This window comes from Neofelis nebulosa, chromosome 1 (genome assembly GCF_028018385.1).
Source record: "Neofelis nebulosa isolate mNeoNeb1 chromosome 1, mNeoNeb1.pri, whole genome shotgun sequence".
NCBI lineage: Eukaryota > Metazoa > Chordata > Mammalia > Carnivora > Felidae > Neofelis > Neofelis nebulosa.
In genome coordinates this window covers 91997671-92069759 of record NC_080782.1, presented here as the reverse complement: position 1 = coordinate 92069759, position 72089 = coordinate 91997671, and the positions used below count along the sequence as shown (strand labels likewise).

At 33.8% G+C, this 72089-nt stretch overlaps 1 pseudogene; it reads left to right on the top strand.

The window, feature by feature from the left end:
- The first annotated feature begins 36578 nt into the window (after positions 1 to 36578).
- On the top strand, positions 36579 to 47438 carry LOC131517317 (small ribosomal subunit protein uS10-like; annotated as a pseudogene).
- Positions 47439 to 72089: the final 24651 nt, after the last annotated feature.

The following is a 72089-nucleotide window of genomic DNA, read 5'->3' as shown; positions in this document are numbered from 1 at the left end:
TAATACAGCTGGTTTAAATTTTTTTTAAACGTTCATATATTTTTGAGAGAGAGACAAAGTGCGAATGGGGGAGGGGCAGAGAGAGAGAGGGAGACAGAGAATCTGAAGCAGGCTCCAGGCTCTGAGCTGTCAGCACAGAGCCCAATGCAGGGCTTGGGGCTTGAACTCAGAGCCGTGAGATCATGACCTGAGCTGAACCCACTGAGCCACCCAGGGCCCCTACTGCAGCTAGTTTAAATACAAATCAAATGGAGAGAAGTAGCAGGCTATAGTGGCTATAGGAGTTGCTGGAAAAAGAAAGAACATGAATCACCAGATTGGTGATCACCAGAGCCAGATCTTTGTTTTTTTATTGTGTCCTAAATTAAAATCCAATCCTGCTTGAAGCTTGGCTTTGGGATTGCTGAGACACTGTGCTCTCTACTGACTGATTTCCCCCAGAAATTGATATCATATGCCTTCAGCGCTTCATGTATTCTGAATCTGCCTCTATTTACAACACGAAGAAGCTAAAGGCAGGAAAAGTAAGAGGTGAGAGGTTAAAACGGAAGAAGGAAAAACAAAAAGAGGGCAAAGAATGGAGGGAGGGAGGGAGGGAATGAGTTCGAAGGCTGAGGTATTGGGGGTTTGGGAGGAAATATCAAAGGAATTGAAGACGTAAAGTTATAACTTTGGGGGTACTGATTTATTTTTATTACACAGGTAACTTTCAATATATTTTTAATAAAGTTTTGAAATAACAAAAAATTACCTACATGGTATGTTTTTTAGGAGTCTATTTTTGGGATAAATTTTAGGTTGCCAAGCAAACTTGTTCAGAAAGCAAAGACTTTCCATATATCTCCTCCCCACACATGCACAACCTCCTCTGCGGTGGACATCCACACCACAGTAGAACATGGGTTACAATCAATAAGCCTACATAGGCACATTGTTATCTAAATCTTTATACTATTTCCATAGTCTTGCCTTCTCCAGAATGTCATACAGTGAGAATCATACAATACATAGTCTCTTCAAATATGTATTACTGCTTTATGTGAGGAAAATGTATAGAAATTATATGTATCCTTATGAAATATTATTTCATCTCAGCATAATACTCATAAAATTGTATCCATCTTATCCAACCAGTATGTATACCTGCTTCATACATTTTAACTCCTGAGGGAATTGTAAGTATTAACCATAGGTTGATCCATTCACTTCAAGGGATGGTTCACAACTGTCATTATCTATAATTTTTTTTTCTCTTGAATGCTTAATCTACTCATAAAAAAGTTTTCCAATTTCTTTCTGACGGGTGTCAGACTGCTGTCATCCTTATAGGAACCAAGCGTTAAGAGGTAAGTACTAGAGTCTCCCCAGTTAGTACAGAGAATTTCTCCTCTTGATTTCTCTGTATTCAGCTTTGCCTAGTGTCTTGGAGTGTCTTATCTATAAAGCCACTTATCTTATTTCATTCAAGTATTCATTTAACCAATATTTATTGTGTATCTATTAATTCTATGTTCTGCTTTAGATGCTTAGGATATGGCAGTGAACAATGCACACAAAAATCTCTGCCTTTATGAAATTTCCTTCTAGTGGAGAAGGGATGGATAATAAGCAATAAAAATAATGACTAAGTAAATTATATAGTACCTCATAATGTAATAAATATTATGGCAAAAAACTAGAGTAGTTTATATAAGAAGTTGCATTAATAATTTTATAAAGAAATATAAAGAAATTACAACAAAACATATATGCTAACCATTTATGTTTATGATGATTTTTTAGTGAGTATCCATTACATGATATGTGATACATGTAATGAATCTATGACCAACATTGATTAGAACAAATTTAATTAAATCTCAATTTTATAAGTACACATTTCTATTATAAAGTGAACCCATCAAAAAATCACAGAATTGAATCTAGTTTCTAAGTAAACTTTTTTTTTAAGCTTTAGTTGTTTTTTTTTTTTTTTTTTATTTTAGAGAGAGAGAGAGTGAAAAAGGGAGAGGGGGCAGAGGGACAAAGAGAGAGAGAGAAAGAAATCTCAAGCAGGCTCCACACTGAGTGACATGAGGCTCAATCCCAAGACCCTGGGATCATGACCTGAGCTGAAATCAAGAGTCATATGCTCTACCAACTGAGCCACCCAGATGCCCCTCTAAGCATACTTTTTAAAGAGTAACTTATGGCTTAGCTGAAATGAAAAAAAAAACCAACTATATATATATATAATGTATATATTACATATACATATATGTATATTTTATATATGTACATATATATACACATATGCAATGAATAATAAAGTATGGATTTTGTAGTTTTTGACTTAGGTTAAATTCAGTTAACAAATTAATTAAATATTTTTGTAATGAAGGCATATTAATATCTTATTTGAATGAGTTAAATGTTAGTCACTTCATATTTGATACAACTCAAGTAGCTTCAGATACTTCTTTCTAACAACAAAAAATCATTCCAAACAATGTTTTTAGGAAATGAAAACATACAAAGTAGAGAATAATTTCACCTATTTATCAATAAAGGAAAGTTACTTTTATCAATTTTGTTCAATATACTGAGTGAAACTACACCTTACTACGTCCACAGCAGCACCCCTAGGGGAAGTCATATATCATTGAATATTCATACACATACATAAAATAGATTCAAACAAACTTACACTAATACAATCAGTCTGTTTAAAGCATTTGTTAATAACAACAAACCCGCCTCCCCCAACCCCAAAGCATCTGTTAGCCAATAACTTTCTTTGCCAGTTTGTTCCTCACAATATGTAATATGATAGGGTAGCTTTATAAAAAGAGATTGCTGAGTGTTGCTATATGTGATATGACCTCCATTTGATGTAACTGGCAATTTCTTTAATGGAAAGTGCTCAGAATTGCACAGCAATTGATTTTGTTTCCTTCCTGTAGTGAATAATAAGTGTTCCTACTTTGATTACTGTTGCATCATAAAGACATATTCAAAACTCCTGAGGAAACAAAGCCAATAACTAGAATCACAATTTATCTTTTACAATAGTTGTATACTATACCTGAGCAAAATTAACATAATTAAAACAAGATTTAAATTTTACTTTGAAAATCAGCCCAAGATTACCTTTTTTATTCAAGAATATCAAGTGAATTCTCCATAACAACTTATTTTTTTCTTTCAATTCAATGCTTTATAAAATGGCAGCAGAATTCTAGAAGACATATATTACATTCAAAATAAATATTTAAAAAGTTGTAAATGCATATTTTATATGCCTTAATGACTACATGAAGACATTTCTTTTGTAGTGTTTGGCATTCAAATCATATAGCTATGTTCCATATATTATTTAAGCATTCTAAAATTAGTTAATTTCTGTTCTAAGATATTTTGTTCTATGTAAGTGCAGAGAGTATTTCAAAGCTCAAGATATGTTGCTAAAATTCATTTTTATAAGGCAGAATTAACTAACTCACTGATATGATAATTATATACAGATATGTCTGCAAATTATTAATAGAATTCACGACTGCACCCAATTTTTATTTTATTATTATTATTTTTAAAAAATATTTATTTATTTATTTATTTATTTATTTATTTACTTTTGAGATGGAAATAGAGAGACAGAAAGCGGGGAGGAGCACAGAGAGAGAGAGAATCCCAAGTAGGCTATGCACTGTCAGCATAGAGCCAAACTCATGAACCCTGAAATCATGACTGGAGCTGAAACCAAGAGTCAGATGCTTTTTTTAAACATATATATACATATGCATATGCATATGCACACATATATGTATATATTTTTAAGTTTATTTCTGTATTTTGAGAGATAGCGTGAGCACTCAGGCTATGTCAGGCTATGCTCTGACAGTGCAGAGCCGAATATGGGGCTCAAACTCACTAATGGTGACATCATGACCTGAGTCAAAACTGAGTTCAACGCTTAACTGACTGAGCCACCCAGGTGCACCAGCACATAATTTTTAGATAATGGCTTTGTGTTATTTATATAGAGTGTTCTCTGAAATATAAAAAAATTTTATAAAAAATCATAAATGATACATTTCAGGTAAACAAAAATAGATTATTTTGTAGGTAATTTGGGTTAAAACTTTTGAAAGACAGTATCTAAAATATATTTTTAAGATTTTATTTATTTTTATTATTATTTTTAATTTTTTTTAATTTACATCCAAATTAGTTAGCATATAGTCCAACAATGATTTCAGGAGTAGATTCCTCAATGCCTCTTACCCATAATGCCTCTTAATCCCCCCCTCCCACAACCCTTCCAAGTAACCCTCTGTTCTCCATATTTAAGAGTCTAAGTAATCTCCACACCCAACATGGGGCCTGAACTTACAACTCTGAGATCAAGAGTCGCATGCTCCACCAACTTGAGCCCGCCAAGCACCTCTAAACACAGTTTTGCTTCAAATAAATCTATACCCTTGTGAAGCTATAAGGAAAATGTAGAGATTTTAAATCTAATTGGAATGAACACACTAATCAAGGAAGTATTAATCTGTGGTTATGAGAGAATAAAAGTAAACTTTCCAGATGTGATAACCTTAATGGAATTATTAGAGTTAATGCTATTATCACATCAATATACATTACTTTTTTAACATGTAAAAATGTTTTTTTCTGTTACAAAGTTTTCTTACTCTCTTGCATTTTTAATACATAAATATTAAAGAGTGTCAGCTTTAATTTCTCTTTATGCTTTTGTTTTAAACGCAGTTATATTGAACCAACACTAAGCACACACAAAAAAGCATTTATTTGCGGGGCGCCTGGGTGGCGCAGTCGGTTAAGCATCCGACTTCAGCCAGGTCACGATCTCGCGGTCCGTGAGTTCGAGCCCCGCGTCAGGCTCTGGGCTGATGGCTCAGAGCCTGGAGCCTGTTTCCGATTCTGTGTCTCCCTCTCTCTCTCTGCCCCTCCCCTGTTCATGCTCTGTCTCTCTCTGTCCCAAAAATGAATAAAAAACGTTGAAAAAAAAATTAAAAAAAAAAAAAAAAAGCATTTATTTGCCATCAAATATTGCTTCTGGAAGATTTCCATTGCAATTTCACTTGATTTGCTTTTGAATGATGATAACAATAACAATACACACTAACGTACAAATCCCTCTGCCCCCAGTTTAAGTATTAATATGTAATATTTTATTTAATCATCACGACTACCTTGTTAAGTGGATATTATTACACAAGTGGAAACTAAGCTATAATTATGTTAAATGACTTTCCAATGTTTCATACATAATAAATGAAGTCAGGAAATGAACTCCAGCTATTGGGTTATATCAACCATTTTCTTTAAAATATTGAATTTACCTATCTTTATATAAGCATGTAAAAATAATTCCAGACCAATCACTGAATACCTACAATGTGCAAAGTCATTCATTTTATACAGAGTCTACATATCTGGGAAAATGTTATGTTGATAGTTAACATTACTTGAATCAGAGTCCAAATTGGCTGTAGCACATTTAAAAATGCTTATTAAATAACTCAAAACTCAAATTGCATTTGTTTTTACTAATAGAAACTTGTTTGAATATTTTGGTAGAATTGATTACCCAGGAAGAAAAAGACAGATCATAAAAAGACAAACTATTCTAAATATGTTGATCGTTTTTGATGAGCAAGTATTCATTAGTCAAAACATGTTTTATTCATGTAAAAACTACCTAACATTGGAGGACATAAATCACTGAGTTTTAAAAAGTTGCCTATGATTTTTCTGTAGGTTTAATGACAAATCATGACGCTTTTCATGGCATTATTTTAATCATTACGTGTGCCAGATTCATAATTGTGTATTATATATACCAGTGAATCAAATAAAATATTTAATCCTTAGTTTATTTCATTCATTCATTTATTCATTCATTCATAGGACAAATAACTTTAAGCATCTACTCCTTCCTATGATTCTTCTATCTTCTGAGGATATATTATGAAAAAGATAGACTGGTTCCTTATCCTTTACAGAACTTACATTTTAGTAAGTGAGACTGGCAATAAATAGGTAAAGCATTAAGTGAAAGAAATAAATATGATACTGCTTTAGAAATCAATGGGTAATCCGTAAAGGCCTTTCAGAGAAAGTGACATTTTGAAGGGAAGTAAAGGTAAGAAAGAATCTACCCACAAAGAGTGGTGGGAAATCTATTTCAGGGCTCCCAGATGGAAGAGCTCGGTATGTTCTACAACTCACAGAGGACTAGTATGATGCTGTACGCGAAGAAAGAGGAAACGTGGCATGAGATGTGCTGGAGAGAAAGACAGGAGCCTGTCATGATAAGACTTACAGGCCACAGATAAATAGCATGAACATAAGACATTAACAGTCGGGGAGTTATATATTCTGATTTATATCTGATAGAACTCTGGGTCCTATGTGAGAATGGATCGGAGACGAATGGGGTAGAAGTGGGGAGGGGATGGTGACCAGTTCACAGTCTATTTTCATAATTTGTTTCACAAAATGATATTTGGACAATGGTGGAGGTAAGGGAATTATGAAAAAGTGGATGCATTGCAGGAAGAATTTGCCTAGCTTTCTGGTGCAAGCTTTTGATCCAATGATGAAAACAAAACAAAACAAAAGAAAAAAAAAAGCAAAACAACAACAACAACAAAAAACTGTGCTCTAGTGAAGATCAAGGGAAATTTTGCCTGCCTCAGCTCCCCATAACATATGCTGGCTTTGTATTCTGTTCAACTGCTTAGATTAAGTGAGTGCATTTGCCTGGTAGCTGTTGAAACTAGGTGCAATAGTCTGAGAAGCAGGTGAGGAGGTGGGGGGCTTGCCCTGTTTGGCAGAGGGCCCTGTTTTTTGCTAATGCTCCTGCTGTCTGCCTCTGAGGCCTAGATACTCCTGCCAGGACTCTAGAGTCTTCTAATGAGTACAATTCCTAATAGACAGTAAAATTAAATGATTGCTATGGCTTCTGAATAAAAAAGAGAAAAAAAGAGAGAACAAGTTCAATAAATATTTATTTCCTTTAAGGTTCATTGTATCATACCCTTTGTAGATTTTCTCCCATCCCTCTAACTGCTCTTTTTCAATTTCCTTTGAAGGGTTTTCATCTCCATTATACCCCTAAATATTAAGATTCCAGTTACCCAACACTCTTGCCCTAGGCCTTTTCACTCATTTCCAAGGCTTCAAATATTTATAAATGGTAAGTGTAATATATCTAATTCGGAGTCATCTGAGTTCCAAATCAGTTTATCCTGTTTCTAAACACCCCCTTCTTAGAAACATCTAATAATATAATATTATACTATATAGTATATTCAAAATAAATTCTTGCTTTTCCCCACAGTGGAGTGATTTCTTCTCTCATTAATGATACTTCCAACCATCTAAATTTCTATTCTATTCTGATATATTAATTGAAATCTGAGGACTTCCCTCTTTACTACTCAAATATAAAGAAATCATAACTAATCTTTGTCAATTTACTAACCTTAATGTGGTCTGTAAATGTGGTCCTGGCCCCTGCCTGCCTCTGTGGTTTCATCTTGTCCACCTGTCTCCCTCACTCGAATGTTTCTAGCCATCTGGTCTGCTTTCTGACCTCCAATGCTTCAAGCACTTTCATGACGCAGGGCTCTTCTAAATGCTGTAGTCTCTGCTTGGGGTGTTCACCCCCTCTGCCTTCTTGCTTCAACTCTGATAAAGGTTACAACCTGCTCAATGTCCATATTGAACTATAAATATCACTTTCTCAAAAAGGTCTTATGCAACATCTCCCAGTCTACATTACGTTCATCTACATTTTCCCAAAGCCTTCCCCATTTTTTCTATATTTACTTTATCATAGTTTGTCATGACACTTCTGTAATTATACCTTTTTTAACATAACCTGAGACACTAAATCATATGCTCCATGGCAGTATGAATCTTGTACATTTTGCTAACTACTGAAGTTGCTAAGCCCTAAAGTTGCTAAGGATTTGGACTTCCCATGTAAGTGCAACAAGAATTCTTCTCTTGTTTTGTTTGCAATATGGAGAAAATCTTATTTTAAGGAATAATTTTTAGGGGCGCCTGAGTGGCTCAGTCGGTTGAGCGCCCGACTTTGGCTCAGGTCGTGATCTCACGGTTTGTGAGTTCGAGCCCCGCATTGGACTCTGTGCTGACAGCTCAGAGCCTAGAGCCTGCTTCGGATTCTGTCTCCCTCTCTCTCTCTGCCCCTCCCCAACTTGTGTTCTCTCTCTCTCTCTCTCTCTCTCTCTCTGTCTCATAAATAAACATTAAAAATTTTTTGTAAAAAAAAGAATAATTTTTAATAAACAATATGAGATAAATTACATTTCAAAATTAACGATCTTTTCACTTAATAAAGAAAAGTAAAAATTAAAGCAGTTTCAAAACATGAACAGACTGATACAAAGTACAGCAATATAGTATTATAATACATGTAATTAGTGTAGCTTTTTAAATTCTAGTCATTTTTTTAAAGATTTCACATGGCTGGGGAGTTATTAAAAAATGAATAAGAGGATCTGCAGCCAATGCATTTTCTCACTTCTTATTCTTTTCAAAATATTCCATGCAAATATGTGGATTTTTCCCACTGGTATGCCATTGAGCAAATAATTATTCACTAGTGTTATGCCTTTTTTTTTGTGGTATAGTTTATTAGTTTGCTTAGAAGTCACTGGAATTCAGAATTCACTGAAAAAAATTTAACAGCGCAGAAATTATTAAACTTTTGAAAGCTAGCATTGTAGCAGGTTGGGCTAATGTTAGGCAATTATTAAATAAACTATTCAATAGGTTACTTAAATAAAGCATTTTAAAGTAAAAGAAAATGACAAAAAAAGGAATAAGCAAGAAATATTGAGACCATATACTGAAATATTATTTTCAGTAATTCTAATTTTTCCCAAAAGTATACTTTTGTATTTAAATCTACATTATTTAACCATATTCCACAATATTTTAGGATTTTTATCATTTTAAATAATTATTACTGATTTGTTATTACCAGCTAATAAAGATTCTAATAATAACAACAACAACTAATGGCATTTAGGAAGGTATATATTATCTTGTTTTAGGGAACGGTTTGCTTGTTGGTTGTTTATTTATTTTGTTCTTAAGTGACTGAAATGGATACTTGTATGCAAGTTTAGAGTTATACATTTATATATGCAAAACTTGATAGATGAGAAAATACGGTATTCGGAGCAACATTTTCTCATCAACTTAACCTTTATATTTTTCTTTTCTTATTAATGACATATAAAACTCTTTGCAATCTGAATTTTTTTGTAATGATATGAAAATGTGGTTTGGAGAATGAACAATACATCCATGATTATATGATTGTGACTATGTAATTCTTTGTAATTTCCTGTATATAATTTACTTCTTTCTTTATAGAATTTATTTCTAGCCGGTTCAGTTTCACTAAAAGAGTATCTGAAAAAAGTTAAAAGATTCTTTACTCTTTCCAATGTATCAGGAATATCAGCCTTGATAAATACCATGATGAAAGTTCCAGGACTTAGCTAACAGCCCTACTATTGTCTTCCCCTCCTCTCCTCCTGTGTTCCTTCAAATTAAAATCCAGTTGCTCTGTCTGCAAAGCAGTTTTCCAGATGTCTCCAAGTCTAAGTGAAAAAACGACAGATGAAACATAAAAATGGAAAAGGCTTAAAAAAAATGAAAGCCATAAAAATGAACCAGGTTGGGCTCAATGTAGTGTGTACAGTCTTGCCTCAATTTTCTTACCAACACCTGTTAGGATCAATATAAATGATAAAACTCACATCATTAGTCCTAAAATGAAATTCTATTAAAGAAAATATCAAACAGTGTAGCTTCTTAAATGCTCAATCATTCAATTTCACCAGTGCCAAGTCATTAAAAAATAATTTTATAGGTCTGTGCAATCTGAGCCATGGATATTTGTTTTTCCTAAGATGTTAAATGTACAATTTTAAATAGTGGGAAAGATCAACAAGAAATACTTCCTGAAGATAAGAAAATAAATGATTACAACTACTGTCACATTAAAAGTGATCAAGGTTTTCTTAGAAAGGGCCAAAGAAGACAGAGAAATCCTAGACAATTTTCCAACTTTTCCGTAGCCAGGGATAAGTATTATAGAAAAAATAGATGAGGAGAATGTTGCTGCCTAGTTAACAAAACATACCATCAACATCCAAACAAATCTTTCTTTTCTTTCTTGCAGGATTACTGATTTTATAATTAGAAATAAAAACACTGCCAGATCTCACCCATGTAGTTAAATACATTTCATATATTATTTTTGTTTTCTAATAAACTGCTGGTTTATTTTTCCTGAAGCAAATTCCTTGAAACAACTTTCCCATTAATTTTTTTATAGTATTTTCTATTAGCAAATATTTTGAATTCTTCATGCCTACCCCTTGTTCTTCTGTTCTCTCTGACTGAAATGTTCTTTCCCTGTCCCTACATGCTGTCTCTTTCTTGACAGATAGGACTTCCTGGCCACCTTATTTACATTACACTTCATTTATACCTTCCCTATAACTCCTTATTATATTATCTTAGGTTGTTTTGTTTAAAACAAATACTCATTTAAAATTAATTTTGCTATTTATATTTGTTATTTTATTTTCTATATTCTCTCTCATGAGAATCTATTGGCCCAAAGAGCAAGAACTTGTCTGACTGATTTACTACCATCTAGTGATTTGGATACTTTCACACATAGGCACTTCATACATATTTATTTAATTGCAGCATTTTTTTTTGGTAAAGAAAAAGAATAGTGGAGGCAATATATCTTTATTTTATATATACTTTCCAACTACATTCTCTTACTTTAAGAATAATAAAAGATTTTTATATTAACTTTAAAGCTTATATGTACATATTATTTTATTAACTTTACTAATATTGATGTTAATGTTTGTCTTGCTTCTCCAACAACATTTTAATCCATGTATTTGTCTTCTATTTTTTAATTAATTTTAAACGTTTATCTATTTTTGAGAGACTGAGAGACACAGAGTACAAGCAAGGGAGGGGCAGAAAGAAGGAGACAAAATCTGAAGCAGGTTCCAGGCTCTTAGCTGTCAGCACAGAGCCCGACACAGGGCTCAAACCCACGAACTGCCCTGACCTGAGCGAAGTCGGACACTTAATGGACTGAGCCCACCAGGTGCCCCTGTCTTCTATTTTTTAAATCTTTCCCAGGACCACTAGAGCTGTTAGTATAAAGACAGTGTTAACCGTGTTAGTTGAAACTGAAAGAAAACAAAAAGAATAAAGAAAACATTGAAGAAAGGAAGGGACAATAGAAGGAAGGAAGAATGGAAGGAATGAGGCATGTGTTGAACAATAACTTTTCATATGGTCGACACATTACAAAGATTTCTTTCAAGAAAACGTGACAAATAACCCATTATTTGAGAGGTATTTTTTTTTAACTTTCTGCTCTTTAAGTTTCTTCTCTATTTTTTAAAAAATTTAAATTAACGTACAATAAAATTAACTTTTTTCTTTTGATGCACAGGTCTGAGCTTTAGCTCGTCTGTAAAGTTGTGTAAGCACCCCAGATGCTTACAGGTTTCAGAGTGGTTCTGTCACCCCTAAACAAAACAAAACAAGCCAAAAAACAAAACCTGCCCCCTACCACCACTAATCCCTGGAAACCACTGATCTGTTCTCTTTCCTTACAACTTTGCTTTTTCCAGGAGGCAATGCCAATAGATTAATATAGCATGGCATGATTTGAGACTTGATTCTATCACTTAGCATACTTTCTAAAAAAAAAGTTTTTTATTTTTTTAAAGTTTGACAGAGAGAGTGTGAGTGGGGGAAGTACAGAGAGGGAGAGGGACTCCCAAGGAGGCTCCATGCTCAGGGCAGAGCCCAATGCAACCTGGTTCCAATATCAAGGCCTGAGGCAAAATCAAGAGTTAGATGCTGAACTAAGCCACCCAGATACCCCAACACTCACTATACTTTTGAGGTTAATCCATGTAGTGTTTACATACAGTTTGTTCCCTTTTATTAATGTGTACCATTTTAATATATGAGTATGTAAGAGTATATGTCCCATTTAAGGACATATTGACTGATTTCAGTCTTTGGTTATTATGAATACAGCTACATGAACATTGGTAGACAGTTTTTTTTTAATATTAAATATAATTTATTGTCAAATTGTTGTTAAATACAACACTCAGGGCTCATCCCAACAGGTGCCCTCCTCAAGGCCTCACTTTCCTCTCGCCCCCACCCCCATCCACCCTCAGGTTGTTCTCAGTATTTAAGAGTCTCTTATGGTTTGCCTCCCTCCCTCTCTGTTAACTTTTTCCCCCTTCCCCTCCCCCACGGTCTTCTGTTAAGTTTCTCAGGATCCACTTCCTTATGCATAAATAGACAAGGTTTTACGTGTGCATATGTTTTTATTTCCTTAAGGTAAAAAAAAAAAAGAAACTAGAAATTTCTTGAAAACTAGAATTATTAAGTTGTATGGCAACTATACGCCCAGTTTTATAAGAAATTGCCTAAGTGCTAAGTTTGTTTCATTTGTATTACCAACAGTAATGCATGCTGCTGATCTCTGCATCCCGTTAGTAATGCTAATCCTGTGTGTGTGTGTGTGTGTGTGTGTGTGTGTGTGTGTGTGTTGCCAATCTAAGTGGTGTGCTGTGGTATCTCACTGATGTCATCATTTGTCATTTCCCCACTCACTACTTATGTTGAACATACTGTTGTGTGCTTATTTGCCATCTTGTATATCTTCTTTGTTGCAGTACCTTTACACATATTTTGCTCATTGAAATAGAGTTTCAATTGATTATGTCTGAGTTTCAAATGTTGATGTTTATTATTGGTGAGTTTTGAGAATTGTTTACATATTCTAGACAGAATTATCTTGTTTGATATATGACTTGCAAATATTTCCTCTTAGTTTGTGGTCTGCCTTGACATTCTCTTAAGGAGATCTTTGGCATAGCAAACATTTTTAATTTTGATGAAGTCCTAATTACCATTTTATTCATTTATAGATCATGCATTTCATATCATATCTAAAATCTCTCTGCCTAACCCAGGGTTAGGCAAGTATTTTCATATTTTTCTCACTAAACATTTATAGTTTTACATTTTATAATTCAATATATGGTCATTTTTGAGTAGGATGTGAGGTATAGGTCAAGATTCACTTTATTTTTTTTTTTTAAATTTTTTTTTTCAACATTTTTAATTTATTTTTGGGACAGAGAGAGACAGAGCATGAACGGGGGAGGGGCAGAGAGAGAGGGAGACACAGAATCAGAAACAGGCTCCAGGCTCCGAGCCATCAGCCCAGAGCCTGACGCGGGGCTCGAACTCACGGACCGCGAGATCGTGACCTGGCTGAAGTCGGACGCTTAACCGACTGCGCCACCCAGGCGCCCCAAGATTCACTTTAAAAGAAAAATATAAACCTCTAAGTGTGTCCATTTGCTTAAAAACACTTTCATGTTTTCATTGATTGCCTTTACACATTTGTTAAAAAATCATATTTGTTTAAGTCTCTTTCCAGAATCTGTTTTAGATCTATGTCTGTCCTTATGCCAATACCACATTTTCGTTACTACAATAGTTTTATTGTTAATCTTAGAATCAGGAGTGTGACTCCTACATTTTTTTCTTTTCCAAAACAAATAGCTACTTTATGACTTTTCCCTTTTTATATACATTTTAGAATGTCTCTAAAAACCTTGCTGGGATGTTTTTGACGATGTTTTGCATTTAGTGCATATATCAATTTGGGGGAAATTAACATCTTAAGAATGTTGAGACTTCTAATTCATGATATATGAATTTCCAATTATTACTTTCCAATTATTTAGGTCTTTCTTTCTTTCTTTTTCAGGATTTTGTACTTATCGGTATATAAATCATGCATATATTTGTTAGATTCATATCTATAAACTTCATTTTGTTGGAGCAAGTGAAAATATTTTAGAGAAGTATTACTAATCATTGATTAGTAGCATATAGAAATATGATTGTAATTGGTAGTTACTCCTTACTAAATTCACTCATTAGTTTTAAGGACTAAAAACATGCTTTAGGAGTTCTTTAGTAGATTTCTTGAAATTTCAATTTAAACAACTGTATCTGCAAAGAGAAACATTTTTATTTCTTCCTTTTCAAACTGTATTTTTTTTTTCCTTATTGCACTGACCAGGACTTTAAGAACTGTATTGAATAATAATGATCAAAGGCGGGTCCCATCGTGTAATGGTTAGCACTCTGGATTCTGAATAATAATGATGAGAGTGTAAATAAATCCTTGCCTTGTTTGTGGTCCAAGCGGAAAAACATTTAGACCTTTACCCTAGGATGCTGTCTGTAGGTTTTTACTAATGCCCTTCATCAGGTTCAGAAATTTATTTCTCTTCCCGGTTTGCCAAATGTCTTATCTTAGATGTTGAATTTCGATAAATACTTCCGCATCAGAATGTTTTTAAAAATTATTATTTGGTCTATTAAAAGTGGATTGTTACATTTATTGATTTTTGAAATTGGAAACTGCCTTAATTTTTGAGATAATCCCTATTTGGTGGCAATTTATTTCACGTATTGCTGGATTGAATTTGATAATATGTTGTTAAGGATTTAGTTCATATGTTCATAAATAATATTAGTTTTCTTTCCTTTAATGACTTTAGATGACTTTGATATCAGGGTAATGCTGCCCTTATTAAAAATTTAGGGAATAATTTCTTATTTATTTTCTGAAAGTGATTACATGGAATTGCTATTGATTAAAAAAATACATATTTGAGGGGCACCTGGGTGGCTCAGTCAGTTGAGTGTCTGACTCCTGATTTGGGAGCAGGTCATGATCTCAGGGTCATGAGATCGAGCCCTATGCTGGGCTCTGCACTGAGTGTAGAGCCTGCTTAGGATTCTTTCTCCCCTCTGCCCCTCACCTGCTCACTCACACATGCTCTGTTTCTTTAAATACACACACACGCACACACACACACACACATACACACACACACCAGCTGGGCATCAGATTGCTTTTTCTGAAGGTATTGTATTATGAAATAAATTTATTTATAGATATGGTGCCATTCAGGTTATCTGGTTCTTCTTGAGTGAGTTTTCATAGTTACTGGCTTTCAAGAAATTCATGGTCCATTACATTGAAGTTGTTGAGTTTATGCACATGGGTTCCTCATAGTATTCTACTACTTTATATCCCTCCATGTAATATCCCTTTTCATATCTGTGGGATCCCTATAGATGCTTTTCTTTCACTCCTATAATTATTAGTTTATGTCTTTTGTTTCTTGTTGTTACAATTGTTTTTCAACTTGGCTAGAGTTTATCAATTTCATTAATCTTTTCAATGAACCAGTTTAGAGGTTTATTGATTTTTTCCATTGTTTGTAATTTTCCATTTCGCTGATTTCTGCTATTTATTATTTCTTTTTTTCCTGTTTGCTTTGAGTTTGTTTTGCTTTTCTCATTCTAGTGTCTGAAGGTAGAGCTTGTATTATTGATAGGAGACTTTATATTCTCATATAAGCATGTAATACTATGAAACTCCCCTCAAGATCTTTTTAGCTGTATCTCATACATTTTGATATATGTATTCTTATTTTGTTCTCTTTGAACTATTTCTAATTTTCCTTAAGATTTTCCTTTTATCAATGTATTATTTATATGTCTTGTTGATTTTTCAACTAATTGTGAGATTTTCCATACATTTTTCTGATACTTTCCATATATTTTTCTGGCATTCATTTCTGGCTTAATATCATTATGGTCAGGGAACATAATTTGTTAAGGTTTGTTTCATGAGTATCATGCATTTAAAAATACTATGTATTCTATTTGATATGATAGAGTTATATAAATATCAATGAGTTCAAATCAGTAGATCATATTTTTCACATCATCTATACCTTTACTGATTGTCTACCTACTTTTCTAATCTATTGCTTTGAATACAGTGTTGAAGTTTACTGTTAGAACTGTGGATTTGCTCTTTTCTTCTTTAGAGTTATTAGTTTTGTACTGCATGTATTTTATGGCTGCATAGTTAGCTTTATATATAATAAATTTATTATGTCTTCTTAGTGAAATAACCTTTGTATTATTATGAATGCTCAGGAAAGTCTAATATTATGAAGTCTACATTGCTTGATATAAATATAGCCTCTACCGCTTTCTTTTCTTTAATGTTTGCATGGTATATTTTTCTATCCTTTCCATTTAAACTATTATATTCCATTATATTTAAAATGGGATTCTTATATAAGGCTTAGAGTTGGCTTTCTTTTATTTGTTGAATCAACAATCCCCATCTTTTGTTTTGTATAAATCATTTACATATAAGTATTAATATGTCTGGATTTAGATCTGCCCATGCATTCATTACTTGTTTTCTGTTTGTCCTCTTTCTTTATTGCTCTGTTTCCCCATTACAGCTTTCATTTTGATTATTTAAATATTTTTTAGTATTTTATTTTATCCATTGAGTTTGTAACCATATCTATCAACAGTTTTTGGTTTTTTTTTCATTGTTTGCTTTATAAATTACAATACACATTCTAAATTCTTCACAATGTCAAGGATGAAGAAGTCCCAGATTTTACCTCGTTACAAAGCAAGCAGCATGAACTTCATATTCACATCTGTTCCCCTTTCCTCTCAAATCCCGTAAAGGCTACATGAAGAGTCCAGAGCATGCACTTTGGCTTTGCACTATTGCTGAAGAACTGAGTGGCTGGAAATTCACATTTTTATAATAGCTACAAGTATACTTCCCTGGATGGAGATATTATTTTATCATACCAGAATAAGTAAACCTGTCTTCTGTTCTGGATAGATACACTATGTCTGTCTTCAAAGTCTATTCGGTATACAAGCAGTCTTGAAGAGGTATTCTGAAACAATATCTCTGCTCATAAAACAGAACAACACAAAAGACCCACAGATAATTGTTTCCAACGATAATCATCCCTCATTTCACTTTTGTCTCAGCTTCTATCAGGTTTTCTCATTATACATCCCTCTGTTGGTCACTCTGATTAATGTGAACTACAGAGGTTAATTTAATTGGCCTTATACAGTTTTTAATTAAGACTACTATCAAGAGGATTCTAAGAAGCAGGTTAAGACCAGTCTTCAGGACTGACCTCAGTCATGGTTCTCAGAGTCTTAGAACCAACCAGGTAAACAAATTCCATACACCATTACAATTTCCTTAGGTTTCTGTATTGACCTCTGTACTTGGCCTGATGCATCAATCTAGGTACAGTAGAATGTATTAGCTATTGCACAGGCTGTTTGGGCCCATAAAAAGGAAAATAAGGTACTTTGTAACATTCATAACAAAACTGACCAGAGAGTTAGGGGTGACATGAATGACTTTCAGTGCTGAGGTAATGCCATTGTTAAATACAGCTAAAGTCAAAGGACATATTTCATGCCATCTTATCAGCTTGAATATTCCTCTTGTAGGGAAAGCTTCCCACAGGATGGATGTATATGATTCAGCTATCCACCTGGGAACTTTCTTAAGCATCACTTCAGAGTCCTCTCTTAGTCTTTCCTTAAGAATCAGAAGATCTTCTATGAAAACCCCTAATGTGTATGTCATCTTGTTTTAGAGAGGGAGACAAATTTATGCCTGGCTCCCAGAGTGTAATCTTGAAGGAACACATAATGATATCACACCCAAGGAAGAAATTGTGATAGCTATTGGTTTGTTTTACAAGTGTTGGGACCTATATCATTAGGGGCCATAGGTTTAAAGTTATCCTTATTGGCCCTTCTGACTGGTGAATAAGCCTTAGCATGCCAGCAGGGCTGGTACTATGCTGAAGCAAGTAGGGTAACTAGGGTGCAAACCTTAAGGAGTTCTTTATTTTCAGGTTCATGCAGATTCTAGTGCTAGATCTGGTAATGGGTCTTAATTAAGTGCAAATAATTGAGTCTAGCCTTTTTTTTTTCTTTTTCTTTTGAGGGTTTACTTGAAAAGAAGTCAGTTCAATCCATCTTGTTTAGGTACCCCAGGAGCTATGTGGCATTTGCTCACTCCAAGGAATGACAGAGTGACCACTACGAGAATGGGGGTGAGGGTAACATCTGGAAGAGAGGAAGTCATTTTGAGTGAGAGGTAGAGGATGTGAGGTATCCCCTGTTGCTTCTGATAGAATTCTTACAAATATTAAAGTGTGCTCAGAGTCATCAGGCAGAGAATAGCATATCTAGAAGTCATTTAAATTTAAGATGCTTATAGTAATTTGGAAGAATCATACCAGGGAGCTTAGTTATGTGAGAAAGTTTTTAGGGTCTTTTGAGTCTGGAATGGATGATACGAGGGAGAAAAAAACATAGACAATGCACCACTGTTTTGTCTGTACTTTGTGTTCTGGTTTCCTTTCCCAATTTATCTTCTGCCTTTAATTTATCAGTACCCTCACACAGTTGCTCCATATTTTCTATTTTGGTTTTCATGGTCAGGGTTGCTATAACTAAAAAAAATCAAAATACAGGGTGCCAAGTTAAATTTTAATTTCAAAGAAATAGCTCTTTTGCTATTACAAGTTTATCCAAAATACTGTATGGGGCACCCTTTTACTAAAAAAGTGTTGCCTGAAATTAAAACTTAACTAGATGCTCTATATTTTGTGTGTAGAATCTATGAGGAAGCAGAGCAAACTGTAATTATTATCATCTTAGCCAGAATCAGAACCAAACATGTATACTGAAGCACTACTTTTATAACAGAAATGTACATACTCAAATTCTTAAATAGCAGCATTTAGATAAATGATTTTTGGTACATTCATTTGATAGAGTAATACAAAGTATTTTTAAAAAAATAACAGAAGAACATTTAATCACATGCTAAAATGTTCATAGTTTATTACTACATAAAGAAATGTTTTACCCCAGCTAACTAGCTCCACAGAGAGAAACAGTGATAGATAGATAGATTTTCCTTTCCTTTATTAGGTGCCTGCTAAGATACACAATTTAAATAAGATCCTGAATCTTATGTCCACATTTCAATTAAAAAAAACCAAAACTCATCATACTTAGAACCAAGAAAATTTCAACCTAGATGAGAAAGGATAATCAATAGATGCCAGCATCAAAATGGCAGAGATATTGGAATTACTGACAATAATTTTAAGGTGTAAATCATAAAAATGCTTCAAAAAACATTCATGAACGCAGTGGAAAAAAATTAAAAAACATAAATTCTCAGCAGTCTCAGCAAAGAAAAAAATGTTACAAAGTAGAGCCCAACAGAAACTAAGAAATGTATAATACAATAGAAAAACCAATGAATGGGTTCAACAGTAGAATAGCAAGAACATAAAAAGAATCAGTGAACTTTAAAATTGAACAATGGGCATTACCCAGTGTGAACAATGACAAGAAAATTAAATGGAAAAAAAAATGAATAGAGTCTCCAGGACATGTGGGCATGTAACAAAAGTGTGGCAATCATGCCATTGGAGTTCCTCCTTTTCTAAGAGAGAGAAAGAGAACATGGTTGAAAAATCATTTGTGGAAATAATGACAGAAAAAGTATCAAATCTTGCAGATAAACTAAAATTACAAATTTAAGCAGATGAGTACATCCCAAACATAATAATCACACCCAAGGAAATTCACACCGATATAGTCAAATTTATGAAAACTAAAGACAAAGGAAAAAAAAATCTTGAAAATAGCCAGAGATATACATTCCTTATAGGAGAAAAAACTTGAAATAATGGCGGATTTCTGAGCAGAAGGAATGTGTCCTAAGAAGTGACACAATATTTTTCAAGTGATAAAAGTAAAGAACTATGAACCTGGAATTCTATATCCTACAAAGATGAAGAAGAAGAAATCAAAACATTCAAAGATGTAGGAAAACTACAAGAATTTCTCACAAATGCCTCTATCCTGAAATAATGGCTCAACAAAGTTCTCTAAACAGATAGCAGAAGGGAAATACGAACATCAGAAGAAAATAACTAAATTATTATTACTAAATAATATTATTATTTATTATTACAAAATTGTTATTATTACTAAAATATAAAATTATTACTAAATATAACAGACTTTTCCTTGTCTGTAGTTTTAAAAATTATTTTTGAAAATTGAAGCAAAAATTATAATCCTATCTTGTTTCTCAATGTATGTACATACAGTATTTCAGACAATTATATTAATAGTGGGAGAAGGTAAATAGATGCAAAGAGAGGTAATGCTTCAACACTTCAATTTATCTGGTAGAATGCTGACATCAGCATACTTTCATAATTTACATATATAATGTTAATCCTGACTGGCCACTTGAAAAGATATACAAAAAGATGCTCAAAATATCACATATAAATGAAAATGGAATTCTAAAAAAATAAAATAAAAAAGTTTAAGTAACCTACATTAATGAAGAAAAAAGAAAGCAGTAGAATTTTTAAAAAGAAAGATAATAATAAAAAAAGGCAAATGTAAGCCTTATATGTAACAGTTACATAACATATAAAGAATCTAAATATATAAATTACAAGTCAGTGGTTGGCAGAGTGGATAAAAAAAAATCATGACTAAACTATATGCTGTCTACAGAAGCTCAGTTGAAATATAATGAGATTTGTAGGCTGAAAGAAAATGATGAAAAAGATACAATATGCAAACATCAATCAAAAGAAGCAAGAGTGGCTACATTAACATCATGTAAAATAAACTTCATACAAAAGACAAATATCATGGAGGGAGGACTATTACATAATTATTAAAGGGTTAATCCACCAAGAAGTTATGGCAATCTTTTTTTTTATTTTTATGATTATTTATTTTTGAGAGAGAGAGAGACAGAGACAGAGACAGAGTGTGAGTTGGGAAGGGCAGACAGAGAGGGAGACACAGAATATGAGGCAGGCTCCAGGCTAAGAGATGTCAGCACAGAGCCTGACGGGGCTTGAACTCACGAACCACAACATCGTGACCTGAGCCGAAGTTGGACGTTTAACCAACTGAGCCACCCAGGCGCCCCTGGCAATCTTAAATGTATATATACAAATAATAATAATAATAATAATAATAATAATAATAAAATTAAAAAAAAGAATTATAAAATATGTGAAGCAAAAATAATAAAATTTGGGTTTTTTCAAGTTTTTATTTAAATTTCTGTTAGTTTCAAATAGAGTGTAATAGTTTCAGGTGTAGAATCTAGTGATTCATCACTTACATACAACAACCATTGAAAAATGATAAAATTTAAATGAGAATTAGATAAATCCACAATTAAAGCAGAAGTTTTCAACATCCCTCTCTGTATATATGATAAAAAATGACAGAGAACTATATATACACTCATATTGTACCAATGTCAACCTCTTGGTTTTGATACTGTATTCTAGCTATGTTAAGATGTAACCACTGGGAGGAAACTGAGTGAAAGACTTCTCTGTACTATCTTTGCAACTTCCTGTGAATCTATAATTACTTTCAATTGTCATTATTCCTAATAGTTATGTTCTATAAAGTCACCCTGAGCTCTAAATTAGCAAATACTGAACCACTGTCTTTGGGGGAAAATACAGCGTTACGCTCCTGTGAGCTTCTGGTCACAATATTTCAGAAGTGATGAACACATAACCTTGTTTTATGTGTGTTCCTGTTTTAATACATCTTATTTAATACGTATTTCTTTATATAAATAACTTATATAATTTGTTTAATTTGTATTCTGTTATAGAAATAATTAATTGTATCAAGCAGTTCTTCATAATAAAATACTAGCTGAGAAGGGTTTAATGATTTCCTGACCCAGGGTAAGTGGCCATAAATTTCTTTGACTTTCAGCTTCAGAGCAATGCTGTCTGTTCCACTTTATAATCAGTTATCATTTTATAAATTCACATCTTCATCATGCACTATAGATGTTATATGTAACTACAGATGTTACTTCTCCAAGCAGTGTGACATACAGATTAGCAAAATTCTCACTTTATCTCTTTCTCTCTCTGTTTTTTCTGAATGTACCATATTGGTGATTACCACTGAACTCATGGCCACCAGCACTGTAACTCATGACTGAACCAAGCTAATCTAACACAACATATTTTCTTTCTAAGGTACATTATGACATTCATGTGCTTGGGAACACTAGACAGTACTTCAGCACATTACAGTTGGCAGGAAGGGGGCAGCTTAAACAACAAAAACACTAGCAAAAAATACAAAAATGCAAAAATAAAACAAAACAGAACATGGCACTAACTAGACCATGAATATGACACTTGAGCTTGAAAGCTCAAACAAGAAGGCAGAGTATTGACTTGTTCAACCTCAGCTGGGAACACGTGCATTTGAGGACTCAAAAGGCTTTGTTACTCTGGGTATGTCCACAAATGATCAAGAAAGAACTGTGAGTATTGATTTTGGGGCTATAAATAATGTTAAAAAGAGAAAAAAAAAGGTGATTACCAGAGCTGAGGGTGAGGTGAAATGGGGAGATGCTGGTTAAGGGGTACCAGGTTTCAGGTAGGCAAGAATAAGCTCTATAGATCTAATGTATAGCATAGTGACTGTAGGTAACACAATTGTAAGATATACACAAATTCCCTAAGATGGTAAATTTTCAGTGATCTCACAACTCAGACATACACAAAAAGTAATGATGTGAGGGGATGAAAATGTTAATAACATTGATTGTGGTGATTACTTCACAGTGTATACATTTATCAAATCATCAGGTTGTACACCTGAAATATACACAATAAAAATCCAGGAGCAGGTGAATTTACAAGTACAGAATTCACAAAGAGGAATGACTATCTCAAATTATAGAGCTAAAAAGTTAGAAATTAAAAATAAGTGAATGGAGGTTGCTGTGCATGAACATCTTAGTATCATTTAATACACAAAATAGCTAGTGGCCTCTTCTGGAATTGTGCAATACATAATTCAGCACAATTATACACAGCAACCATGGGCATTACATATTCCAGGAGGTACACGGCACATAGTTTGACCATATATGTAACTGTTAAATCGAAAGCATTAGAGACAGACATCCTACTGTGGGAACTGCAGAGCAACAAAGGTGAAGCAACAAGTCATTGCACATCATTAAAAAATTCAGATATATTATTTTGGAATGTGGTCAGGAAACACAAAGCTAAACTGAAGAAACATTCAAAGGAAATCCTAGTCAATTTATGTGGTGCGGTGCTAATTGGAAAATAGCTTTTAATTTTAATTTTAAATTTAATTTTAATTTTAAAAATATTTTGCTAAATAGCCTTTTCAGCATTTAATTTTTTAAAAGTTATTAAAACATGATTAGTACTGGCAGAGTAGATATTAATGTACTGCAGCAACTGTGGCTTAGCCTTAGAGACTAAAAAAGTAAGCAACATATGTACAGATTCTACAGAGTAAATAAATTAAGCAATTAAATGTTTTTCTAACATCCTTGTCACTTTCAAATAGATATCAGTTCCAAGAAAAATAAAATTTGAATAAGAGAAATGATATTTAGTTAGTGCAAATGTTTATGTAGGAAATGAAAGATCAGGAAAAAGAAAAAGTAATCCACCCTTTATGTTTGGTTTAGAAAACAAATTATATGAAATAACAAAAATATCTTCAGCAAAGATCACTGAAGCTTTTAATCAGTTATTGATGTCAGCGTGGCTATAGTGAGATGGGAAAGAAATCTAAGATAGTCATTAAAATAAAGCTCTTATTAGTTGCAAATGTCTTTATCCACTTATTCTGTCACACACAGGCAAATAAAGGAGATTATGATTTGTCCTTTCAGAATAGGTTTTAAGTGCTTGGTAACATTTAACTGACACACTCTTCTGTAACAAATTTAATTAACTACAAGCCCTGGGTTTATTACTGATAATTATCCTACCATTGCTTGCAAAATATACCTGTGGCTAATTCCATTATAGTATAAGGCAACAGGCCTCTTACAGATCAATATTCCGTTTGTATGCCTGATTTCTGCTGCTGGGTAGGTGTGATTAATTAAGCTTAGTGTCACATAATTTTATTTAATGGATTTAAAACAGGATAACTTCAGGTCACAGAGAATAGACAGTGATTTCACAGTTCAAAGGTTAGCATTAATGCACTTCGGTTAATATATTAAAATTAGTCAGTAATAGTAAGTAGTCATCCCTTGTTAGGCAACTCTTCAACTCTTAACCATGTGAAAAGAAAATGTTCTCAATATATACTTTATTTCAATTGCTAGACCAGCGATTTCACAATGGAGACAATTATATATTTGTGTCTGTACCTATCTGAACTACTGGAAGAACTTGAACTTTTTCAATTATATTATTTTGTTCTCCTTAGTTAAAAACAATATAGGGGCACCTGGGTGGCTCAGTCTGTTGAGCGGCCGGCTTCGGCTCAGGTCATGATCTCGTGGTTTGTGAATTCAAGCCCCGCATCTGGTTCTGTACTGACAGCTCAGAGCCTGGGGCCTGCTTCGGATTCTGTGTGTGTCTCTCTCTCCCTCTCCCCCATTCACACTCTGTCTCTCTCAAAAATAAACATAAAAATTAAAACAAAAACAAAAACAATATAGATGTGCATTGTATTCATACACCATGAATTTCTTAAATAACACAGACTTATAATTTGAAATAATCAGGGTGAAGTCCAGACTGATTAATGATATCTAAATTAAAATATTTATAAAGGGATGTATTTTCATTACTGTTCTGTACTTCAAACGATGTTAATCATTAGATCCACTGACACCAGAGTAAATGAAAATACGTTTGAACTGTATGTAATGTTGCTAAGCCACTATGAAGTTTTAAAATACTTTGTTCTTCAAAAAAGTGAACTTAGTAATTTTTCATAGAATTTCATGAAAAGCACTAAATTGCATAGAGTACTTCCTTCTTCAAACAGGAATGACAGCAGTCGCAACTAAAACACTCAAATAATGTATATTGTATTTCAAGCACTTTAAGAGCTTTACATGTATTCCCTTATTTAATTCTCACAGCAACCTTACAAGATAGGCACTAAAATTATATTCATTTTACAACTGAAGAAGGTGAGGCACAGAAAGATTAAATAACGTTTCCAAGGTCGCAGAGCTAGTTAGTTGTGAGTTCAAGATGAAAATCCATACCACTTCGCTTTAGAGCTCATGTTTCATATTTACACTTTCTCTCCCGAACACTTAGTTACATTGCTAGTAAATTTTAGATGCTGGGCAATTGTAATCCTGTTTTTATACTTTTTCCCTGGATTCACTTTCATATTTAATACTCCCATAAATAATAGCATGAAGATAGGTAATTTTTAAACTTCTCAAGAGAAGGGGTCTCCTGTCAATGTGAGGGGACCCACACACTATTTGGCAAGACAAATATGTGAAAATGTAGTATAAATGTACACATTTATGTACGTATTCACAAAATTTACTCTATAGGCTGCTTGTAGCTCACCTTATAAAGCCCAGTTTAAAAATTCTTCCCCAAACCTACTCTACCAATCCTGTCTTTGTTTAAAATTTTGATAACTTGTCAAGGATGGGTGTTTTTGCATTAAATTTGATTTTTCAAAATGCATTAACACATTTATATTGATTATGTAGGGTGTTTGTTTTGTTTTGTATTGGTGTTCTCATGCCTAGGACTTGGAGTAAGTGAGTGAGACACAGGTGTCCCATCCTTATAGGCCAAACTTTGAAACATGAGTAGCTTTTATTGTGTTCAATAAAGGCAATGAAAGCTGACTTCTTAGGTCCCCTGGCTCTCTGTGTATTTTCTAATCATGTGAATGCAAACAGATGAAATTTATGGCCAATTCATGCTCAACATAACATACTACTAGTATATTTAGTTATTCCTAAATTTATCTTTAAATAATAAGATAATATTAAATAAGAAAGTACTTCTTTCATAAAATTATATTTTTATAATAAAATTTACATATTTAAGATGGAAAGTGAGATTATGTCATTATTCTGATGTATTTTCAGTTTCTGAAAAGAAATTCCTATGTAACATAATAGATTTGGGATTACTTATATGTTTCAGAACATCATATGTTTAATGCTCATAAATGATTACCTATGATTAACATTTATGAATGACTCTTCATCATTTCCACTTTTGCCATTAAATTTAAAATATTCTGTAACAAATCACTGGCACTGTCGCTGAGTCTTAAACCCAGAGGCTCTTGTCCATATGAAATCTTGAAGTCCAGATACTGGTACAAGTTTTCTACTCCATAATCTACATACCAGATCTTATAATAGATTATTAATTTATCAGTCTTTAATATATGAGTATGAATTATTTCATAAATATTTTCACAGCAATTTGAAAGAAGAAAACAAGGTGGAATTAGAAGTGGTGGGGCAAACTAAAAATTATTAGCTAATGAAGAGCCACCTCATCTTGGCGAGATATTACAAAAGGAAGGTCTAGAGAGACAAGGAGATACCTTGGAGGGTTTGAACCCTGAGGAGTAAACACCTGGAAAAGAGCCTGGGATAAACAAGGAGGATACGCTGTAATTGTGTCTAAATACTTAGGTTCAATGAACTGTCATTAGTGTATGTATTCAATTCATAATATAATACTTATCTTTATAAAACAAGATTGCCATGGAATACTTTGATAGTCAAATAAAGAAAAGAGATAGCATTGGATATTTATGACTGCAGATTGTAAACTCAAGAGTAACATTCACTGAGCATGAGAGGGCAGGAAAAAACTTATGAGTAATCAGAGATTTCATTTAACTTGTAGAAGCCACCAAAATATTAAATACCTGAAAACTACTATAACTTGGAAATGGATTATAAATCTCAGAGGTTTTGGCTTTGTTATAATAGGTATATAATTCACATTCTTGGTTTATGGGGAATACTGATTTTTGTATATTCACTCATTTTCCTATACTTATTAGGAATCCAAGTCTATTTAGAATATATCCATGACAGGACAAGAACATGAGAGTGAGTGAGAACAAGAGAGAGGGAGGCAGGGAGCAGAGAGCACAACCACCGGAATTTCTGCACTTTTACATGTGATTTTCTGAAGAAATGTAACTGGCTTGTTATTTATGCATTTATGCATTCATCAGATATTTATTGATTCATTTTTGAATATTCAAAAATTTCCCTGCTTAGAACCCCTGTTTGGGTTTGAACTCACGTTACTGTTTTTTTTCTTCTGAAACTGGTAATTAAATTTATTAGAAAGTTGTTGATCACTTCATATATAGAACCAAAGTAAAATTATTTCACAATGGTGAAAAACATATGGAAAAGAATATTCTCTGTGGCAGTGGTATAACTGTGGTTTGCTTTGGTGAGAAAATTTGAGAGGGAATGATGGGTGCCACTTCTGGGGAGAAGGTCAAGGAACCAACATGAGCTTCACAAGGTGTTTTCCCTTGCCACAAGACTGGTGATGTCCCAAACAGGACTCCTCCTCCAGTCTAAGTGTCAAAGTAAAGACATGGAGTCATGTGGCAGGGCCATAGATGACATATAATGAGGATATAACTCGAGGGAGAAATAAACCTTGGTTGTTGTCAACCATTGAGATATGGGAGAAGTTTGGTTGTGGTGCTATATAATTTAGCCAAAATTAACGTACTAGTTCTTCAAAATGTTAAAAAGTTGAACTTCATTTTAAATGTTTATTTATTGGGGTACCTGGGTGGCTTAGTTGGTTAAGCATTCAACTTCAGCTCAGGTCATGATCTCATAGTTAATGGGTTCGTGCCCCACAATGGGCTCTGTGCTGACAGCTCAGAGCCTGGAGCCTGCTTCAGATTCTGTGTCTCCCTCTCTCTGCCCCTCCTCCACGCTCTCTCTCTGTCTCTCTCTTATTTATTTTGAGAGAGAGAGAAAGAAAGTGCAAGCAGGAAAGGGGCAGAGAGAGAAGGAGAGAGAATTCCAAGCAAGCTCCATGCTAATAACACAGAGCCCTACGTGGGGATCAAAACCACGAACTGTAAGGACATGACCTCTGCCAAAACCAAGAATTGATGCTTAACCCACTGAGCCATGCAGGTACCCTAAACTTCATTTTAGAATATAAAAGTATGACTATTCCAGGTGATAGACAACTATTCTCTGAGAAGCTTTCGTGATCCTGATCTAAACGTACTTTCTGACTGTTTGAAAAACGAATGCCACAACACTTATTCTCCACGAAATTGCTTTGACATTGTTGGTCATCTCAAACAGTCCAAACTTGATAGCCATTACAAATATTACAAGATGTTCTTTTCACCTTGAGAAGTAAATCTGAACAGAGTGAAAAATCATTGAAGGAGGAAAACAAAGTGGAATAGGAAAATGTAAAAAAGAACCAATAAGAAAATATATCAAACACTTCTCACATGCTGATAGCTTACTCTGACAAAAAATTTAGATAAATTTTTATGCATCCCTTGTTCCTAGAGTCTTATGTAAACTTCATTTACATTAATTTTTTCTGACAAACTTACAAATATGGTTGAAAAACCCAACAAATATATATGTAAATGACAGATAAAAAGCTGAAATTTAACACAGTAGTCACTTAACAGGACTACCATATGTCTGAACATTCATTATGTAGAAAAAACAGTGCATGAGATTTTGCCTGAGAGACAAATAGATTACATCATATCCTGAAAAATAACATTTAAATGAATTGGAATTATTTTGAATGTTCCAAAAGCAATAAACTTTTCAGAGAGGTGGGAACTTAGTTTGGAATCTACCACAGCTTATGAATGATGATAGAAACACTATATAGAGGATATACATTTTGCAGAACCCCAAAATTCTGATGATCTTGCTTTGCTAAACGCAGATAACTTCTGAGAGAACAGTATACCGGGAGCTATTATGAACAGTTATCATAAATGTAAAATGATAAGTATTAAAGAAAAGATACTTATTCATATATCAATGAAAAAGAATTACTAAAAAATAATCTGGAGAAGTAAAAAGGAATTTTTTAAGTATAAAGTAGTATTTTAAAAATTCTTACAAGCCTTTCTGCACATTTCATCAAAAGTGCATACCCACTGGATTAAAAAAAAATCTACTCTGTATAAATTATGAGTGAGGCACTTGCTTTTACTTGATGCAATGGATATACAAGGTGCAAAGCTGCTGTTTTTTATTGTTCAACTTTGAAACTAATAAGGACAGGAAAAGACATATTATTCTTATTGTTATATAAATTGAGAAAGAAAGCTAAATTATATACATTTTGACATTTTTATGTTTTCCTAACCTTAATATTTGTGCTGATATTTAAAAGTCTATAAACCTATTTTTGCAAAATATAAAGCTATTTAGGGGTTTGCAGATAATGTTAGGATATACCATAGATCAGACAGCAAGATTTCACTTAATTTTTTTTGAAGCTGTAATACCAATGAACTTGAAGCTGTGACTCAAAGGTACTAGGTGGGAAGTGGCCTCTAAACTAAATTTAAAAGCATAACAAATGGGTTTTGACAGAGCTGATTTAGGATATTTCCACATGGTAAATCTCCACTTTTCAATCTAACTAAAAATGTGACCCAACAGATGTTGAGGCTCCTATTGTTGTTGAATGTGGTATCACCAGCCACATCTTTAAACTTTTAACAGCATTTAAAGTCACTGCACAGGATATAGGGCCTGATAAACTGACCGTAGTTAGGTACTAAAAAAGAGAAAAGTACAGATAAAAAATTGAAGAGGCTGTAAATTATAAGCCATTCTATTATCAGATACCCTTAGAGCTAACTTTGACACTGATGGAAAATGAAGTTTAAAGAATGACAGAAGTGTCATATTGTTGTTATGAAAATGCATGCATTTCTTTATTAAACATACCAGATGTCTAACCCTTTCTGCCACATGTCAGAACACAATAAAGGAAGATCATAGCTGTCGTCTATGTAGTCCCTAATTTATTCTTTTCTTCCAGATGTATCTTTTTGATCATATAATTTATTGAAGCACTGGATAAATCACAAAATATACATTAAAAACAAATATATCTATTAAAATATATATTTGCCATATAAAAATAGCATAAAATTTAAAATATATAGCTATTATACATTTTACCCTCACACATTTTGACCCATAAATTATTATAATATTTATAGCATATAAGTCTATACTAATTTAATATCATTTAAAATATATGTGAATAATGAGAAATTTATACCTAAGGAAATTATCTACACCAGTCTTTTAAGAACCAAATATATTGCCTTGTAAACTCTTTTTGTTTTTAAACTCCCAAAGTCAAAGTATAATGTTATTTTTTAAAATATTTTTGTAAGGATTTTTTTGTGCACCACAAGCCAAACTACCTGAAGATGAAAAGTACACTTTTGACCAAAATATCCCTTCCATTTTGTAAACACTCAAGGCGTGATAGAGAATAAAGGGTAATGGGTGAATTTTGATTTACTGTTTTTAAGAGATGGATAGCATCTCCAAGGTAAAATCTGCCAGATTAGAGGTGATCTAATACATCTAATTATCTTGTAGCCTTGCCTCACCAGACTTTGTGTGTGTGTCCTATGTGTCCTATGTGTCCTTTGTTGTTGTGTGTCCTATGGAGAGAGAAAAGGCACAACCATGAAGGATAATTCAGCTAGTGGTAGACTGTCTTCATTACAAGTACAGTAAAACCTGGGATTGCGAGTTAACTTGTTCTGTGAGTGTTCCACAAGATGAGCAAACATTTCTAGTAAATTATAACTTGATGAATGAGTGATGTCTTGCAATATGAGTAGTATGTCACATGATCACAACTGAGCTAATGGTTCTTGAAATTTGCTTTGATACACAAGTGCTTTGGACTACAATCATGTTTTCAGAATGCAAACCAAGGTTTTACTGTATATAAAATAAAAATACACATAGTCCCTGAATTATCCCTTATTACCTATTCTGAGACACAGCCACAGCAACAACTGCAATTACTGAGAAAGATTAACTATATTTTCCTGCTCATTTGAGTGGACTCCCAGTTCTGTCCTGTGGGTTGTCATGTAAAAATCCCAGCAGATTCTGTGTCTAAGTGAAATGTTCTATTCACTATAATGATATAGATGGACCACTTTTTCCTCCCTGATGATTTGAAATTGTAGGAGCTACTAAATTATTATTATTTTTTAAATGGTATTATTTATCTCCAGTATGGGGACAAAATAAAGCCTAATACAAACCAATCATCGATAGTCTATAAGTTGAAAAAAAAAGATGATTTATAAGCATCAATTTGCAAAATATGACAGTAATCATTACTTTAGGTTAAGCTCAACTATAAAGGATTGTGTAGGAAATGGGGGGGGTGCCTGAAAAAGAACATTTATGAGTAAGTGTTGAAATCTGAATTAAATGTAGACATTTAACTCCCCAGGCTTGTCACCCACAGATTTCATCAAAAATATTGTATTGGATGTTCTTCAGAAAGAAGGAAACTTGGTCTGAGATTTATAAAGCAATGAAGAGCAGAAAGGCATTGGTGAGTATGTGAGTATACCTAAACAAATACTGACTAAATAAAACAAAAGAAATAATGCCATGTAGGATTAAATACAATGTAAAACTCACATATGTAATGCCTAGTATATAAATCAAATGGGATCGCAATTGAAATTCAGTCCCTTGCATTTCAAGACGGAGGGTTAAAGGATAAGTGACTTTAGATTTTAAACATAATAAGAGGGGACAGGACTAAATGATAAACTGACATTTGAAGTTTGAACATTTAAAATTTTCTATGGTAATCAATAAATGAAGCTCCCAACGTAACTGAAGAAAAGTATAGAATATTAAAATTCCTCAATGTACAATGAGGCAGGAGTAGAGAAAATAAATGCATAGAAAGGCAGAATATATGGGAAGCACATAAAAGTGATGGCATAAATCCAAACATTATAAAAATAAAAATGCTTTTCTCACAAAAAAAATTGAAAGAATAAATTGTATTATTTACCAAAATCATATTAAAATGAGAATAAAAAATTAAAAGTAAAATGATAGAGTGGATACCTGCATGGCTCAGTCAGTTGAGTGGCAGAATCTTGATTTTAGTTCAAATCATGATCCCAGGGTCCTGGGATTGAACCCTGTGTTGGGTTCCACACTGAGGGTGAAGCCTGCTTGAGATTCTCTCTCTCTCCCTCTCTCCCTCTGCCCCTCTCTTCCACTGGCTCTCTCTCCTTCTCAAATTAAAATAATAATAATAATAATAATAATAATAATAATAAAGAAATGAAATAAAATAGAAAAAGTTATGCCAAACAAAAGCTTACCAAAAGAAATAATGATAAAATGTTCTTTACATATTTCACTAGAAATAAGGAGGATGTGCTTGAACCTAGCTTGTTTTCCCTTGGATCCACTCGTCAGTCTCCCTGGCCGTATCCATTGATACAGGGTTCTGGCCCCTGCAGGCTCTGTGTCACCTGATCAGGAGTGGCAGTGGCAGGAGACTGACGTGGGCAGGAAGGGAAGAGTAGAGCGTTGAACTGTCTCTCTGTGCATTAGGCTGTGTCTACCCCAGGGGCCCATTTTCCCTGTAGTTGAAGCACTGTATGGACAGATCCAACCTGGCTCCTGGGGCTCAGGTAACTCCAGCTCCTGCCTTCTTGCCTCCAGTCTAAGTACGGTAGAGGCTTCCTTCTTGTTGTTAATTCCTAAGCTGTCTTAACACTTCCTGTTGGCCTCTCCACTCTCCCATGAAAGTTCATTCTTGGTTTTCAATTCGCTCTCTTTGAACCACCTTGTGTGGTTTCTGTTTTTCCTGACTGGACTTTGACTTCATAGTAGAGATCACCATATGATGATGCGATTTTTTTTCATCAGAAATGTGTAATGATTTCAATTTGGTACCACAACTTCAAGAGATACAACACAGACAAAAAATGACAGAATTACAAATAGAATTAGGTAACAACCATCACACCAGGGGATTTTTTTTTTCTTAATGTTCATTTATTTTTGAGAGAGACAGAGAGACAGAGTGCAAGCAGAGGAGCGACAGAGAGAGTGGGAGACACAGAATGTGAAGCAGGCTCCAGGTTTCAAGCTGTCAGCCCAGAGTCAGGTGTAGGGCTCGAACTCACAAACTATGAGATCATGACCTGAGCCGAAGCTGGATGCTAACCGACTGAGCCACCCAGGTGCCCCGACACTAGGAGATTTAACACACCCCAAGCAAAATTTCTCCTCATCTACACCATTCTCCTAAACTTATTAGCTATGAATTCCTACTTCTAGGCAAACTGTATATAAGGCATCAAATGAAAAACAACTCTTGGGTGCACAATTTTCGTTTGTGCTACTCATCCTCAATCTCTGTGAGCACATCTGGAATACCCACTATGTACTAGTACTGCACACATGGGGGGGGGCATGCGGATGTCTAATTCTTTGGGAGTTCAATCAACTCACATCATTATGAAACAGAAAAAGTATGATGATAAGGACATGTGTAAAAGTGCCATAGGAGAGAAATTGCTTATGAAGGAAATTAAAACTAGGCCTTGAAGAATAAAAAGAATTTGTGAGGAGAAAATGTCAAAAGCATATTAATGTTTTTCTTGATATATCCAATTTTGCTCATACATTTAGCATGCCAGCTACAATTTCTGGTACCGAGCATAAATAGTGTAAAAATAGAACAGCTACCCTATGGAGCTCATAGACCACTGGTAAACCTGAGAAGACTCAGGACAGACCTGCTGTCCAGGCAGCAGGAGGGAAAGCCAAGCTTCCTAAAGGAGGAGAAGGAAATATAAGGATTTTGAAAAACAAAGAAGGTTGTATATCAGGAGAATGAGAACACTGGGCTTGGGGAACAAGGATGGGGAATGACACTGTTTCAGGAGGTGAGAAAATACTCCTGTAAAGGAAAACATCTTTTACTTTCCCTTAAAAAAAAGTCCCCTCTGTAGTCCACCGCTCTTGCAAACTGAATACCTGTTAACAAAAGGTTTCCTAGCATGACGTTTCTGTAACTGCAACTCCCAAGTCAGACTATTTTAAACATGGGGATGTTCTCAAAAGAGGTGAGACAAAGATTATACTTTGTATTTGAACTCTGTCTGGAGAACTGGCATTCGGGAAGACACCTTTCCACTTTAACAAGTCTTTTTGGATTTTGGTTTGCTTAATATCCCTTAAAGTAAAAAGGAAAGAAAGTAAATTTCCTAAAGCCCAGAAATATCAGTTGTTAGTTTAAGGCAACTTTGTTTACTAATAGCTCTAGAAGAAACTGTGAAGCAAGGAAAAATATAAAAACTTTATCTCCTTTAGGTAGAATGTTTTCCCTATTTTATTTTTCTTTCCCTAATTTTCCCTCAGATTGTCAAGTGTTTCTTCAGCTCCCATACAGTATGTGAGTCGCTGTTTGGGAAATGATACAGATTATGTACTAAACTCAAAATTGACAAACTTAATACTAAAGCCTTTCGAGTCTTAACACAAGGAAAGACGTTTTATAAAATTTCAGGCAGCATTTTCGGTTGGTCTGGTGTTCTATATATATCATAACAGAGAAGTGGGAAGGGATAAAGCCCTCTCATGGGGTAAATTATGTTCCTTTTCCCAGCAATAATTTTACCCCTTCCCTGAAATCTTATCAGGGAAAGTACCTCCTTCCAATAAAAGAGCCAAAAAACCCCTCTTGTCACAATTTTGTTCTCATTACTGTTTCCTTTTGCATTGAATTTTGATGCTATTCTAAATCCCTAAATATCCTAAAATCAAAATATTGAATCCTGAATACCCTATAATCTGCATAGAAGCAGGCTACAAATTCTAAGAGATCCAGAGAAGCACTATTCAAAATTGAAATAGAGGACCTCACAATTTCTAAAAAATATAAAGTTTTAGAAATCAAGTGTACCCGTTAGTACCACTGGCAATCAATGGCCCAATTCGCTAACACAGTTATCTACAACTGAGATGGATATTTAATTTTTGCAAAGTTATTGTTTTGGATTTTGCTTATTCTGTTCCACCTTAAAACACATCTGTATATTGCTGAATTAATCCCTTCTACAATTCATTTAACATTTAAAAGAACAAAGACATTAAGAAGTTTTAGCTATATTTTCATACAGGTTCCTAGAGTTATCCTTGTATTAAAAATTCCACAGATGTCAGATTACTCAAAAAAAAAAAAATCCAGCATTACCAAAGCAGTAGCATTTATTATTTAAACTAATACCTTTCAACACGCCCTCAAACTCCCAGACCTGCAAATATTACTCCCTAGAGAGAACTTATCAATCATACCTTTTATGAAAAGCTGTATCACTGTGCTATATTGCATTTCCTTTATACTTCACAAGAAATAGTTTTACTCAAATAGTAAGCTTAAAAATTATTTTGTAGTTTTCCCCAGAATCTTGACATTTTAAGTTTTTGAGGCTCCTGTGTTTTTTAATCTGACCTTTTCTACCTAAATATCATATTTTTGCATTGCATTTTGATAACTCAACAACATTTTTAAATGAACATTGTGTGCTTTCGACTTGAAAGTATACAGAACAACATGGAAGAGTAAGTTCCATTTTTTAATTTAAATTATTTTCATGGCTTTGAGCAAACTTTAACCTTTAAAACAGCCCGGGTACAATTCTGATTAACATCTCCACTATTTAGCCTGGTGATTTAGCAGTGATGAACTCTTTCCCCTATGGCAGTGGTAAACAAACTTTTTCTTATCTGAACCAATTGAGAAAAAAAAATATTTCCATGCCACACATCCTTTCATTCAACATGGAAACATTATTATTGATTTCCATGATGCAGGAATGGAGAAACTGTCTAAGTGAATATCAACAAGACAATCAACCTTTTATTAGACAGTAAAATATTATTATACAGGACTATTTGTGAATTTTCAGCATGAGTGCTTATCCCCAATACTTATATAGTACTTTAGAGTTCCAAGAGAATATTCATATACCTTATATTACCAGAAAAAAGTATGAGTTAGACGTTATTACATTATTTTGAATTAATAAATTCAGAGCCATGAAGTATGTTGCCTATTCTCACAGGAAAAATTAACTCTGATTATAGTCTTGGAGTCACGTTTTTATATTCCATGATTTATTAATTCTGATGTACCCTAGATATTCTACCACAAAAGAATAAGCCTTTTTATCCTAAACAAAGAAGGCATTTTTAAGAACGTCTATGTTGTGTGACTACAGAAACCTAGGGTTTTATTGGGTTCTAGTCCCTAAGTATATCTGGACCACAGGCTTCCGGTCACTAACAAAAGGGCTCTGGTTTGTGATCCAGCTCCTGAAGATCACCTAGTTACTTGTCCTCTCAGCCTGCCACCAGTCTGCCCATAATTCTCCATTCCAAACACAGGAGCAGATTTCTCCCTTAATACTACAAAACTCTGCTTAGTCCAAGCTGTAACTCTCAACTAAACTTTAGTGAAAGCTTGGAGAGAACAGGACGAAATTACAACTCAGAAAAGAAAATGTTAGCACCAGACAAGGGCCATAAATTCTCCTGGATACCACAAAGGATGAGACTTTACAGGGTAAGTCTTTCTGGCTCTCTCTTGCCTTATTGTCCATTCTCCTGCTGTCAGATGGCAGGGGCCAGTTTATCTCCCTCAATGGTGACGTGCTGAACCTGACTTCTACCTTAGCCTTCTCTAGATTGCTGCAGTGACAGAGGGAGAGGTTAGTTTCTATTTCCCTGCTCTTGCCTATGTCGATTCAAAATCTTAATAAACTTTAGAAATGCAAAAAATCAAGAACTAAGAAAAACTTTCAAATCAATGTGCAGAATAGTTTGGCTTGATATACTCCATAACAACTTGTAATTTGTTTTTTTTTTCCTTTTGCAAAAAAAAAAAAGCTGAATTAATATCTTCTATTAATTCAAAAAAAAACAGTTTTTGCTTAAAATAAAGATTAGAAACTACTACTTACAACCTTACAACAATTTCCCCCCCGCCCCTTTGTGGTAAAGACTGACAGCTGATCACCAAATTCATTCCCTTTGTTTTGGCCATACTTCCCGGCCTCCTTTGCACTTATGTGTGCCATATTAGCCGAAAGACTGTAAGAGTAAAACAAAGCACTTTTCGGCCATACCCACAAAAATCTTTTGTGCATCATCATTCATGCTCTTCCCTTTTGCAGTTTCAGGCAGAGGAGTATGGCAACCTTGGAAGCTACATATTGAAGGTGGCAAAGCCACAGACAGCAGCCAGCTCTCTCTTATTATGTATTGAATTGGCAAAGCCACAGACAACATCCAGGTCTGTCAGTCATCACTTGAAGGAAAACTCCTATCAGGGCAAGGGCACTGGACTATTCGGTAAAAATAGTTTTCTTGTTTTAAGATATAAAGTTTGTTTTTTTTTTTTAAATAACCTCATATTTCCTTACCTAATGCATCTCTCTTCTACCCTATTAAGTTTGAAAAAAAAATCGTTGTTTTTCAAAATATGTTTTATAGCTTTATGTTCTGGATTCTTTGGCAGAGAAGCAAGAGCAATGATGAAAGCAATAATGGCTCCAGTCCTTCCTGAATCTTCCTTTACTGGTTGTTGGAGGTTCTCTCTTTGCTGGGCTTTAGGAGAGCTGGATGAGAGAGGCAGCCCCAAAGTGTATCAGTGCTGCCAATTTACCTACTCTGTGCCTACAACACCTGGCTTAGTGTAAGCACTTACTACTCACAGGAAACGACGACAGATTATGGGTTTTAGTTCCCACATTTTTGGCCTTTGTCTTAACATCCCCACTGGACATTCTCCCCTGTAATCTCCAGTTTCTTCCTCAAATTCTGCCTCTTTCTCATGAGTTTGCTTCAGAAGATGTTTCCTTTCAGTTTTATTGCTTCTTAGTTGCTAAAAATCTGCGTTTGACAGATCTTAGGATTCTATTCAAAAGCAACATGTACCCAAAAACAAAAACAAAAACAAAAAAAAACTCCAACCCTACTTCACTGTGATACTCTTTAAAAGGAAGAAAAGTAATGCACCTTGCCCCAAATTGCATTACCTGAAATTGTATAATAAGGAACCCCATCCTTCCATTTCTGATAAAAGATGAGGATGCCCTGGTTAAGGAACAAAGATAAAGTAAAGGCACACTGGCAGGGGGTTTGGGATCACACCTTAAATGGGCAAAATGCCCAAAACTTCTAAGGCTGGAGACCTGAAAGATGCATACCACTCTGTGAACAACAATTGACACCGTTGATCCGGTTACTCTCTCAAGCTCTCAGGCTTTTCCTTATTAACCCCAAACCCTCTCAAAAGAAGTTCTTACCTGGTTGCTTTATTTGTTGACTACTTACCCACTTCTTAACTACTTAATTAACTTATGAAAATTATGTGAAGAGTCACAAATTCTGTGGAACACTGCAGTGGTTAAGAAATGGGCTTTGCAGTCCTAAAGACGTGTATTTGAATCCAGATCCTCCTATTTAACCAAGGACTAAAAATGTTGCTTGATCTCACTAAGTTGCTTTTTTTCACCACCAAAACATATATGAGAGTATTCAACTCATATGGTTATTATGACCGTTAAATGAGGTGAATGAAGGTGAAGTACTTGCTAAAATTACTGATGTGGGTAAATAATAAATGGTATTGTTAATCACTGAATCTAATCTCTCTCATCAGTCTTTTTCCCCTTGACCTATCAGAAATATTCAACAATAGTGAATTCCATGAGAATGTCCCCTTCTTTGGGCATCATTAGTATATACCTCCTCCTGAATGGGAAACACTCTTTATTGTGACATTCAATATATCCTGTCAGCCATACTTAGCTGTAGTTTTTCAATATTATTTCAAAAAAACACTCTTCATGAACTTTCACTCCACTCCAATGAAATTTGGATTAATCCTCCAGATATACATCTCAAATTCTGGATTTTTCCAACTCTTCATTCTAGTTCTTCTGTTTGCAATTACTTGCTAAGTCACCATTGCTGCATTTTCCATAATCTGAGGGGAATTCCTATACATTTTAGAAGCCTAGAGTTTCATAGAAAATATTATGATTTATTTACCATGGTCTAAAGTGATTGGATCATTACACAAATTGCTCCTTTTCTTTTTTTCTTAACTTCACAGAAACTGCCGTAACTTCTTGTCCATTAACATTTTTATTTGAGGATTATAAATATGCTTGGACTAGAACAACTGGATTTGTATTTTGTCTAAGCAACAAATATAAGAATCCTGATATGGATTGTTGTTTTTCAACAGAGGTGAGACAAATTAATCCAGCAAGTGACATTTTCTATGACATGTTTTATGCCTAGCTTGTCACTGGTAATTGAAACAGAAGGTAGAGTGGTTTTAAACCTTCCTGATAGGATATCACTTTACTGTGGTTTTTCAACTTTCGCTTCTCTTCCTGTTTCCAAACAGTTCATGGCTCAGATAAGAAGCCAAAGTTTATTTGAAAAAATAGTGTGGATTAGTTAAGGTAGCAGGAGTGACAGAACAAAGATAGAACCCACGATAGTGGAACCTGCAATTTCTAGGGGCACTTTTAATCTTCTCCTCTTAACTTAAGAACTTTGTGCACATTTCCTAAAGACAAGGACAAGTTGTTTTATGTCTCTTGTTATGTGCATTCAGGTTTTATAAAGATTGCTATGAAATTATCAACTACATGTTAATAAACCTTTTCAAAATACAACTTGCCAAGATATTCATGATCTCAAAAACTCAACAAATACAAACATTTACTAGAATATTTAATATAAATGTATAACCAGTATCTCTATTTCTGAGACTATTTCGGGTTAAATATTACTTATTTCCATGAAAACATATTAGTAGGTTTTTCATTTTTACTCTTTCCACACATTTATCTAAATGAGCATAGTGTGTGTGTGTGTGTGTGTGTGTGTGTGTGTGCACGCGATGGAATGATGGAATGAGAATAAATTCACATGAGGCTTATGTAAATTCAGGTCTTCTGACAAGCAGACTTCAATATGGAAACAAAAGAAAACACTAAAAGATGTATTAGGGAAAATGCCTATGTGATCAAATTAAAAGGGCAAGAGGAAGGTGGTGCCTGGAAAGCTATCCCACTGCAAGTAGCACTGACCTGGTGAAAGAGAGGGAAGGAAGGAAATGTGTTTGTGGCAGGCAGGGGAATCTTAGGTAGATGAAGCCCAGCACTGTTGGCTTCAGTCAGTTATGTTCTTTGATGTCAAAGTTCTGAGGGAACATTGTTATGGTAGGCACAGAACTCAAATTTAAAACCCTCTATTACAGAAGAAAAAGAAGAAAGTATACATAAACTTGTTCTTAAGTGATCAGGTTATGTGGTAGTATTCTTTCATTATTTTGACATTGTTATTTATGATGTTTGTACTTTTACTGTTGTTTATTAGAACATCCATTGATTTTTCCACTGAAAAAAAAACAGCAAAGTGCTTAACATGAATGGATCCTTTATGTCTATCTTTGAGGGCAACCAAGGAAAGGTTTGGGCAATCATCATTACAAACCACAGTAACTTCTGGAAGAAGAAGAAATTCAAAGGATAGATTGAAAGGTGTCTCCTTTAGAGAAGGAAAGTCACAAAGTTGAGCCCTTAAATTCTGCTACAAAGAAAGAAGGATAAGAACATATATAGTAAAACCTTGGTTTGTGAGCTTAATTCTTTGCAGAAATGTGCTTGTAATCCAAAGCGCTTGTATATTAAAGTGAATTTCAAGAACCATTGGCTCAACTGTGATCATGTGATTGTTGGCATCACATACTACTCATATGGCAAGACATCACTCATTTATCAAGTTAAAATTTATTAGAAATGTTTGCTTGTATTTGGAACACTCACAGAATGAGTTCCTCACAATCTTAGGTTTTACTGAATATATGTTCATCTATATATATGTACATACATATAGTACAAAAGTCTAATAAATATGTAGCTCTGATAATTCCTAAGAAAAAATTCAAGTATTTCAATTATTTACCATGTCAGATTCTTTACAACTTTAACAAAACATCAGTTGTTCACTCTTAGAGGTCTTCTGATTCACTAGACAAAGTTTGGATCTGCTTACTTTTAAAAACAGAAAGCTGCAGGGGTGCCGGGGTGGCTCAGTCGGTTAAGTGTCCGACTTCAGCTCAGGTCACGATCTCACAGTCCGTGAGTTCGAGCCCCATGTCGGGCTCTGGGCTGATGGCTCAGAGCCTGGAGCATGCTTCCGATTCTGTGTCTCCCTCTCTCTCTGCCCCTCCCCCGTTCATGCTCTGTCTCTCTCTGTCTCAAAAATAAATAAACGTTAAAAAAAATTTAAAAAAAACCAGAAAGCTACAATTTTTGTATTTGTGATTTTAAACTAAAACTTAGCAGTTAATGACAAGTGAATACATTGAAAGGATTTTTCTACATATTTCCTCTGTTAGTTTACATGAAGAATTTCCAAGAAGAGCTAAGAACTATACAGTTAGTAATATGTGGCCAATGAGAAAATGATCATAATGATATATGATTATATTTTTGCCAAATGTAGTCATCAGTTATGTCAGTAACTAAGATAAGCTGTTGTTCCTGCTAGAGGAGATGAAAGGCACTTGGAAATGCCTCACTCTCTTCTGGGTTCTTCATATCACAATGAAGACACCCATAGATACTTGGCACAGTTAGCATTAAAGCTGTTTTCCCCATATTTGCTGTTTATGATTGACCAATATCTCAATCACCATAAATATTATGTATTGATGTTGATTGGCTGTTTGTATGGCGATCTCTACCTCCTAGCATTGTCCCTGGCACCAGCTGTGTGCAGTGCTCTGAGCCACTGGTGTGACATTTTAAATGCTGCTTTATCAACTAGTATGAACTATTATTGGAGACCATGGAATGAGAAACTATGAGGAACATAAGAAAAACTAAAAATCAACAAAATTAGATTGTACAATCTTGAAAATCATGGATATTTTATTCCTGATGATTTTTCTTCATAATAGTTCCCCCTATTTTAAAAAAAAATATGTTTTTATTTTTGAGAGAGACAGAGATACAGAGTGTGGGAAGGGGAGGGGCACAGAGAGAGAGGGAGACACAGAATCTGAAGTGGGCTCCAGGCTCTGAGCTGTCAGCACAGAGCCCAACACGGGGCTCGAACTCATGGACTGTGAGATCATGACCTGAGCTGAAGTTGGACGCTTAACTGACTGAGCCACTCAGGCGCCCCAGTTCTTCCTTATTTTTTAAGTGGAATTTGTTATAATGATGGGAAGACAACAGACTAGGAGGCAAGAAGTGGGAGGAACTTGATTTTGCACTGCAGGTTTAACTTTGGGCATGATATTATTGCATTGACTTCTGTATTCATTACATTTCACCAATGGCCCCAAGATAATCCAGTACTGGGGAACAGGTTGGAAGCAACTTCTACTTTGATATACATGCATATAAATCAAGGGTGTAGCTATTGGTAATGAATAAGGTGGACACTTTATTATTTAAATTTGGGACAGGGATAAAAGAGAAAGGTAGTGATATAATCATGATCTACTACACAGATTTCCTTTCCTTTCTTTGTTAACAAAGCAGGACAATCTTAAGGGGAATTAGTTGGACATCAAGTGGAAACATTTTATGTTTTATTTTTATTTTTAAGTTTATTTATTTTGAGAGAGAGAGAGAGAGAACAGGAGCATCAGAGAGATAATGAGAGAGACAGAATCCCAAGAAGCCTCACACTGTCAGCACAGAGGCTGATGTGGGTCTCAACTCACCAACCATGAGATTGTGACCTAAACCAAAATCATGAGACAGCTGCTTAACCACTGAGCTACCCAGGTGTGTCTCAAGTGGAAACATTTTAAATGTTCACTTCAAGCGAAAGTTCAATAAATTACATTTTCTATACATAGTTAACAATGATAACTGAAATTTACTAAGACTTAGGTAGGTATCAGCATATCCCAATCACTTCACATGGATTATGTGGTTCAGAAAATACTCTATTAAAATACTCTATTATTTTGTTCATTTCAGGAGTGAGGAGTCTGAGATATGAAGTATGTCTAATGCTTGCCTAAGATCCTGCTAGCAGAAGCAAAACAATCTATCTAGAGCCTTTATGCTCAAACACTTGCTTTATTGTCTTCCTTGTTGCTACTGAGAGAAAGACCCCTACAGAGAGGGTATCTCATGGATAAACTTAGGCTATCAGTGTCTGCACAACTGACTTTTAAGATTTTTTTTTAGAGGAGGGGCGCCTGGGTGGCCCGGTGAGTTAAGGGTCTGACTTTGGCTCAGGTCGTGGTTCGTGAGTTCAAGCCCTGTCTCCGGCTCTGTGCTGACAGCTCAGATCCTGGAGCCTGCTTCAGATTCTGTGTCTTCTCTCTCTTGCCTTCCCTGATCACACTCTGTCTCTTTCTGTCTCTCAAAGATAAATAATAAAAACACTAAAAAAGATTTTTTAAAGAATTTTTTAGAGGAGATTCCTGAATTTGTTAAGAAACGATAAAAGTTGGATTTAAAGCTTTTAAGATTCTAACTTTTATAAATTTACTCCATTCAGTAACATAGTGATATTGTGGACCAAAAAAACCAAAACAACAATAACAACAACAAAAAAAAACCACGCGTTTGGTTTAAAGTAAAAGTACAAAGTACACACTTGTTTTATCAATGCCATTAAGAAGTCTTAGTCAGATTTTTTGGAACATGTAAAAGTCTTTGGCTACATAGCTATTAAATGGCCCAAATCCAGCAAACTGACAACACCAAAAGCTGCCCAGGATGCGGAGCAACAAGAGCTCTCATTCATTGCTGGTGGGAATGCAAAATAGCATGACACTTTAGAGAACAGTTTGGTGGTTTCTTACTAAACGAAACATGCTCTTAACAAATGATCCAGCAATTACACCCCTTGGAATTTACCCAAAGTAGTTGGAAACTTATATCCACACAAAAGCCTGCATGTGGATGTTTACAGCATCTTTATTCATGATTGCCAAAACCTGGAAGCAACCAAGATGTCCTTCAATATGTGAAAGGATAAATAAACTGCGGTGCATCAGAAAATGAATTTTTACTTAGCACTAAGAAGAAATGAGCTATCAAGCCATGCAAAGACGTGGAGGAAACTTAAATGTACATAACTAAAGGAAAAGCCAACCTAAAAAGGCTACAAACTGTATGATTCCAATTATATGACATTCTCAAAAAGGCAAAACTATGGAAGCAGTAATAAGATCACTGGTTTCTAGGGACTGAGGTAGGGAGAATGAATCGGTAGAGCACGGAGGATTTTCAGGGCAGTGAAAATACACTGTATGACACTTTAGTGAGGGACACAAGTCATTGTACATCCGTGTGTACCTACAGCATGCACAATACCAGGTGCGAACTCTAATGTAAACTTTGGACTTGGGATTATGATGGGTCAGTGTCCGTTCATCAATTGTAACAAAGGTATCACTCTCATAGGAGACGCTGATAATGAGGAAAGATATGCATGTGTAGGGGCAGGAGGAATATGAGAAACCTCTGTACCTTCCTTTCAGTTGTACTATACATCTAAAAGTGCTGTTAAAAAAATCTTTAAAAAGCAGTTGGAAACACTTGCTTTCATGTACTACAGAGGAAGAGCAATTTCTCTTGTCCCCCTTCTGTTTTGCAGAATCTCGATTTGTCGCTCAGCTTTTTCCTAATTACTACAATTCCTCGCCCTGTCAGAATCAGTTTCTCACTCTACACCCATCACATATACACTAGTCTCATTCTTCCTTCCTACCCTGCTATAATGCCAGTTAATTAGAATGTGGATCTGATGTGCTAAAAGAAGAGCAGAGAGAGAGAAGAGAGACAGGAGGAGGAAAAAAGAAAAAAGAAAGAAATATATCACTATTCTGGTATACTGCAGCTACCTGCTACCAGTTCAGAGCTTTGAGATAAAATGAATATGCAAAGGACTTGACTTGTATTCCTCCATCTCTTATTGTTAATAAATCTCTTCATTCATTTTCTCTAACTGCAGTCCTTGATAACCTCGAGCAGCAACACTGAGGATAGTAACAGAAGAGATAAGAGGGAAGACCTCTTCCAACCACTGCTCCTTAATTTCCCTGGATACCCATTATGTTCCTTACCATTCCTTTTAATATTTTTTTTCCTTTAGATTCTTAATGTGTTAAATAGAAACTTATAAAGTTGTCAGATATCCTAACAATCATATTTTTAAATAACTAAATATATTTATAATTATATATGTATATATATGCACATATATACATATGTATATATGTGCATATATATACATATGTATATGTGTGTATATATGCATATATACATACGTACATTATATGTACGTATATGCATATATACACACACATATATGTGTATATTTGTATATATATGTATATTTGTATATATATATGTATATATATAATTATGAGCAGGATATTAAATACAACCAGTTTCTGAGTTAAGAAGAGATTGCAGCTAAATCATACACATACACACACACACACACACACACACACACACACACACTCACACTATTTTTCTGGTATGGCTGTATCTTATTTATGTGGTGTAATCTAGTCCAGTATCTTGCATCTAAGGTCCTTTGAACCTGATATCATGGTAGGAAAATGGAGGATGAATTTGAAGATAAACAAAAAAACATCACTGGTATTATACCTATATTACTTAAAACAGCTCATCTACAACTGATAAGAAATCACAATTTGAAAGTTGTTTGTGTTTATATCTCTCCTTGTCTTTCACTTGTTCTTTAAAAAAAAGTGTAGGAAAGTTAAGGGGAAAGTTACAGAATATACTATATAAGGATTATGCGGTCAGATTTCATAAGTAGAAATTCTTACTGAACATGAGAAACAATATCCACAAGGAATAACCCATCTCCCACTAGAAGACATTCCCCCCACTCCCCACAAAAAACTACAAGATGGGTCCTGCTCTCACTTTAAGAAAGAACCTAGTCATTTGGTTAGGAAATTTCCACACATTTGGCAAGAAATAGGAATAAGATACAAATGAAGGTTTGTTCTCAAGTAAATTACTAGTGAATGGTGGATTATTTTGCTGAGTGAAAATTTTCTCTGTAAGACTTGATTCTCAGAGAAATAACCCAGGTTAGGTTAAAGATACCAAAGTAGAAGTGTTTTAAAGGATTATATACTGTTTGAAGTGGGAAGAAATATAGCCATCAATTTATACTTGACAGGTAAGAAAACTGACCTCCAAATACATTCATTAATTTATCCATGTATTAATTTCTAATTATTACAAATCTGAACGCCTAAAAGATAATACATCTGACTTCATAAAAATTAAAAGCTCTGCAGCACATAAATGAAAAATCATAATGAAAGTTAAAAGACAAATGACAACTAAGACAAATATTAGCAACTTAACAAAAAAAAAGGAATGCTTTCCTTTTACAGAAATAAGTGGTTCAAATTAATTACAGAAAGATGAACAACCCTATGGAAATGAAGCAGAGAACATGGACATACAGCTAACATGAAAATGCCCAATTAACTTATGAAAAACTATTCACTTACTAAAAACAAGTACCCCTGCTAACCTATAAAATGGAAAACGCTTAAATGTTGGATAGCACCATAGTTAAGTGATTGTGAGGAAGCACAATGAGTGGCGTACTAGAGACAGGTTTCCCAGCTCAGGAGAGCTGATTTGTTCATTTCTGCACAACTCTAATTTCAGTAACATTGTTCAGGTAGTTAGTATGAAACTGGTGTTGGCTGGAGAATTTTTGTTGCGGAGTTTGTCAATCACTATCAATAAAGATAGTTTTGTGGTTTTGGTTTTTTTGCTTGTTTTTGTTTTTGTTTTTTTAAGCCAGAGACCCACTCGTTAAGCATTCATCAGCATACCACTATGTATACTCACTATTTAGTATGAGAATTTAACTCTCTGAGGAACTTGCGGTTGCAGCTACAGCAGAGTTCTAGATGACCCGCTCCTGTTCCTGACTCAGCTCCGTTCCCTTTCTGCGAAGAACAAGTTCATCAGGAAACCACCACTCAGCCACAGCTTTTCAAGACTCCGGGAAGACACCCATGGAACCATAGGTGCCGATTCATCAAATGAGAATTAATCTACCTAGCAGCAACATAAAGCCTTTCGAAAGAGTATGTGCTGACTTGATCAGAGGCACAAAGGAAAAACATCTCAAAGTGAAAGGACAGGCCGATGCCCACGGTGACTCTGAGAATCACTACAAGAAAACCCTGTAGTGACGGTTCTAAGACCTGGGATCTTTCTCAAATGAGGATCCATATGCGACGCACTGATTCGCACAGTCCTTCTGAGACCTTAAGCAGATTGTTTCCATCAGTACTGAGCCAGGAGTCAACACTGAAGTCACCAATACAGATGTTTAAATCAACCTTTTTAATAAATCGATTATCAGTTGTAAATAAATAAATAAATAATTTAGTTGATACAACTTTCCTACCAGAATGCTATATATAAATATATAACCAACATTTTAATGTATGTATATATGTATATATATATATATATATATATATATATATATAGACTCAGCAATTTCACTTTTATTAGTCTATCCTTAAATGTATTTAGACAGGTGTGTAAATGACTATGAAAAAAAGATGGGCATGGTGTCACTTTTTTAAAAAAAAGAAAAACAAATGGAAACACTCTAAATATCCAATGATAAAAACTGACACAAAAAAACTATGGACATCTAGACAAAGGGAAATTTTTGCATTCATTTGAAAACAAAAAAGAAGTCCCACATATAATGATACGTAAATATCATATACCAAACATTATTTGAAATGAGAAAAGAAGGCAGGTCACCAAATAGTAGACATAGTATGATATCTTTGTGTTAATAAAATTGTATAGCCAAAAACAAACAAAGAAACAAATACATAAATAACATCTGAAAGGTTAAAAAATGTTAATTAACACTATTTGCCTTTAGAGAGTGGTACAGTATGATACATCAGGAGAAAATATATACATATATAGATACACCTACAGACGCACACATATTTTCTGTTCTTCTAATACACAGAATCTTATATGCACACACATATATGATACATACAATTTTATACATACATATTATATATACAATATTCTTTATGAATTATCCTGATTTAAATGTTTAGTTTCATCAATCATCATTTTTAAAGGGGAAATATTGCTTTGAATAAGATTAATAATTAAGTAAAATGATGACCTAGACTTTGAGTAAAGTATTATTTTTGTGTCTGTTCGCTTTAGTCTAATTGCTTAGTAGGTGCTAGAGTGTTGAGGCCATCCTGACAAAAGAGTTTTCTCTGAAAGCAGAGACACTATTACTCTCAATCAATCTGAGAAAAGAAATATAAAACACTTAGAAATCTCAGAAGGCTAGCCTTATGTGGGATGTGGAGAGGTTTATTTTCTTCTTTAAAAGAGACTTCATGATGGAGTGGATGTGTGGTTTATTGAACTTGTCATGAGTACACGGCTGAAATTAAGCTTGTATATGTATGTTTTGCTAGGGGCAGTATAAGTAATTACAGTATTTTGGAAAATTAGTTGGCAATATTCACTAAGTGCAAAATAAGTTTTAGTACTCATTGACCCAGGACTTCTATTTCTAGTATGTTCATTCTAATAAATAATCTGAAACAAGGAACAAGCTAATGGCACCAAGATGTCCAATCATAGCATTATCTATTTTAATGAAAAGTTGAACAGAGTTTAACTGTCCAGCAATCAAGAAATTCTAAACAAAATGAAGCATTTACATTCAATGGAACAAAATGCAGTAATTAGAACTCCTCAGTACAATAGTAACATGCTTCTCGATAATTTTATATGTTTCAGTACATCTTCTAACTCATGAAAGTGAACAAATCTGACCCTTATGCAGTGTTTCCTACTCCAGAAAATAGCACCATAATCCACAAACATACACAAATTTGGTGTCATTCTTTCACCTCTCCCTGTAAGCCACTCCTATATTCAATGCACTGCTGCATTGGTTAGTGTTATCTACTAAATATTTCTCAAACCCACATCCTTTTTTTCCCCTGTATCTACTACTAACATACTCACAAACATCACTTCTCATTTGGACTACTGTGACAGCATCCAAAACTGGTCTTTTAACATCTTAGCTCGTATAATTCTGATCTTCATATGTAGCCGAAAGATCTTTTCAAAACAAAAATCTGACAAAATTTTGCTGCCTTCTCTTTGTTCTTTGGATTTAAACAAAGAAACAAATAACTATACATATCACAATCATCATATTCTCTGCCACTAGGAGTTTTCCTGAGTTTATTTGTTTTAATTTTGTTATAGATGTAGAATTTAGTGATTCCACACTTAAATACAATCATCACCGCTGCTCATCACAAGTCCCTACTTTTTGACCATCAGCTATTTAACCCATTCCCCTGCCACCTCCCTTCCGGTAACCATCAGTTTGTTCTCTACAGTTAAGACTGTTTCTTGGTTTTCCTCTCTTCTCTCCCCCCATGTTCATCTCTTTTGTTTCCTAAATTCCACATGAGTGAAATCATATGGTATTTCTCTTTCTCTGACTTATTTTGCTTAGCATAATACTTTCTAGCTCTATCCATGTCAATGCACAGGCAAGACTTCATTCTATATCTAGTCTATATCATCTATATCTATATCTAATCTATATTTATCTATATCTATATCTATAGATAGACAGATGGATATAGATAGATAGATACATGGATAAAGAAGAAGTGGTATATATTTATACACATACCCACACACCACCTCTTCTTTATCCATTCACCAGTCAGTGGACATTTGAGCTCCTTCCACAACTTGGCTATTGTTGATAATGCTGCTATAAATCAGGGTGCATGTATCCCTTCGATTTAGAATTTCTGGATTCTGTGGGTAAATACCTAGTAATGCAATTGCTGAATCATAGGGTAGTTCTATTTTTAACTTTTTGGGCAACTTCCATACTGTTTTCCAGATTACTGCATCAGTTTGTTTTCCCACCAATAGTGCAAGAGGGCTCCCCTTTCTCACATCCTCTTCAACATCTGTTTTTTACTATGTTGTTAATTTTAGCCATTCTGACTGGTGTGAGATAATACGTCACTGTAGTTTTGATTTGCATTTCCCTGATGATGAGTGACACTGAGCATCTTTTCATGTGTCCATTGGTCATCTGTATGTTTTCTTTGAAAAAATGTCTATAAATATGTCTTCTGCCCATTTATTTACTGGATTATTTGTTTTTTGGTTATTGCGTTTGAGAAGTTCTCTATAAACTTTGGATACCAACACTTCCTCAGATATGTCTATGGAAATATCTTCTCCTGTTCCATAGGTTGCCTTTTAGTTTTCTTAATTGTTTGCTTCATGTCTAGAAATGTTTTCTTTTGATGAAGTCCCAATAGTTTATTTTGCTTTTGTTTCCCTTGCCTCAGGAGACATACCTGTAAGAAGTTGCTATGACTGATGTCAAAGAGGTTACTGCCTGTATTCTCTTCTAGGATTTTGATGGTTTCCTATCTCACATTTAGGGATTTCATCCATTTTGAGTTTATTTTTATGTATGGTGTAAGGAAATGGTCCAGCTTCCTTCTTTTGCACGTCACTCCAGTTTTCCCACTACCATTTGTTGAAGAGACTGTCTTTTTTTTCCATTGGATATTATTTCCTGTTTTGTTGAAGATTAATTGATCATATAGTTGTGGGTTTATTTCTGGGTTTTCTATTCTGTTCCATTCATCTGTGTGTCTATTTTTGTGCCAGTACCATACTGCCTTGATCACTACATATTTGTAATAGAACTTGAATTCTGGAATTATGGTGCCTCCCGTTTGCTTTTCTTTTACAAGATGGCTTTGTCTACTAGGGGTCTTCTGTAGTTTCATACGAATTTAGGATTGTTTTTCTAGGTCTGAAAAATGCTGATGGTATTTTTATAGAGATTGCATTAAATATATAGATTACTTAGGGTAATATAGGCATTTTAACAGTATGTGTTCTCCAAATGCATGAGCATGGAATGTCTTTCCATTTATTTGTGTCCTCTTGAATTTCTTTTATCAGCAATCTATAGGTTTCAGAGTATAGATCTTCTACCTCTTAGTTTATTCCTAGATATCTTATGATTTCTTGTGCAATTGCAAATGGGATTGATTCCTTGATTTATCTTTCTATTTCTTCATTATAGGTGTATAGAAATGCAACAGATTTCTGTATCCTGATTTTGTATCCTGAGACATTACTGAATTCATTTATCAGTTCTAGCAATTTTTTTTTTTTTTTGGTTGAGTCTTCCAGGTTTTCTACATAGAGTAATGTCATCTGCAAGTAGTGAAAGTTTCACTTCTTCCTTGCCAATCTGTATGCCTTTATTTCTTTGTGTTGACTGATTGCTGCGTCTAGGTCTTCGAGTATTGTGTTGAATAAAAGTGGTGAGACTGTACAGCCTTGTTGTTTTCCTGACCATAGAGGAAAATTTCTCAGTTTTGTTCCTATTGGTAATGATATTAAGTGTGGATTTTTCATATACGGTTTTTATGATATTGGAGGTATGTTCCCTCTATCCCTACTTCGTTGACAGTTTTTATCATGAATGGATGTTGTATTTTGTCAAATTTTTTTTGCATTTATGGAGAGGATAATATTGTTCTCTTCTTTTATTAATGTGCTAGATCATGTTGATTGATTTATGAATATTGAACCACCCTTGCAGCACAAGAATAAATCCTAGTTGCTTGTGATGAATGATGTTTTTAATGTAGTTTTAGATTCAATTTGGTAGTATTTTGTTGACAATTTCTGCATCCAAGTTCATCAGGGATATTGGCCTATAGTTCCTTTTAGTGAAGTCCTTTTCTGCTTTTTGGTATCAGGGTAATGCTGGCCTCATAGAATGAATTTGGCACTTTTCTTCCATTTCCATTTTTTGGAATAGTTTGAGAAGAATAGGTATTAACTTTTCGTTAAATGTTTAGTAGAATTCTCCTGTGAAGCCATCTGACCCTTGGCCTTTGTTGGGTGATTTTTGATTATTGGTTCAATTTCTTTGATGGTTTTAGGTCTGTTTAAGTTTTCTATTTCTACCTATTTCACTTTCAGTAGTTTATATATATATAGTTTCTGGTAATTTACCCATTTTTTTTCCAGGTTGCCCAATTTGTTGGCACATAGTTTTCATAGTTTTCTCTTATAATTGTTTGTACTACTGTGGTGTTTGTTGATATTTATCCTCTCTTATTTGTGATTTTATTTTTTTTCCTTTTTCATTTCTTTTTGATAGATCTGGCTAGCGGTTTATCAATTTTAATATTATTTTCAAAGAACCACCTCGTGGTTTCTTTGATCTGTTCTACTGTTTTTGTTGTTGTTGTTGTTGCTTGTTTCTACATCATTTATTTCTGCTCTAATCTTTATTATTTCCTTCCTTCTTATGTCTTTAGGCTTTGTTTGTTGTTCTTTTCCTAGCTCATTTAGGTATAAGGTTAGGTTATTTATTTGAAATTTTTCTTGCTTCTTGTGGCAGATCTGTATTGCTATATACTTCTCTCTTAGGCACACTTTTGCTGCATCTGAAAGGTTTTGGATTATCATTGTCTCATTTTCATTTGTTTCCATGTATTTTTTAAAAGTTTTTTTCTTTTATTTCCTGGTTGACCCATTCCTCATTCAGTAGCATGTTATTTAAACTCCATGTATTTGTGATCTTTCAAAATTTTTCTTGTGGTTGTTCATAGAATTGTGGTCAGAAAATATGCATGTATGATCTCAGTCTTTTTGTACTTGTTGAGGCCTGATTTGTGTTCTACTATGTGATCTATTCTGGAGAATGTCCCATGTGCACTTGAAAAGAATGTGTATTCTGCTACTTTCAGATGGAATGTTTTGAATATATCAGTTCAGTCCATCTGGTCTAGTGTGTCATTCAAAGCCATTGTTTCCTTCTTGATCTTCTATTTAGATTATTTGTCCATTGATGTATTTGTTTTGTTACAGTCCCCTACTATTATTATATTATTAACATTAAGTATTTTAATATCTGTTATTGTTTTATATATTTGGATGCCTCCATGTTGGATGCATAAATATTTATAATTGCTGGATCTTTTTGTTAGATTGTCTCCTTTATGATGATATAGTGACCTTATTCATTTCCTGTTACAGTCTTTGGTTTAAAAACCAGTTTGTCTGATATAAATATTGTTATTCTGGCTTTCTTTTGATGTCCATTCCCATGGCAAATCTTCCTCTATTCCCTCACTTTTGATCTGTGCAGTGAGAGTCCATAAGAGGTGTGTGTTTGGGGGATAGGTGAAAATAGAAGAGACACCATATGTCCATTAGTGCTGTTAAATTCTTAACTGAGACATTCATTTCAGTAGTAATATCAGATGTGTGATATATGACCAAAAAATACCACAAATAGCCAAAGTTATGTTGAAAAAGAAAACCAAAGTCGGAGGCATCACAGTCCCGGACTTTAGCCTCTACTACAAGGCTGTAATCATCAAAACAGTATGGTACTGGCACAAGAACAGATACATAGACCAATGTAATAGAATAGAGAACCCAGAGTTGGACCCACAAATGTATGGCCAACTAGTCTGTGACAAACCAGGAAAGAGCATTCAATGGAAAAAAAGTCTCTTCAATAAATAGTGCTGGGAGAACTGGACTACATGCAGAAGAATGAAACTAGATCACTTTCTTACACCATGCACAAAAATAAACTCAAAATAGATGGAAGAACTAAATGTGAGACAGGAAACCATCAAAATCCTACAGGATAAAGCAGACAACAACCTCTTTGACCTCAGCCACAGCAACTTCTTACTTAACACATCTCCAGAGGCAAGGAAAATAAAAGCAAAACTGAAATATTGGGACCTCTCCAGACAAAAAACTTCTGGACTGCAAAGGAAACAATCAACAAAACTAAAAGGCAACCAGTGGAATGGAAGAAGATACTTGCAAATGACATATCAGAAAAAAGGTTAGTACCCAAAATCTATACAGAACTTACCAAACTCAGCAACCAAAAAACAATCCAGTGAAGAAATGGGCAGAAGACACAAATAGACACTTTTCTAAAGAAGACACCAAGATGGCAAACAGACACTTGAAAAGATGGTCAACATCACTCATCAAAATGGAAATACAAATCAAAACCACAGAGATACCACTTCACACCAGTCAAAGTGGCTAAAATTAACAACTCAGGCAACAATAGATTTTGGTAAGAATGTGGAGAAATGAGAACACTCTTGCACTGTTGGTGGGAATGCAAACTGGTGCAGCCACTCTGGAAAAGTATGTTGGTTCCTCAAAAAACTAAAAATAAAACTACCCTAAGACCCAGCAATAGTACTACTAGGAATTTACCGAAATAATACAGGAGTGCTGATTCATAGGGGCACATGTACCCCAATGTTTATAGCAGCACTTTCAACAATAGCCAAATTATGGAAAGAGCTGAAATGTCCATCAACTGATGAATGGACAAAGATGTGGTTTATATACACAATGGAATACTACTTGGCAATGAGAAAGAATGAAATCCTTCCATTTGCAACAACGTGGATGGAACTGGAGGGTATTATGCTGAGTGAAATAAGTCAGTCAGAGAAGGACAGATATTTTATGTTTTCACGTGTTTGGAACTTGAGAAGCTTAACAGAAGACCATGGGGGAAGGGAAGGGGAAAAATAGTTTCAAACAGAGAGGGAGATAAACCCTAAGAGACTCTTAAATACAGAGAACTGAGAGTTGATGGAGGGTTGGGGAGGGGGGGAAATGGGTGATGGGCATTGAGAAGGGCATTTGTTGGGATGAGCAGTGGGTGTTGTATGTAAGTGATGAACCATGGGACTCTAGACCCGAAATCAAGAGCACACTGTATATGCACTGTATGTTAGCTAACTTGACAACAAATTATATATATAAGCAAATACAAATAAAATAAAATAAATAACTATAAATAGATAAATAAATTTTAAGAGAGTGAAATTGAGTGTGTGGGTGTGTGTATATGTCTATTTAAAATACCTATATGTGTTCACATTAAATGTTAGAACATTTTCATTTCATTGATGATAGAAACATAAATTGTTCTAAAAGTTACAAAGTATTCACAACATATTCCCAAATTTCCAATTTATTTAAAAGAAATTTATATTCGTGATTAAGCATGAAAATATCTTTATGAAAAAATCACCCTATTTGAAATAGTTTCCCTGGTATATAGTCTAGAGGGTTTTATTCCCTTTTTAATACTATTTCCTATTACTGCAAGATTTTATCGTGCAAATTTATCACTTTTTTCATTTTTAATTAATGATATTTTATTGTTGCTTCTGGAAACATTTTAGGCAAGGAGAGGATTTAATAATTAAAAAATGAACAAATATTACTAGGAAAAATGTGCCAGTGAGAGAAGGATTTTCAGTTTCAGTGTGCAGAATGAGAGCTGTCTGAATCACATTGTATTCAGGGAGATATGCTGAGAAAGGATTCACCAAGCAATATTAATGTTTTACTCAGCCTTTGGGTCATTTTTCAGCAAAAAAGGATAATCATCAAAGGTGAATGCTGTGGTATGCATGGTAAACACAAAAAGAGTGTTATCATGTGTCAAAGCAACAAGAGACTGATGAAGTTAAACAGGTAGAGGCTCTTGCTACAGAGGAGAGAGGACAGAGGACGGCTACCTTTTAAACTCAATTCTCCTGAAACAAAGAGAGATATTTTAAGAACTGAAAAGAGGGTGAGAAAGAGGGGGAACATAGGCCATTTGTAGTTACCAATTTGCCTACACAAAGGAAAAGTAAACTTTCTCATATCTTTATGAAAGGAGATCATTTTAAAATTTAGAGCAAGGCACCCCCTGATGCCAGGCTCCTACTCTCCCTCAGAGACCGAGGGCCTGTCTTCCTTAATGATTACATTTCAAGGGAATGGCCTCTGATCCTTAAGACAATCCTGGATAATAAATCTGGCAAAAGGCTTTAAAATTATTTTTTATATCTGAAAAGGGCAGAGGAAGAATTCACAATGACAACTTTTCTAAAGTAAATGATCTAAAGAAAGGGAGGTTAGGGCATAGATAAAATCTGGAAGAAGTCTGTCTAAAGTTTAGTCAACCTGAAAGAAATATTAGCACCATCTTGGTCACAAGACCTTTTTCTTAATACCTTGTTTTACAATGGTCATATAAGTTATTTATCGTTTTAAGATTCATGCTTACAAGGGAAGCAAAGTTTCAGAGAGCTTGGCATTAGCCCATGATTATACAGCTAGTTCAACTGAAAATTCAAGATGTTCTTACTTTACATGAGTGTTTTCACCTCTACCTTGTGTCAAATTCTTGACTGAGTGAGATATCACTTTATCTCTTTGGAAGAACATGCTTTTTTTCTTAATTTTACCTGTTTCAAAATCGTGTTCACCTTCCAGGGGAAAGAAGTGTGGAACTGACTGCTGTATTTATTTTTATCTCTATTAAATACAGCTGTCTGGAACCAGCATAGCACAATATAAAGTGTCCTAACTAAATGGCACAGCATTTACACTTGAGTATTTTGAGCCCAGAAGATATTATGATATAACTGATCTTCCCTTTTGCCCCCAAATCAGGGATAGGCTGTCTGTTCTTAAGAAGAACTTCCTTTAGAGCCTGACACCCAAACGAATCAGCAAAAGGGTCTTAAGAGTTCTTGACAGCTCTCTGTCAAGTACTCAGACCAACAGAGCATAGCTCTGTGGATCTGACAGGATGAGAGGACAAGCTGCTTGCTATGTTAAAGCAAGCATAAAAATAATGAGCAAAGAAAGTTCATAGACACCATTATGATAGTTGGAGCTAAATAATATATGACATTAATGGCTTGAACTTAACACAGCTTCTTATTAAAATCTCTTCTTCCCTTGAGGGATCAGGAAACACAATAAATTACAAGTCTTTGGTACATGAAGCATTGTAGACAGACGGGTTACTTTTACTTATAACTTGTAAATGAATAAAATTCTATCAAAAATCTAATGAGCTTTACCCGTCCAGATAGTTGGAAACTGAGTAATTTTTAACTTAGTTTTATAACTTTGCAATTTAAGAACACTCTGTTTTTGAATGTGTAACTTTTTGTGAAATATAGCTTTGAATAATTATCTTCCTTCAGAAGCATATCACGTGATTTCACAGATAAGCAACAATTGGGATGTGAAGCAGGTCATTATAAACTAAACATTTTTAACTCTTCAGACCCAGGAAGCATCCCAGCACAGTCTACCTAATGAATAGGGTAACAATATCTAAATAAGGATTTATATTATGGCAACATTTTACACTTAAACTTCTTATGTATTCAAAGTAATTAACAAAATGTCTGGTTAACAAACGGAAATTCAAAAATGTATTATTAATGAATAAAAGGAGGAAATAAAAAAGAAATTTCATGTCTTCAACAAATATTTGTTGAATACCCACTGTATATATTATATTCTAAGCACTTTGCCTCCTTAGGAAATAAAACTGGCAAAGAGTCAATGCTATATTATATATTTGGACATAGATATCAAAACTGTCAACAAAATGATGTTTCTGAGGTTTTAGTATGAATTGCATGGTTTTGTGGAAATTTTATTTTGTTACCTGTGGGAATGGACATCATTAGTTTATTGAGCTACTAGAATATGTAGTATTTATAAAAAGTATGACTTTTACATGAAAATGAAAGAGAATGATAAAGGAATTCCTGTTATGTAAATATGGCTACAAAATTGAAAGACATTAAATACATTAATAAGCTTCCCAGTTGCTAGTGGAATTAAAGCAACAGAACTCTAACAATAGCTTAGGTAGGGTTTGGAATACAAATTAAAAGTATTTTATGTCTTTTTTCATTTTATAAAACTTTTAATCAAAGAAAAAATTTGAACATAGAAACTTTTTCTTACTTTCTTCAGATCATTATCCACTTCTGCTTAGTTTGATCGTTATATGCAGATTTATTTGAATGTTCTTTTTCAGTTCTAACTAGATGGCCTGTTCCTATGTAAGCATAAAGGTAATTAGAGTAAAACTCATTAAAAAAGGTCTATAGTAAGTGAAAAACTGTATATAAAATAATTCATAATTTACAAAAATATAAAAACAATTATGTACTAATATCAAAATAAGGTATTCCTGGGTCACTAGGGTGGCTCAGTTAGTTGAGCAACTGACGCTTCATTTCAGATCAGGCCATGACATAATTGTCATGGGATGGAGCCCCACATCAGGCTCCATGCTGAGCATGAAACCTGCTTAAGACTCCTTCTCTGTCTCCCTCTGTCCCTCTCTCCCACTTGTGACCTCTCTCTAAGAAATACAAATAAAAAAATAGAAAAAAAAAGTATTGTTTATCCAAGCTCTTTACTTCACATCTCAATAAAACATTAATATACAAATATTATAAATATAAAAACAATTGAGTCACTGAATTCAAACTCAGCTTAGAATTTTTCAATCCAAAGACTACATAAGTATGAACCTGATGGTAAATTTTCATGTAAAATTCTAAATAAATCCTAGAGAATAATCTCTGAGTACAACTTTGACAGAAAATAAAATAAAACTGGTTTAGCACAAGGTTTTAGATGTGTGATCCAAAGAGTGCTTTTACATTATTTTATTTCCCCTTTATCCCATATAACCCCTAAAATTATCACTTTATCATACTTCAATTACTCTTGAAACTTTCTTAAAATCATGAGTTTTCTAGTCAGACAAATCTAGGCTCGTATCACAATTATAGCTCTTACTGGTTGGGTAAACAAGGCCAAACAATTTACATTTGCTACTTAGAATATTTCTCATTTATAAAGTACAGATTACATAGAAGTTAGAGATTTTCATTGGAATTATACAGATAAGGTCCTTAATATAGTTTCTGGCAGTTAAAAATGAGTCAAGGAAAGGTAACTATTATAAAAATTATTTCTATGATTCTTGTCAGTATTATCAGACACTTTCCCATATCTTTATCAGAATCAATCAGCACCTGAATATTCAAGTAAAATTGATATTTTTCTGTCAGGAAAAAAAATGTTTCTCACTGGAGGTTCTCAATAGATTACTATTAAATGTTATTCAGCAGACAAAACGTTAAAGAAAGCTCAAATATTTTAATTCTGCTAATGAAGGCAGCTTTTTTAAGGGAGGGTGGTGAAATATGCATAAGCAAAAGTAAACAAAAGACATATGATAGGAAAATCTCAGAGGAATGAAAAGGCAGAGCCACTAAAAAAGTAGTGATGGCTGCCTGAAACCATAGAATACCTAGATATGATGTCCTTTTCTAAAAGAATATTTCCCTAGATATCTCTTGTTGTGATGTTATTGGGCCAGCCTAGTTACTAGTCCTCTCAAACTATATTTTTAAATGTCTACTTTACACACAATGTGGTAAAGGAAAGATTTACTTAAAAAATAAGAGTCAAATAAACCGTGAGGTCCTAAGGAGATTCTTAAGTAAATTTTATCAGCTTAAAAATGTAGATAGCTTTCTCCATGGATTTTTTTTTTACCTAATATGTTACTCTTTCTTTCCAGACTGTATCTTATCAATTTGTTCTTCAATTGATTACTTGAAATATGAGGTTTTTTTATTGTGCAGAAATCATCACTTGAAATCATATTTATGTACCAAAAATAATATCAGCTGCTACTTACAATACATACTATTACACTGTTAAGTGAGTCACAGAAAGCATCTATTTTTATTTCTAATAACTCAATAAAATAGATATTTTTACTTCCACTTAACAAAGGATCTGAGACTTAGATAGGTTAAATTCCTGTCCAATATCCCACAAGTATTGTGGTAGACTACAAATCACAGAATTTAATTAGAAGAGTATTTGTTTTATATATAGGCTTCATTAATGTTTATTTAAAAATGAATTTAAAGAATGAGTGCCAATCTCATGTTTTACTGCGATATTTGATTCTTTAATATAGTTTGGTTATTGATTCTTTCTGCCAAAGATGTGAAACTGGAAACTGCCTCATGTCTCAGCCCATAATTTCACTCTGATGTCACAAATGCACATATATGAGTTGCATATATATGAGTAGGTTCTGTGAAATTTTCCTAGAAGTCATGAAGTTTATTCCAATACATTTACAATTCAGTATGTTAGTCTTGAAAACTTTATGGACATGAGGTCTTGCTAAATTTATATAACTACAATACAGTAAAATTAAAATAGTCATATGTTAAAAAAGTCATTGTCTACAGGAGTGTAAATCTAATACAGTAAGAAATGACTAACAGGTGTTCTCAATTTTATATTAATTGCTAGACTTCAGAATCTCAGGAATGAACGGGATCTTAGAGGACAGATATTTCAGTATCTAATATAATGTAACAATCTTTCTAAAATACTCCTGACAGGTGTCCAGTTAAACTTTGATTGAATACTTCCAAGGACAAGGAACATGCCACTTTGTGAGGCATCCTATTCCATTTAAAATGATATTAGCTACTGTCCTTAGTTTTTCATAAGCCTCAGTTCATTCTAGATTTTATGGCCATAATTATAAGTACTATAAATTACTTCTGCAGGTTCAAGTATAATAGCCTACTCTATTGATTTAACCCCATCCTTACTGATTTTAAGTTTAATTTAGGTAATGCCTAATAGAGAACTCTAATATTTTGACCTAATATACCTGCCCCACGTCTGTCTAAAATATGCAAGTATGACTTAGTGGCTTACAGTACTTGAATGAGAATTGTGCAGTCAATATCTAAAGAATATAAACCACAGAAATAAAACATGCAAATTTTTTAATGTGGTTGCAAATAATGAAGTGGTCTGAATATCTATCAACAGGTAATGATTGACTGAATTATAGTGCACCCATAATATGCAATAATGGAATAAAGATATGAGTTTCTTCTATCTATTTATAGCAAATACAAGATACAGCTCCTTAAGGTTATGCAAGTTGTAGAATGTTGTGTGCATTATGACAACTTTTTTTGACTTTTTATTGTAGTGAAATATACATAACATAAAATATATTATTTTAACCACTGATAGGTACAATTCAGGGGCATTAAATACACTTATAATGTTGTGTAACCATCACTGCATTGTTAAGGAAAATAGAAAAAAAAGTTACAGATGTTTTCTTGCATTTGAAAGTTAAAATCTTAAACAGGATGATGTAGTTTAACATTTTCCTAGAATACAGGATATAAGAGAGAAAATGCAGGAAAAATTGAAATGAAAATTGATGTAGAAATTCTTATTCACATAGGAAAAATACATAGAAATGTCTCTTTGTTGAAGATAGAGCCAAGTTCACATGCGCGCACACACACACACACACACACAAGCCTGGAATGATGAACAAAATGAATGAAGAGTGATATCTAAAATAATTATGGTGACATTTCAGAACTCTAAAAGGGTAAACATAGCATCCCTAGAATATAAGCTTCACAATGGCTAATATTTTCTTTTTATTGTTCAATTTTCTTTCTCTAGTTTATTTTTTTTTAATGTTTGTTTATTTATTTTGACAGAGAGAGGATAGTGAGCAGGAGAGGGGCAGAGAGAGAAGGAGACAAAGAATCCCAAACAGGCTCCATGTTGTCAGCACAGAGCCTGATGCAAGGCTTGGACTGACAAAGAGTGAGATGGTGACCTGAGCTGAAATCAAGAGTTACATGCTTAACCAACTGAGCCACTCTGGCGCCCTTCTTCCTCCAGTTTAAAGAAGAGTACCTATTTTATCTACAAGTGCTTATTAATAACATTTGTTTAATAAATTAAGGAAATAAAATGAGTGCCAATCTCACACAGTTATATTTTGATTTTTGATACTTTCCTTATTGTTTCTGCCAAAGACATGGTGTTGGAGGGTGAGTGACATAACTGAAACTGTTAACAATAAAAGAAAAAGAATATATAGATTGAACATTTCTGGAACTTTTCTGCATGCATAAGTAAACACTCAAAATATTATTTTTAAATTAAGTATTACTATGATAGGGCAGAGTGATAAGACCAGGTGAGGCAACAAAAGTCATTTAGAGTCAAACCTTTTTTTAATACTCAGATCCCCTCAAATCCATGTTAAATACACTCTAAGTTGTAAAGGGACAATTTTGAAATGCTAGTGAAAGTATCTGTAACTGAATTCTAGTATTGATTTTATACCTCCCTAATGATTTCACACAAACTTTATAACCATGTTGTCTTTCTGCATGAAGATGTTCTCTAGCTGTTAAAATATTTTCATTAGTCGATAGAACAGGTCAAACATCAGGGGTCTTAGGGTCCTAGGAGCAAACCTAAGGCAGTAAAGGACCCAGATTGGTAAGTAAATATTACACCCCTTGGTGGGAAAATTCAGAAGTTTATTGTACAGTTCCTCACAGTGGGGTTGAATCCCAATTGACCACGTGGTTATCCCAGTCACAAATGGATGTTTTTTTAGTTTTTCTCCCTTCCATACCAATTTCCTTCTCTATTACCAGAGTTTCTGAAGTCATTTTCCAGATAAACTATTTGCACACAAATGCTTTCTCAGCATCATCCTTTGGTGGAATCCAAACTAAAATAAATTTAATATTATACAAAGAGAGAAAATCTTTTCATGAAATAAAATTGTAGATTTCTCTGAAAAAAAAAATTTGTCAAGAAAGTACAAAACAGGGGCGCCTAGGTGGCTCAGTCAGTTAAGCATCTGACTCGATTTCGACTCAGGTAATGATCTCATGGTTCGTGAGTTCAAGCTCCATGTTGGACTCCACACTGACAGTGTGAACCCTGCTTAGGATTCTCTCCTTCTCTCTCTGTCCCTGCCCTGCTCTAAATAAATAAATAAATAAATAAATAAATAACTTAAAAAAAAGAAAGTACAAGATGAAACACCTAAAAGGGAATTATGAGGAGGTAGGTTTCAGCTTTGATATGTAAGAGCTTTGAAGTCATCACTCCTGTGCTTACAACAAGCAAAAAAGTTGAACAAAAAGAATGTCAACACCTTTCCTGTATATATCTGATAAATGTATATAGCAAACTGCTATCCTCAAATTTAGAGAGACAAACTTCAGAGAATCACAAATGAAATAAACTTTAATGGAACAGAAACTTTGGAGCCATAAAATGGTAGGAAAACTTAAATGTTAATTTTGACAACCTGCCAGTGGTTGAATGTGAACTAGTATGACAGTGAAAAACTTCTGGGAGTTCAGTCTTAGGGGGGCCCCCACTTTCATGGGTTTCACTTCTAGAAACACTATCATGTTCTCATGTTAAAGATCAGAGAAAAGTTCCCTTATAGATCTGGCAAGGGGAATGTAAAATCACCCCTTTAAAATACAGCCAACTTATTCTCCATTGAAAAGACTTACTCTCCAGGGAAAAAGAATACAGCTTTATTACACCTAAGAATAAGATTTTTATAAGTCCAGTCACTCTGGCCTTCCTGTCTCACCTAAAGGGAGGAAAAAACCTAAGAAACACTTGTGAAGAGACAGAGGCACACCAAGAGACTGACAATTTGTCATGTGATTATATGCTCATCCTCTTGTACACTTTATTACCACATCAACATGTTTCCAGTAAAATAACAAAAGATCACAGCTGAAAGAGCCATAAGGCACACAGACTATTTAAGGGGAAGTTGTTAGTGAAATCTAAACACAATCGGTGGATCAGAATAAGGACCCTATTTGAAGTTTCCGATCCCTACAGCCTCAGACAACATTAAACACTATCCAATTCCTATGAAAATTAACATAAACTCTTCTACTAAAGGTTGATTTATCTCAGTTTCTGTTACCTGACAAATCATGTTTGGCTTTCAACAAACAGATTAGAAGATGTGTCATAAACCAAGAAAAATTATAGTCTAAAGAGATGAAGCAAGCATTAGAATCATAATGGTATGGAATTATCACTCAGGGAATTTTAAATAATTATAACTAATATGTTAGGAGCTGTAGTGGAAAAGAAGAGACACTAGAATAGATAGGCAAAATAAACAGAGAAGTAGACAATCTAAGAAAAAAATCAAACGGAAATGGTACAAATAAAAAACACTATTATAAAAATGAAGAATGCCTTTGATGGGCTTATCAGTAAACTGAAAATGACTTAGACACAAGTAAGTGATCATGAGGGCACCTGGGTGGCTCAGTTAGACTCAGGTCATGATCTCACGGGTCTGAGTTCAAGCCCTGCATCGGGCTCTGTGCTGACAGTTGCTGGGGATTCTGTGTCCCTCTCTCTCTCTGCCCCTCACCAGCGGGTTCTCTCTCCCTCTGTCTCTCTCTCTCACACACAAAAATAAGTAATAGACATTAAAAAAAGTTAGTGATCAGGGAAATATGTCCGTGAAAACTTCAAAAACTGAAATGCAAGAAAAAAGAAAGAAAGAAAGAAAGAAAGAAAGAAAGAAAGAAAGAAAGAAAGAAAGAAAAAGGTAAGAGAAGCCAGACCAAATTCTAAGAACTGTGGGACGATATGAGATGTAACATACATGGTGACTGGGATGTCAGAAGAAGACAGAGAGAATGGAGCAGCAGAAATATTTGAAGTAATAAAGATTTTCCACAATTAATAACAGGCTCCATACCACTGATCCATGAAGCTACGAAAACAATAGGAGAAACAGAAAAAAACCAAAGACATCTAAGTGGATCATAATCTAATGCAGAAATCAAATACAAAGTAAAAAATCTTGAAAGAATTTAGAGGGCAGGGATCTTACTACAGAATATAACAACTGCATTATTATATAACAAGTATAACAATTATATTGGACATCTTGTCACTTACTATGCAAGCAAAGGAAAGTAGAACATGTTGAAAGAGTAAAACTCTACCACCCTAAAATATGACATCGAGCACAATTATTCTTCAAAAACAAAGGACAAAGAAAGAATTTCTTTAAAAAAACTGAAGAAATTCATTGCTAGAAAGTTTGCCTTGCAAGAATTGTTAAAGAAAGTTTTCAGTAAAACAAAAAATGATATAGATTAGAAACTCAAATCTACATATTTAAAGGAACAGCATCAAGGAAAGAATAAATGAAAGTAAATAAAATATTTTGTGTGTTCTTAACTGTTCTAAAATTCACTGTTTTAGAAGTAATTAGAGCAACAATATATTAGATTGGTGAAATGGATGACAGCAGCATTATCAGAAATGAGAGGAAAAAAACTTGGGATACTTTTATAAGGTACATGTGAATACTTTAGTGTTTGAAGGTGACTTTAAATTAATCATAAATGTATACTACAAACTATAGGGCACTCTTTCTTTTTTTAAGAGCATAATCAATATGGAAACAGATGACAGAAAATGAAATTCTATAAAACCTTCAATTAAAATCAGAAAAGGCAGGTAAATAGAGAAAGAAAAAGAAAGATAAGTGCAATAAACAAATTACAAATAGATACAATCCAACAATATCAATAATCATTTTAAATAGTAATGATTTAAATATATTAATAAAAATGGTAAAAAAGAGTATCATGGACAACTATATGCCTACAAATTTGACAACTTATATAAAATGGACCATTTTATTGAAAGGTACAAACTACCAAAAATTACGCAATAAGTAAATAAATCAATAAATTGAATTGGGCTGCATATTTTGAAGAAACTGTAAGTATAATTAACCTTCCAAAAAAAAAAAAGTAATGCATTACGGTTCTACTGGAGAAGTCTACTATTTAAAAAGAAATGGTACCCTTCTACACAACGATTTCTAGAAAGCAGAAGGAGAAGAAATGCTTCCTAACTCATTCTCTGAGGTCTGCATCACCCTGAGCAAAACCATATAAAAACCATTACAAAAACAAACAAACAAGCAAACAAACAAAAACTATAGATCAACATCTATCAAAAGCACAGATGCAAAATGTTCAACCAGACTTCAGCAAATTGAATCTGACAATATATAAACAGAATTACCATAACCAAGTAGGAATTATTCCAAATAATGTTGGTTGCAAGGTTGGTTGTATATTTAAAATCCAATTAATGTAAACCACCACATCAATACAATAAAGAAGAGAAAACACATGATCATATCAAAACACATGATCTACAAAGATAAGAAACAAGATAAGGATCACCCTCCCCATACTCCAATTGCACATCACAACAGAAGTCCCAGGCAGTGCACTAAGAAGGAAGGTATATGATTGGAAAGGAAAAGGTAAAACTATCTTTGTTCAAAGATGATAAAACTATCTACATAGAAAATCCCAAAGACCTAGAAAATTTTTCTGCAACTAATTAATAAATATACCAAGGCCACAAAATTCAAGTTTAATATCCTTAAATTGACTGCTTTCCCATATGTGAGTAATCAGCAATTTCAATCTGAATTTAAAAAATGCAATTTACACTACCAAAAAAAGTGAAATTCTTAAATATACATGTAGTGAAATATGTACAACATCGATATGCAGAAAACAGCAAAATCATGATGACTAGAATAAAAGCTGATTCAAATAAATGGAGAGATGTTTAGTTTTCAGGGACTGGAAAATTCAATATTGTAAAGATATTAATTCTTTCCAAATTAATCTATAGACTCATTTAAATTATGATCATAACCTTAAGAAGTTATTTTTTTAGATACCAACAAATTCTGAACTTTGTATGAAAAGACCAAAGACTGAAAATAACCAATACATTACTGATGAAGAAGAACAAAGTTAGGGAACTCACATTACCCAAATTCAGTATTTACATTACAAAGCTATAACAGTCAAGGCGGCATGATACTGATGAAAGAAGAGACACACAAATAAATGAAACAGAACAGAGAGTTAAAAAAAAAATAGACCCATATGAATACAGTAAACTTTTTTTTTGACAAAGAAACAAAGGCAAATCAAGGGACAAAGAATAATATTTCAACAAATAGTGCTGGAACATTTGGACATCACATGAAACAAGAAAAAAAGAATCTAGATACAGACCTACACAAAAATTAACTAAAAGTGGATCATATATCCAAATGAAAACATAAAACAATAACACTTACAGAAGATAGCAGGAGAAAATCTACACAACCTGGTTTTGGTGAAAAATTTTAAGATGGAAAACCAAAAACATGATTCCTGAAAGAAAACATTGATAATTTAGATATTATTGAAAATTAAAATCTCTGCTCTGCAAAAGACACTGTTAAGAGCATGAAAAGCAGGGTGCCTGAGTGGCTCAGTCCCTTAAGGGACTGACTCTTGATTTCAGCTCAGGTTATGGTCTCAAGGTTCACGGGAATAGAGCCCTGTGTTGGGCTCTGTGCTGACAGCATGGAGCCTGCTTAGAATTTTTTATCTCCCTCTCTCTGTGTCTGTCCCCTGCTCACATAGGCATGTGCACTCTCTCTTTCTCTCTCTCTCTCTCTCTCTCTCTCTCTCAAAATAAATAAATAAACATTTTTTAAAAAGGCATGAAAAGATAAGCCACAGACTTGGAGAAAACATACCTGATAATGGTCTTGCATTCAAAATGTACAAAACCTCTTAAGCTCAAGAATAGGTACACAACTCCATTCTAAAGTAGGCAAAAGAGCTGAATGGACACCTCGCCAAATAGGATACACAGATGACAAACACACACATGAAAAATGTTCAATATCATTTGTGATTAGGGAATTGCAAATTAATACAACAATGAGGAATCACTACACACCTGTTAGAATGGCTAAAATCCAAAAATCTGACAATACAAATTTCTGGTGAGGATGTGAAGCAACAGGAACTCTTATGTGTTGCTAGTGGTAATTCAAAATGTACCAAGTGAAGGAACATTATTCAGTGATAAAATGAAATGTTATCTATCCATAAGTAGACATGCATAAATCCTAAATATATATTGCTAAGCAAAAGAAGCTACTCCAAAGAGCCTACAAAATGTATGATTTCAGTTATATAACACTCTTTAATATACAAAACTATATTATAAAATTATACAAAGGTCAGTGATTGCCAGTGGTTCAGGGGAGGACTGGTTAGTTGAATTGGTAAAGCGCAAGTAATTTTGTAGTGTTGTAAACTATTTTTGACACTTTAATAATGGATAATTGTCACTAGGTATTATTCAAAACACATACATAGAACTTTACATCACAAACAGTGAACCCTATTGCCCATTTTGCCTTCCTTCCAAAGTGTAAGGGATGGAAAGGCAGGAGAACAGAGCACCCTCATCTTGTAGAAATGTGACTAACACTACTGCCATCGGATGATCAAGGTTCTCATTAACAGTGATAAATCTTGAGGTAACACGGATCCTTGATACAATACAATGAGAATGCAACTTTATCTCTATGGTTTTTCTTGCAAAAACTCAACCTCAGTTTCATCATGAGAAAAATGGACAAAGCACAAAGGGGCATTCCACAAAGTACCCTGACTCCTCAAATTTGTCACAGTCATCAAAAACGAGGAAGCTCTGAGAAACTATCACACCCAAGAAGGGTTAAAGGAGGCACAACAACTAACCGCAACCTGCTATCTTAGATGAAATCTTAAAACAAATAAATGTCCTGGGATGCCTGGGTAGCTCGGTCAGTTAAGCGTCTAGTTCTTGGTTATGGTTCAAGTCATGATCTCACTGTTCAAGCCCTGTGTGGGGCTCTGTGCTGACAGTGCAGAGCCTGCTTGGAATTCTCTCTCTCTCCCTGTCTCTCTGCCTCTCTCTCTCAAAATAAATAAATAAACAAACTTAAAAAAAATAAGAAACAGCAACAACAACAAAAACAAAATGATGTTAGGTCAAAACTAAGGAAATCTGAATGGAATATGGACTCTAATTAATAATTGTACATCAATATGGGTTCATTAATTTTAACAAGTGCACTATACTAATATGCTAATAGTAGGAGAAATAAGTTGAGGGTAAATGGTAACTCTCTATTATCTACTCAATTTATTGTAAGCCTAAAATAGTTCTAAACAGTAAAATCTTTTTTTTTTAAAGGCAATTATTGGAGAGTTGTGGAAATCATATATAAAATCTAGTAAATAAAATTATGCATTATAATAGTTGGACAATAAAAATATGTTGATATTGGAGACATACACATATCTAATATAAAGAGGAAAAATTTACTATCATTGCAGTAGATGTTAAAAAAGCATTGATCAAATTTAAAATATTACTTACCAGAATTTAGATGATCCACTAATAGGATTAATCTCTGTTAACAAGTTTTAAAAATAATAAAGCAAATGAGCAACCTGTGCAACACTAAATGAGTTTCATTATAGTGAAGACTAAGGAAGTATAATATCATTGTAATGATCAAAATGTGTGGTTGAAGTATTAGCTAATACACTCAGACACATATATTAAAAGTTAGAGAATAAATTTCAGTTGTTTCACAGAAAAGTGTTGTTTAAATATACTAAAATCAAATGAAAATCATTAGTACTAATATGAGAATAATATGGCTACATGGATTTCCTAGGGCTGCTATTACAAAATCTCACAAACTAGGTGGCATAAAACAAGGCAGATGTAATGTCTAAAGGTTCTGGAGGCTGAAGTTCAAAACAAAGGGTTGGTTAGGGTTATGCTTCCTTTGAAACCTCTACGGGGGGATCCTTCCTTGCCTTCTGCAGCTCTGATAGCCTCAGGTGTCCCTGGCTTTTGGTCAACTCCAGTCTCTGTCTCTTCTTATAAAGGCACCCGGTTTTGGATTAGGGTCTCTCAACTAACATGGACTCATCTTAACTTCATTGTATCTGCAAAGATCTTATTTCCAAATAAGGTCGCATTCACAGGTTCTGGGAGTTAGTACTTCAATGTTTCTTTTTTGAGGATACAGTTTAAACTTTAACACTGGTATACAAGATAAAAACACAGGTTTCTTATGCACCAATAACAAACAATTGAAAGCATATCTGCGTGTGAATATAAGTGTCTGTGTGTATCTATGTATTTATATATTTGTATGTATCTCTCATATTAACTTCCAAATAAGTAAAACATTAGAATATATGTATATATATATATATATATATATATATATATATATAACATATACATAAATAGGTATCACAGATAATATACAATGTATACTTATATGGTACGTACTTTATTTAAGTTCATTTATTTTGAGAGAGAGAGAGAGAGAGCGAGAGGACACCAGCAGAGGAAGGTCAGAGAGAGAGGGTAAGAGAATCCCGAGCAGGCTCCACTAGGCTCAAACCCATGAACCATGAAATCATGAAATGAGCCAAGATAAAGAGTTGAACACACTTAACCAACTGAGCCACCCAGGCATCTCTGGTATGTAATTTTATTACAAAAATATATCATAGTGTCTCCATCACATTGTAGCTCCATGACCTTAGATGGTTTCAAAAATCGCTCAGTTTTCTGTTTTCACAGCAGTAAAATGAGATAGTAGTAATACAGGCACCAAGGAGCGATAGTGATGATTAAATGTGTTGCATTTAGGAATGGGAACTAGCATAAAGTCAATTCATGATAATAGTATCTAGTAATTAAACTGTAAGAAACGTAAGCCCTATGTGAAGGATCATATAAAACTTTACCATGAAGCATTAAGAATAATTTATTAAATAAATATCGTATCTTGGAAAACATTCTAAAGATAAGCATTTCCCTCAATAAAAGTACAGATTAATGCAAACTCAATTAAAACCCAATTTCAATTTATGGAAAAACCTTACAATGATAACCATCTGTCATTTGATGCAAACTGTGTAACAACTCTGAGGAAATTTTTGAAAAATAAAGGTAGTAAGAGAAGTATTATAAGCTATAAAAACCTGATTTTAAAAACACTATGTTAATCAAACATAATGATAATGGTGTATGAATTAGACTTTTGTATTTATGTCTCATTTGGATCAGTGGATGAAGAATTATTAATTTAATATTGCTTCTGAGAATATAAATTATATATTAAGTACACTTTGAATTTATATTCAATATGAAAACAATTTTCAGATGAATATGACAGCTAACTGTATGAAAAAAAACTAACAAATCAAAGGCAAATATTTATTAAATTCTCATGGTAGAGAAAAAAATGGTGTATTAGTTTAAAAATATTTACCTAGCAATATCCAACCTCTGTAAATTTAAAAAAGGGAAAAGTACATTTGAAAAAAATATTTATTGAATATTAAGAGAAAATAACTAGAAGTAAAATAAATACCTATTAACAAAGAAAAGTTTAAATAAACATAGTACATCAATACAATTGAATTATATTGAGTATTATGTAACCATTAAAATATATTTTGTGAAATAATGAGTGAATAAAACCATCTTCCTATATAATTGTAAATGAATTAATGAGTATTAAACTAATGTATTCAGTGTGCTCTTTGGTTTGCAAGTAAATAAATGTGTTCGATAGAAATATATAAACAAATGTAATTATTTTTAATGTATTATATAATAAACTTCTATTATTTATATAATCCTAACAAAAAATAAGGGCTCGTTTTTGAAATTTAACATAAGCAATAAAACTTTGATTTATCAGTTCAAGATCTTTCAATGATACACTCACAATTCATATTTATCTCTACCTAATGCATTAGAATGGTTCTTTCTAGCAGCACTCTGCAGACAATCTGCCCCATTTTTTTAAAAGGGTAAGATTTTTCCTCCACTAAATCACAGGCTTATTATCTGACCAAATATGTTGTTTGAAATTATATACATTAAAACATTTCTTTATAAAGGTCCAAAATTCTGTAGGAATATCTGACAAGTGTAGACAGAGCCCCTTCATCGTATACCCAACATTTTACACTGTATTACACTAAAGAGCAATTTGTTTCTGTCTCTCAGGGTTGAATCATCCAAATAGAAGTCAGTTCTAAGTCAAATCCCATGAAGTCAATATCAATCACCAACTACTGATGTTCACCCAAATCCTACACACTGGCATTTACTCTTAATAATGAACAATCACTGATGAAAAATAAATATGGAAAAGTTTTCAGAATTTA